This window comes from Triticum urartu, chromosome 3A, assembly GCF_056163025.1.
Source record: "Triticum urartu cultivar PI428250 chromosome 3A, HENAU_Tu73, whole genome shotgun sequence".
Lineage (NCBI taxonomy): Eukaryota > Viridiplantae > Streptophyta > Magnoliopsida > Poales > Poaceae > Triticum > Triticum urartu.
Window position 1 is genome coordinate 17,822,064 of NC_141875.1, and position 72,089 is coordinate 17,894,152.

The 72,089-nt window shown below is 44.8% G+C and overlaps 3 protein-coding genes and 1 pseudogene across 4 annotated transcripts in view; 3 read left to right on the forward strand and 1 right to left on the reverse strand.

The window, feature by feature from the left end:
- Positions 1 to 22,126: 22,126 nt before the first annotated feature.
- On the reverse strand, positions 22,127 to 24,726 carry LOC147977903 (uncharacterized; annotated as a pseudogene).
- Positions 24,727 to 29,854: 5,128 nt separating this feature from the next.
- Positions 29,855 to 34,881, forward strand: LOC147977904 (LEAF RUST 10 DISEASE-RESISTANCE LOCUS RECEPTOR-LIKE PROTEIN KINASE-like 1.2). The gene is made up of 4 exons (XM_087545996.1): positions 29,855 to 30,683; positions 33,306 to 33,353; positions 33,452 to 33,718; positions 33,829 to 34,881. Exons 1-4 carry the CDS (start codon positions 29,906 to 29,908, stop codon positions 34,761 to 34,763), a joined length of 2,028 nt encoding a protein of 675 aa, XP_087402122.1. The 5' UTR covers positions 29,855 to 29,905; the 3' UTR covers positions 34,764 to 34,881.
- A 15,107-nt stretch (positions 34,882 to 49,988) lies between these two features.
- On the forward strand, positions 49,989 to 53,779 carry LOC125527117 (flavonoid O-methyltransferase-like protein Os11g0303600). 2 transcript variants are annotated; one of them, XM_087516477.1, is made up of 3 exons: positions 49,989 to 50,642; positions 53,095 to 53,261; positions 53,483 to 53,779. In XM_087516477.1, the coding sequence occupies exons 1-3, from the start codon at positions 50,012 to 50,014 to the stop codon at positions 53,777 to 53,779; spliced, it is 1,095 nt and encodes a 364-aa protein (XP_087372603.1). In that variant the 5' UTR covers positions 49,989 to 50,011. The 2 variants fall into 2 exon arrangements, with proteins under 2 accessions (XP_087372603.1, XP_048547642.1); XM_048691685.2 differs by having other exon boundaries at positions 49,989 to 50,633; positions 53,086 to 53,261.
- A 16,738-nt stretch (positions 53,780 to 70,517) lies between these two features.
- The window catches only part of LOC147977905 (flavonoid O-methyltransferase-like protein Os11g0303600), a 1,761-nt gene continuing 189 nt past the window's right edge, over positions 70,518 to 72,089 (forward strand). Inside the window, exons 1-2 of the mRNA XM_048711563.2 lie at positions 70,518 to 71,339; positions 71,561 to 72,089. The exon at positions 71,561 to 72,089 is cut by the window's right edge and continues 189 nt beyond it. Coding sequence (XP_048567520.2) covers positions 70,542 to 71,339; positions 71,561 to 71,857 — 1,095 coding nt within the window. The 5' untranslated portion in view covers positions 70,518 to 70,541 and the 3' untranslated portion in view covers positions 71,858 to 72,089. The remainder of the gene's footprint in view (positions 71,340 to 71,560) is intronic.

A 72,089-nucleotide genomic window follows, 5' to 3' on the forward strand; every position in this document is an offset into this window, starting at 1 on the left:
TGTCGTGCATCTCATATCATGTCATCATGTGCATTGCATTTGCATACGTGTTCATCTCATGCATTCGAGCATTTTCCCCGTTGTCCGTTTTGCATTCCGGCGCTCCGTTCTCCTCCGGTAGTCATTTCTACCTTTCTTTCATGTGTGGGGATTAAAAATTTCCGGATTGGACCGAGACTTGCCAAGCGGCCTTGGTTTACTACCGGTAGACCACCTGTCAAGTTTCGTACCATTTGGACTTCGTTTGATAGTCCAACGGTTAACCGAGGGACCGAAAAGGCCTCGTGTGTGTTGCAGCCCAACACCCCTCCAAGTTGGCCCAAAACCTACCAAAACCCTCTCCATCATCTGGAGCGTTCGATCACGATCGCGTGGCCGAAAACCGCACCTCATTTGGACTCTCCTAGCTCCTCCTATGCCTATTTAAAGATCCCCCCGAAAATCTCCTTCTCCTTCCCCCCGAAACTCTAAAAATCCGCATCGCGCCGCGCCGGACATGTCCGTTCCGGCCGGACATTTTGCCGCCACCGCCCTCGTCCAATAGGGGCGCGCCACGCGTCCCGGGCCGGTCCCCACTTCCCCGCGCCGCCGCCCGGCCCGCTCGGCCCGCGGGAGGCCCCCGCGGCCCGCTTCCTCCCGCCGCCTCACGACCGCGCCCCGCCGTCATCTTCTTCGAGTCCGGCCACCCGACACGCCGACGTTCCGCGCCGCCCCGCCTCTCGACTCCGGCCGCCGGAGCCCCAAGTCCGACGACCGCGCTCCAAGCCCAGCGTCTCGCGCCGCCAAGCGCGCCGACGACCGCGCCACGGTGCCGCCTCCGCCCTCCTCCGGCGACTCCGGCCTCCTCCTCCACTCGCGCCGGCGAACTCCCTCCTTCGGCGAGCTACAGTGATCCAGGTGAACCTCGAAATCCGTGCGCCGGATCTGGATCTAAGACGTGGATCGGGTTGACTTTTGCCCCGAAAACCCTAGATATTTTGCATTCTTGTTCATGCTATATCTCCACATCCATAGCTCCGTTTTGGGCATATAGCATATCAAAATGTTCGCCTCAGAGAGAACATCATTTCATCTCATTGCATCATTTTCATTTGAGTTCATCTTGTTGCCCGAGATGCTGTTAGAAGAGTGCTATTTGAGATAATTGTCAGATCTGCTGCTCCAGTTAGATATTTGTCTTTTTTGCCATGATTATTGTGTGCATGATATGCCCCTGAGCTCTCATGAGTTTTGTTATATGTTTTGCCATCTATCCAGAGGTGCAACCCATGTATTTTTGTGATGTGTGAGGTGACTAGCACAAGCTTGCAAAGTGGAGCATTCGTTAATGCTGATTTCAGGGACTTAGCATTTCCACTAAGTCCTTGAGCTGTTTATCTCAATATGCCATATGTTCATGTTGTTTCCTAGTGATCTGTGCCTCTTTTGAGGATGATTAGTAAGGATGTTTTGTTAATCTTGTAGTGCTCTATCCATCCATGTCTTTGTTTGCAATTATGGAGCACCCTAGCTTTAGTAAATCGAGCTCTAGTTTTGTCATTTCGTGAATCTGGGCAGATTGTTTACTTGTTAGCGATTTTGCCGAGGATGTTGTAGTTGATCCGTGCATGCTATGTTATTGTTCTTGCCATGTCTAGCTTGTATTTTGTGTATTATTGTTGGGTGTATGCTTAGACTATCATGACTTGCTCTGTAGTGAGTGCATCGAGCTCGTAAACATGCCTACTTGATATCTGTTTTCAGCATGCTCCAGTTTTCACTAAGTCTGAGAGCTGATTATGTTTTTGCCATGTTCACATGCTTGTAAATGTATTTTATGATCCCTTTTGGATCAAGGTCACTAAGGGACTTTTGTTAAGCTCTTCGAGTAGCTCCATTCCATGCTTTACTATGCCATGTTCAGGTCCTGTAGCATATTGTTTTCATGCTCCAAAGTGTGCTATCTGATCTGAAATTCCAGACAAGTGTTAATTTCACTAAGTCTGAAATCTGTTTGCCAAATGCATTTTTGCCATTCTTGTTTGAACCTGTTAATGGATGATTTGGCCGTAGCTCAGTGCTAGTCTTTTGTTAAGCATCATGAGTGGATACCTGCCATGTATTTTTATGCCATGTTTGAGTGCTGTAGCATGTTCATCTTGTTGCATTTAGATGGCTACTTGCTGTAAATCGCAGAACGTGGTCATATTCGAATTGCTTGCCATTTTCAAACCGTAACTCCAATTCCGGCGTTCTTTATATCGTTTTCAAGCGATTTCATCTCATCTTTCCAGTGGCACACTTGGTTTTCCAAGTTGAGGCGAGGTGCATTCCTTGTCAAATCTTACATATGCATCCCGCATCGCATCCTGCATAGCATATCATCTTTGCATCATATTGTTTGAGCCTTGCACGTGGTTGATTGTGTCCTTGTTGCTTGTTTGTCTTGTTTGGGTAGAGCCGGGAGATGAGTTCGCTAACTAGGAGCCCGTTGAGTTTGTTTTCGAGGACCCACTCAACTCTGACAACTTTGCAGGCAAGATGATCATACCCTCGAAATCACTACTATCTTTGCATTGCTAGATGCTCGCTCTTTTGCTATGCCTATGCTACGATGCCTACCACTTGCTTACCATGCCTCCCAAATTGCCATGTCAAACCTCTAACCCACCATGTCCTAGCAAACCATTGATTGGCTATGTTACCGCTTTGCTCAGCCCCTCTTATAGCGTTGCTAGTTGCAGGTGAAGATTGGAGGCCGTTCCTTATTGGAACATTATTTACTTGTTGGGATATCATTATATTGCCATGTTATCTTACTGCATCTATATACTTGGTAAAGGGTGGAAGGCTCGGCCTCTCGCCTAGTGTTTTGTTCCACTCTTGCCGCCCTAGTTTCCGTCATATCGGTGTTATGTTCCCGGATTTTGGGTTCTTTACGCGGTTGGGCGATAATGGGAACCCCTTGATAGTTCGCCTTGATTAAAGCTTTTCCAGCAATGCCCGACCTTGGTTTTACCATTTGCCACCTAGCCCCTTTTTCCCTTGGGTTTCCAGAGCCCGAGGGTCATCTTATTTTAAACCCCCCTAGGCCAGTGCTCCTCTGAGTGTTGGTCCACCTCGTCAGCCGCCGGTGGCCACCAGGGGCAACTCTGGGCTGGCCTACCGGAAGTTTGGACAATCTGAGTGTGCCCTGAGAACGAGATATGTGCAGCTCCTATCGGGATTTGTCGGCACATTCGGGCGGTGTTGCTGGATTTGTTTTAACTTGTCGAAGTGTCTTGTAGAACCGGGATACCGAGTCTGATCGGAATGTCTCGGGAGAAGGTCTATTCCTTCGTTGACTGTGAGAGCTTGTCATGGGCTAAGTTGGGACTCCCCTGCAGGGATTTGAACTTTCGAAAGCCGTGCCCGCGGTTATGGGCAAATGGGAATTTGTTAATGTCCGGTTGTAGATAACTTGAACCTTAACTTAATTAAAATGAATCAACAGTGTGAGTTACCGTGATGGTCTCTTCTCGGCGGAGTCCGGGAAGCGAACACGGTGTTGGAGTTATGCTTGCGCAGGTTGTTTTCTAGATTACTCGCTCGCGCTTTGCCTCCTCTTCTCACTCTCATTTGCGTACAGGATAGCCACCATATATGCTAGTCGCTTGCTGCAGTTCCACATAATTGCCTTGCCTTTCCTATTAAGCTTAAATAGTCTTGATCGCGAGGGTGCGAGATTGCTGAGTCCCTATGGCTCACAGATTACTTCCAAACTAGATGCAGGGCCTGATGATTCCGTTCCAGATGACGTGCTTGAGCTCAAGTGGGAGTTCGACGAGGACTCACGCCGATACTACGTGTCTTTCCCTAATGATCAGTAGTGGTGCCCAGTTGGGGTGATCGGGACCGTGTCGCTTGTTGGGTTGTTCTTTTATTTTGGCGTTGTAGTCGGGCCATGAGTGTTTGATTGTTGTAATGCTATTTATGTACTTTGATTGACGTGGCGAGTGTAAGCCAACTATGTATCTCCCCTTTTATTATCAATTTTACATGGGATGTTGTGAAGATTGCCTAACTTGCGACATTGCTTTCAATGCGGTTATGCCTCTAAGTCGTGCCTCGACACGTGGGAGCTATAGCCGCATCGAGGGCGTTACATAAATCTAGGGGATTTGGTACATATAAACTGCAAAAATCTTGGATATTCATAGTTCATAAATCTGGGAGATTACACCAAAGATGGCAATATTCTGCAATGTCTGGCAGTGCATAAACATTACATGTTTGCGACATTAAACCAAACTTGGCAGTGCTTGCAAAATAATCAAAAATATTGAGGACACATGACTTTGGCACTAGTAGTTGCCACTGCAAGTGAAATATGCATAACTTTGAAGGAAATATGCCCTAGAGGCAATAATAAAGTTATTATTTATTTCCTTATATCATGATAAAGGTTTATTATTCATGCTAGAATTGTATTAACCGGAAACATAATACATGTGTGAATACATAGACAAACAGAGTGTCACTAGTATGCCTCTACTTGACTAGCTCGTTAATTAAAGATGGTTATGTTTCCTAACCATGGACAAAGAGTTGTCATTTGATTAACGGGATCACATCATTAGTTGAATGATCTGATTGACATGACCCATTCCATTAGCTTAGCACCCGATCGTTTAGTATGTTGCTATTGCTTTCTTCATGACTTATACATGTTCCTATGACTATGAGATTATGTAACTCCCATGTGCCGGAGGAACACTTTGTGTGCTACCAAATGTCACAACGTAACTGGGTGATTATAAAGGTGCTCTACAGGTGTCCCCAAAGGTACATGTTGGGTTGACGTATTTCGAGATTAGGATTTGTCACTCCGATCGTCGGAGAGGTATCTCTGGGCCCTCTCGGTAATGCACATCACTTAAGCCTTGCAAGCATTGCAACTAATGAGTTAGTTGCGGGATGATGTATTACGGAACGAGTAAAGAGACTTGCCGGTAACGAGATTGAACTAGGTATTGGATACCGACGATCGAATCTCGGGCAAGTAACATACCGATGACAAAGGGATCAACGTATGTTGTTATGCGGTCTGACCGATAAAGATCTTCGTAGAATATGTAGGAGCCAATATGGGCATCCAGGTCCCGCTATTGGTTATTGACCGGAGACGTGTCTCGGTCATGTCTACATTGTTCTCGAACCCGTAGGGTCCGCACGCTTAAGGTTTCGACGACAGTTATATTATGAGTTTATACGTTTTGATGTACCGAAGGTTGTTCAGAGTCCCGGATGTGATCACGGACATGACGAGGAGTCTTGAAATGGTCGACACATAAATATTGATATATTGGAAACCTATGTTTGGATATCGGAAGTGTTCCGGGTGAAATCGGGATTTTACCGGAGTACCGGGAGGTTACTGGAACCCCCCGGGAGCTATATGGGCCTTAGTGGGCCTTAGTGGATCCTATTCCCCCCCTTACCGGGAGGTTACCGGCCCCCCTTTCTCCTTCCCCCCCCCCCTCCATGAATCCTATTCCAACTAGGATTGGGGGGAATCCTACTCCCGAAGGGAGTAGGACTCCTCCTGGCGCGCCTCTCCTAGGCCGGCCGCACCCCGCCCTTGAGCCTTTATATACGGAGGCAGGGGCACCCCAGAGGAACACAAGTTGATCCACATGATCATATTCTTACCCGTGTGCGGCGCCCCCTGCCACCATAGTCCTCAATAATATTGTAGCGGTGCTTAGGCGAAGCCCTGCGACAGTAGTACATCAAGATCGTCACCACGCCATCGTGCTGACGGAACTCTTCCCCGACACTTTGCTGGATCGGAGTCCGGGGATCGTCATCGAGTTGAACGTGTGCTAGAACTCGGAGGTGCCGTAGTTTCGGTGCTTGATCGGTCCGGCCATGGAGACCTACGACTACATCAACCAAACGCTTCCGTTGTCGATCTACAAGGGTACGTAGATCACACTCTCCCCTCTTGTTGCTATGCATCACCATGATCTTGCGTGTGCGTAGGAATTTTTTTTGAAATTACTACGTTCCCCAACAGTGGCATCCGAGCCTAGGTTTTATGTGTTGATGTTATATGCACGAGTAGAACACAAGTGAGTTGTGGGTGATATAAGTCATACTGCATACCAGCATGTCATACTTTGGTTCGGCGGTATTGTTGGACGAAGCAGCCCGGACCGACATTACGCATACGCTTACGCGAGACCAGTTCTCCCAACGTGCTTTGCACATAGGTGGCTTGCGGGTGACAGTTTCTCCAACTTTAGTTGAACCAAGTGTGGCTACGCCCGGTCCTTGCGAAGGTTAAAACAGCACCAACTTGACAAACTATCGTTTTGGTTTTGATGCGTAGGTAAGATTGGTTCTTGCTTAAGCCCGTAGCAGCCACGTAAAACTTGCAACAACAAAGTAGAGGACGTCTAACTTGTTTTTGCAAGGCATGCTGTGATGTGATATGGTCAAGACATGATGCTGAATTTTATTGTATGAGATGATCATGTTTTGTAACCGAGTTATCGGCAACTAGAAGGAGCCATATGGTTGTCGCTTTATTGTATGCAACGCAATCGCGCTGTAATGCTTTACTTTATCACTAAGCGGTAGCGATAGTCGTGGAAGCATAAGATTGGCGAGACGACAACGATGCTACGATGGAGATCAAGGTGTTGCGCCGGTGACGATGGTGATCATGACGGTGCTTCGGAGATGGAGATCACAGGCACAAGATGATGATGGCCATATCATATCACTTATATTCATTGCATGTGATGTTTATCTTTTATGCATCTTATCTTGCTTTGATTGACGGTAGCATTATAAGATGATCTCTCACTAAAATTATCAAGAAGTGTTCTGCCTGAGTATGCACCGTTGCGAAAGTTCTTCGTGCTAAGACACCACGTGATGATCGGGTGTGATAGGCTCTACGTTCAAATACAACGGGTGCAAAACAGTTGCACATGCAGAATACTCAGGTTATACTTGACGAGCCAAGCATATGCAGATATGGCCTTGGAACACGGAGACCGAAAGGTTGAGCGTGAATCATATAGTAGATATGATCAACATAATGATGTTCACCAATGAAACTACTCCATCTCGCGTGATGATCGGACATGGTTTAGTTGATTTGGATCACGTGATCACTTAGAGGATTAGAGGGATGTCTATCTAAGTGGGAGTTCTTTAAGTAATTTGATTAATGAACTTAAATTTATCATGAACTTAGTACCTGATAGTATCTTGCTTATGTATGTTTGATTGTAGATATATGGCCCGTGTTGTTGTTCCGTTGAATTTTAATGCGTTCCTTAAGAAAGCAAAGTTGAAAGATGATGGTAGCAATTACACGGACTGGGTCCGTAACTTGAGGATTATCCTCATTGCTGCACAGAAGAATTACGTCCTGGAAGCACCGCTGGGTGCCAGGCCTGCTGCTGGAGCAACACCAGATGTTATGAACGTCTGGCAGAGCAAAGCTGATGACTACTCGATAGTTCAGTGTGCCATGCTTTACGGCTTAGAATCGGAACTTCAACGACGTTTTGAACGTCATGGAGCATATGAGATGTTCCAGGAGTTGAAGTTAATATTTCAAGCAAATGCCCGGATTGAGAGATATGAAGTCTCCAATAAGTTCTATAGCTGCAAGATGGAGGAGAACAGTTCTGTCAGTGAGCATATACTCAAAATGTCTAGGTATAATAATCACTTGATTCAGATGGGAGTTAATCTTCCAGATGATTGCGTCATTGACAGAATTCTCCAATCACTGCCACCAAGCTACAAGAGCTTCATGATGAACTATAATATGCAAGGGATGAATGAGACTATTCTCGAGCTCTTCGCAATGCTGAAAGCTGCGGAGGTAGAAATCAAAAAGGAGCATCAAGTGTTGATGGTCAACAAGACCACTAGTTTCAAGAAAAAGGGCAAAGGGAAGAAGAAGGGGAACTTTAAGAAGAACAGCAAGAAAGTTGCTGCTCAAGAGAACAAACCCAAGTCTGGACCTAAGCCTGAAACTGAGTGCTTCTACTGCAAGCAGACTGGTCACTGGAAGCGGAACTGCCCCAAGTATTTGGCGGATAAGAAGGATGGCAAAGTGAACAAAGGTATATGTGATATACATGTTATTGATGTGTACCTTACTAATGCTCGCAGTAGCACCTGGGTATTTGGTACTGGTTCTGTTGCTAATATTTGCAACTCGAAACAGGGACTACAGATTAAGCGAAGATTGGCTAAGGATGAGGTGACGATGCGCGTGGGAAACGGTTCCAAAGTCGATGTGATCGCGGTCGGCACGCTACCTCTACATCTACCTTCGGGATTAGTATTAGACCTAAATAATTGTTATTTGGTGCCAGCGTTGAGCATGAACATTATATCTGGATCTTGTTTAATGCGAGACGGTTATTCATTTAAATCAAAGAATAATGGTTGTTCTATTTATATGAGTAATATCTTTTATGGTCATGCACCCTTGAAGAGTGGTCTATTCTTATTGAATCTCGATAGTAGTGATACACATATTCATAATGTTGAAGCCAAAAGATGCAGAGTTGATAATGATGGTGCAACTTATTTGTGGCACTGCCGTTTAGGTCATATCGGTGTAAAGCGCATGAAGAAACTCCATACTGATGGAATTTTGGAGCCACTTGATTATGAATCACTTGGTACTTGCGAACCGTGCCTCATGGGCAAGATGACTAAGACACCGTTCTCCGGTACTATGGAGAGAGCAACAGATTTGTTGGAAATCATACATACAGATGTATGTGGTCCGATGAATATTGAGGCTCGTGGCGGATATCGTTATTTTCTCACCTTCATAGATGACTTAAGCAGATATGGGTATATCTACTTAATGAAACATAAGTCTGAAACATTTGAAAAGTTCAAAGAATTTCAGAGTGAAGTTGAAAATCATCGTAACAAGAAAATAAAGTTTCTACGATCTGATCATGGAGGAGAATATTTGAGTTACGAGTTTGGTGTACATTTGAAGCAATGCGGAATAGTTTCGCAACTCACGCCACCCGGAACACCACAACGTAATGGTGTGTCCGAACGTCGTAATCGTACTTTACTAGATATGGTGCGATCTATGATGTCTCTTACTGATTTACCGCTATCGTTTTGGGGTTATGCTTTAGAGACGGCCGCATTCACGTTAAATAGGGCACGATTGAAATCCGTTGAGACGACGCCTTATGAACTATGGTTTGGCAAGAAACCAAAGTTGTCGTTTCTGAAAGTTTGGGGCTGCGATGCTTATGTGAAAAAACTTCAACCTGATAAGCTCGAACCCAGATCGGAGAAATGTGTCTTCATAGGATATCCAAAGGAAACTATTGGATACACCTTCTATAAAAGATCCGAAGGCAAGACTTTTGTTGCTAAATTCGGAAACTTTCTGAAAAGGAGTTTCTCTCGAAAGATGTGAGTGGGAGGAAAGTAGAAATTGATGAGGTAACTGTACCTGCTCCCTTATTGGAAAGTAGTACATCATAGAAAACTATTTCTGCGACACCTACACTAATTAGTGAGGAAGCTAATGATAATGATCATGAAACTTTAGGACAAGATACTACTGAACCTCGTAGATCAACCAGAGTGAGATCCGCGCCAGAGTGGTACGGTAATCCTGTTCTGGAAATCATGCTGCTAGATCATGATGAACCTACGAACTATGAAGAAGCGATGGAGAGCCCAGATTCCGCAAAATGGCTTGAAGCCATGAAATCTGAGATGGGATCCATGTATGAGAACAAAGTATGGACATTGGTTGACTTGCCAAATGATCGGCAAGCAATTGAGAATAAATGGATCTTCAAGAAGAAAACTGACGCTGACGGTAATATTACTGTCTACAAAGCTCGACTTGTCGCAAAAGGTTTTCGACAAGTTCAAGGGGTTGACTACGATGAGACCTTCTCACCCGTAGCGATGCTTAAGTCTGTCTGAATCATGTTAGCAATTGCCGCATTTTATGATTATGAAATTTGGCAGATGGATGTCAAAACTGCATTCCTGAATGGATTTCTGGAAGAAGAGTTGTATATGATGCAACCGGAAGGTTTTGTCGATCCAAAGGGAGCTAACAAAGTGTGCAAGCTCCAGCGATCCATTTATGGACTGGTGCAAGCCTCTCGGAGTTGGAATAAACGCTTTGATAGTGTGATCAAAGCATTTGGTTTTATACAGACTTTCGGAGAAGCCTGTATTTACAAGAAAGTGAGTGGGAGCTCTGTAGCATTTCTGATATTATATGTGGATGACATATTACTGATTGGAAATGATATAGAATTTCTGGATAGCATAAAGGGATACTTGAATAAGAGTTTTTCAATGAAAGACCTCGGTGAAGCTGCTTACATATTAGGCATAAAGATCTATAGATCAAGACGCTTAATTGGACTTTCACAAAGCACATACCTTGACAAGATTTTGAAGAAGTTCAAAATGGATCAAGCAAAGAAAGGGTTCTTTCCTGTGTTACAAGGTGTGAAGTTGAGTCAGACTCAATGCCCGACCACTACAGAAGATAGAGAGAAAATGAAAGATGTTCCCTATGCTTCAGCCATAGGCTCTATCATGTATGCAATGCTGTGTACCAGACCTGATGTGTGCCTTGCTATAAGTCTAGCAGGGAGGTACCAAAGTAATCCAGGAGTGGATCACTGGACAGCGGTCAAGAACATCCTGAAATACCTGAAAAGGACTAAGGATATGTTTCTCGTATATGGAGGTGACAAAGAGCTCATTGTAAACGGTTACGTTGATGCAAGCTTTGACACTGATCCGGACGATTCTAAATCGCAAACCGGATACGTGTTTACATTAAACGGTGGAGCTGTCAGTTGGTGCAGTTCTAAACAAAGCGTCGTGGCGGGATCTACATGTGAAGCGGAGTACATAGCTGCTTCGGAAGCAGCAAACGAAGGAGCCTGGATGAAGGAGTTCATATCCGATCTAGGTGTCATACCTAGTGCATCGGGTCCAATGAAAATCTTTTGTGACAATACTGGTGAAATTGCCTTGGCAAAGGAATCCAGATTTCACAAGAGAACCAAACACATCAAGAGACGCTTCAATTCCATCCGGGATCTAGTCCAAGTGGGAGACATAGAGATTTGCAAGATACGTACGGAGCTGAATGTAGCAGACCCGTTGACTAAGCCTCTTCCACGAGCAAAACATGATCAGCACCAAAGCTCCATGGGTGTTAGAATCATTACTGTGTAATCTAGATTATTGACTCTAGTGCAAGTGGGAGACTGAAGGAAATATGCCCTAGAGGCAATAATAAAGTTATTATTTATTTCCTTATATCATGATAAAGGTTTTTTATTCATGCTAGAATTGTATTAACCGGAAACATAATACATGTGTGAATACATAGACAAACAGAGTGTCACTAGTATGCCTCTACTTGACTAGCTCGTTAATTAAAGATGGTTATGTTTCCTAACCATGGACAAAGAGTTGTCATTTGATTAACGGGATAACATCATTAGTTGAATGATCTGATTGACATGAACCATTCCATTAGCTTAGCACCCGATCGTTTAGTATGTTGCTATTGCTTTCTTCATGACTTATACATGTTCCTATGACTATGATATTATGTAACTCCCGTGTGCCGGAGGAACACTTTGTGTGCTACCAAACGTCACAACGTAACTGGGTGATTATAAAGGTGCTCTACAGGTGTCTCCAAAGGTACATGTTGGGTTGACGTATTTCGAGATTAGGATTTGTCACTCCGATCGTCGGAGAGGTATCTCTGGGCCCTCTCGGTAATGCACATCACTTAAGCCTTGCAAGCATTGCAACTAATTAGTTAGTTGCGGGATGATGTATTACGGAACGAGTAAAGAGACTTGTCGGTAACGATATTGAACTAGGTATTGGATACCGACGATCGAATCTCGGGCAAGTAACATACCGATGACAAAGGGAACAACGTATGTTGTTATGCGGTCTGACCGATAAAGATCTTCGTAGAATATGTAGGAGCCAATATGGGCATCGAGGTCCCGCTATAGGTTATTGACCGGAGACGTGTCTCGGTCATGTCTACATTGTTCTCGAACCCATAGGGTCCGCACGCTTAAGGTTTCAATGACAGTTATATTATGAGTTTATACGTTTTGATGTACCGAAGGTTGTTCAGAGTCCCGGATGTGATCACGGACATGACGAGGAGTCTCGAAATGGTTGAGACATAAAGATTGATATATTGGAAGCCTATGTTTGGATATCGGAAGTGTTCCGGGTGAAATCGGGATTCTACCGGAGTACCAGGAGGTTACCGGAACCCCCCCGGGAGCTATATGGGCCTTAGTGGAAAAGAGAAGAGGTAGCCTGAGATGGGCCGCGCGCCCCTCCCCTCCCTTGGTCCGAATAGGACAAGGAGAGGGGGCCGGCCCCCCTTTCTCCTTCCCCCCCCCCTCCGTGAATCCTATTCCAACTAGGATTGGGGGGGAATCCTACTCCCGGAGGGAGTAGGACTCCTCCTGGCACGCCTCTCCTAGGCCGGCCGCACCCCCCCCCCTTGAGCCTTTATATGCGGAGGCAGGGGCACCCTAGAGGAACACAAGTTGATCCACGTGATCATAGTCTTAGCCGTGTGCGGCGCCCCCTGCCACCATAGTCCTCGATAATATTGTAGCGGTGCTTAGGCGAAGCCCTGCGACAGTAGTACATCAAGATCGTCACCACGCCGTCGTGCTGACGGAACTCTTCCCCGACACTTTGCTGGATCGGAGTCTGGGGATCGTCATCGAGCTGAACGTGTGCTAGAACTCGGAGGTGCCGTAGTTTCGGTGCTTGATCGGTCGGGCCGTGGAGACGTACGACTACATCAACCAAATGCTTCCGTTGTCGATCTACAAGGGTACGTAGATCACAATCTCCCCTCTCGTTGCTATGCATCACCATGATCTTGCGTGTGCGTAGGATTTTTTTTGAAATTACTACGTTCCCCAACAAACTTTGCACTGAAGATGCAGATCTTCCTCTGCCCCTTTTTGCTCCAGTTCTAGAAGCATTTGTTCCAAGCAGTGAAGATGAAGATGTTCCACCAGGCCCTGAAGATGCTCCAGGTTGAAAGGGTGCAGATCTCTTTCTTGGAGGTTTGAACTTGTTTGATGGGCTGCAGCTTGAGCAGTTCTTGCTGCAGTAGGGGTAGCAGCTTGAGAACTTCTTGGTGCAGCTTGGGCAGTAGTATGAGTTCTTGGTGTAGCTGGTGTTGGGGAACGTAGTAATTTCAAAATTTTCCTACGCACACGCAAGATCATGATGATGCATAGCAACGAGAGGGGAGAGTGTTGTCTACATACCCTCGTAGACCGAAGCGAAAGCATTGACACAACGTATAGGAAGTAGTCGTACATCTTCCCGATCCAACCGATCCAAGCACCGTTACTCCGGCACCTCCGAGTTCTTGGCACACGTTCAGCTCGATGACGCTCCCCGGGCTCCGATCCAGCAAAGCTTCGGGGATGAGTTCCGTCAGCACAACGGCGTGGTGACGATGATGATGTTCTACCGACGCAGGGCTTCGCCTAAGCACTACAACGGTATGACAGAGGTGGAATATGGTGGAAGGGGGCACCGCACACGGCTAAGGAACGATCACGAAGATCAACTTGTGTGTTCTAGGGTGCCCCCCTGCCTCCGTATATAAAGGATCCAAGGGGGGTGCGGCCGGCCCTAGAGGAGGCGCGCAGGAGGAGTCCTACTCCTACCGGGAGTAGGACTCCCCTCCCGTTCCTTGTCCAACTAGGAGAGGTGGAAGGAGAGAACGAAAGGGGGGCGCCGCCCCTCCCTCCTTGTCCAATTTGGACTAGGGGGCGAGGGGGCGCGCGGCCTGCCCTGGAAGCCCCTTCCTCTTCTCCACTTTAGGCCCATGAGGCCCATTAACCCCCCGGGGGGTTCCGGTAACCCCCCCGGTGCTCCGGTTTTATCCGAAACTTCCCCGGAACGCTTCCGGTGTCCAAATATAGTCGTCCAATATATCAATCTTTATGTCTCGACCATTTCGAGACTCCTCGTCATGTCCGTGATCACATCCGGGACTCCGAACTAACTTCGTTACATCAAAATGTATAAACTCATAATAACTGTCATCGTAACGTTAAGCGTGCGGACCCTACGGTTCGAGAACAATGTAGACATGACTGACACAAATCTCCGGTCAATAACCAATAGTGGGACCTGGATGCCCATATTGGCTCCTACATATTCTACGAAGATCTTTATCGGTCAGACCGCATAACAACATACGTTGTTCCCTTTGTCATCGGTATGTTACTTGCCCGAGATTTGATCGTCGGTATCCAATACCTAGTTCAATCTCGTTACCGGAAAGTCTCTTTACTCGTTCCGTAATACATCATCTCGCAACTAACTCATTAGTTTCAATGCTTGCAAGGCTTATGTGATGTGCATTACCGAGAGGGCCCAGAGATACCTCTCCGACAATCGGAGTGACAAATCCTAATCTCGAAATACGCCAACCCAACATTTACCTTTGGAGACACTTGTAGAGCTCCTTTATAATCACCCAGTTATGTTGTGATGTTTGGTAGCACACAAAGTGTTCCTCCGGCAAACGGGAGTTGCATAATCTCATAGTCATAGGAACATGTATAAGTCATGAAGAAAGCAATAGCAACATACTAAACGATCGGGTGCTAAGCTAATGAAATGGGTCATGTCAATCAGATCATTCAACTAATGATGTGATCCCGTTAATCAAATGACAATTCTTTGTCTATGGTTAGGAAACATAACCATCTTTGATTAACGAGCTAGTCAAGTAGAGGCATACTAGTGACACTCTGTTTGTCTATGTATTCACACATGTATTATGTTTCCAGTTAATACAATTCTAGCATGAATAATAAACATTTATCATGATATAAGGAAATAAATAATAACTTTATTATTGCCTCTAGGGCATATTTCCTTCAGTCTCCCACTTGCACTAGAGTCAATAATCTAGTTTACATCATCATGTGATTTAACAGCAATAGTTCACATCACTATGTGATTAACACCCATAGTTCACATCGATATGTGATCAACACCCAAAGGGTTTACTAGAGTCAGTAATCTAGTTCACATCACTATGTGATTAACACCCAAAGAGTACTAAGGTGTGATCATGTTTTTGCTTGTGAGATAATTTTAGTCAACGGGTCTGTCATATTCAGATCCGTAAGTATTTTGCAAATTTCTATGTCAACAATGCTCTGCACGGAGCTACTCTAACTAATTGCTCCCACTTTCAACATGTATCTAGATTGATACTTAGAGTCATCCAGATCAGTGTCAAAACTTGCATCGACGTAACCCTTTACGGCGAACCTTTTTGTCACCTCCATAATCGAGAAACATATCCTTATTCCACTAAGGATAACTTTGACCGCTGTCCAGTGATCTACTTCTAGATCACTATTGTACTTCCCTTGCCAAAATCAGTGTAGGGTATACAATAGATCTGGTACACAGCATGGCATACTTTATGGAACCTATGGCTGAGGCATAGGGAATGACTTTCATTCTCTCTCTATCTTCTGCCGTGGTCGGGTTTTGAGTCCTACTCAACTTCACACCTTGCAACACAGGCAAGAACTCCTTCTTTGACTGTTCCATTTTGAACTACTTCAAAATCTTGTCAAAGTATGTTCTTATTGAAAAAACTTATCAAGCGTCTTGATCTATCTTTATATATCTTAATGCCTAATATGTAAGCAGCTTCACCGTGGTCTTTCATTGAAAAACTCTTATTCAAGTATCCCTTTATGCTATCCAGAAATTCTATATCATTTCCAATTAGTAATATGTCATCTACATATAATATCAGAAATGCTACAGAGCTCCCACTCACTTTCTTGTAAATACAGGCTTCTCCAAAAGTCTGTATAAAACCAAATGCTTTGATCATACTATCAAAGCGTTTATTCCAACTCCGAGAGGCTGGCACCAGTCCATAAATGGATCTCTGGAGCTTGCACACTTTGTTAGCTCCCTTTGGATCGACAAAACCTTCTGGTTGCATCATATACAACTCTTCTTTAATAATTTCATTAAGGAATGCAGTTTTGTTTATCCATTTGCCAGATTTCATAAAATGCGGCAATTGCTAACATGATTCGGACAGACTTTAAGCATAGATACCAGTGAGAAAATCTCATCGTAGTCAACACCTTGAACTTGTCGAAAACCTTTTGCGACAATTCTAGCTTTGTAGATAGTAACACTACTATCAGCGTCTGTCTTCCTCTTGAAGATCCATTTATTTTCTATGGCTTGCCGGTCATCGGGCAAGTCAACCAAAGTTCACACTTTGTTCTCATATATGGATCCCATCTTAGATTTCATGGCCTCAAGCCATTTATCGGAATCTGGGCTCATCATCACTTCCTCATAGTTCGTAGGTTCGTCATGGTCAAGTAACATGACCTCCAGAATAGGATTACCGTACCACTCTGGTGCGGATCTCACTCTGGTTTACCTACGAGATTCGGTAGTAACTTGATCTGAAGTTACATGATCATCATCATTAGCTTCCTCACTAATTGGTGTAGTAGTCACAGGAACAGATTTCTGTGATAAACTATTTTCCAATAAGGGAGAAGGTACAATTACCTTATCAAATTTTCTACTTTCCTCCCACTCACTTCTTTCGAGAGAAACTCCTTCTCTAGAAAGGATCCATTCTTAGCAATGAATGTCTTGCCTTCGGATCTGTGATAGAAGGTGTACCCAACTGTCTCCTTTGGGTATCCTATGAAGACATATTTCTCTGATTTGAGTTTGAGCTTATCGAGATGAAACTTTTCCACATAAGCATCGCAACTCCGAACTTTAAGAAACGACAGCTTAGGTTTCTTGCCAAACCATAGTTTCACACGGTGTCGTCTCAACGGATTTAGATGGTGCCCTATTTAACGTGAATGCAGCTATCTCTAATGCATAACCCCAAAACGATAGTGGTAGATCGGTAAGAGACATCATAGATCGCACTATATCTAATAAAGTACGGTTATGACGTTCGGACACACCATTACACTATGGTGTTCCAGGTGGCGTGAGTAGTGAAAACTATTTCACATTGTTTTAATTGAAGACCAAACTCGTAACTCAAATATTTGTCTCCGCGATCAGATCGTAGAAACCTTATTTTTCTTGTTACGATGATTTTCCACTTCACTCTGAAATTCTTTGAACTTTTCAAATGTTTCAGACTTATGTTTCATCAAGCAGATATACCCATATCTGCTTAAATCATATGTGAAGGCCAGAAAATAACGATACCCGCCGCGAGCTTCAACACTCATCGGATCGCATACATCAGTATGTATTATTTCCAATAAGTCAGTCGCTCGCTCCATTGTTCCGGAGAACGGAGTCTTTAGTCATCTTGCCCATAAGGCATGGTTCGCAAGCACCAAGTGATTCATAATCAAGTGATTCCAAAATCCCATCAGCATGGAGTTTCTTCATGCGCTTTACACCAATATGACCTAAACGGTAGTGCCACAAATAAGTTGCACTATCATTATTAACTTCGCATCTTTTGGTTTCAATATTATGAATATGTGTATCACTACGATCGAGATCCAATGAACTATTTTCATTGGGTGTGTAACCATATAAGGTTTTATTCATGTAAACAGAACAACAATTTATTCTTTTACTTAAATGAATAACCGTATTACAATAAACATGATCAAATCATATTCATGCTCAACGCAAACACCAAATAACACTTATTTAGGTTCAACACTAATCCCGAAAGTATAGGGAGTGTGTGATGATGATCATATCAATTTTGGAACCACTTCCAACACACATCGTTACTTCACCCTTAACTAGTCTCTGTTTATTCTGCAACTCCCGTTTCGAGTTACTAATTTTAGCAACTGAACTAGTATCAAATACTTAGGGGTTGCTATAAACACTAGTAAAGTACACATCAATAACATGTATATCAAATATACTTATGTTCACTTTGCCATCCTTCTTATCCGCCAATCACTTGGGGTAGTTCCGCTTCCAGTGACCAGTCCCTTTGCAGTAGAAGCACTTAGTCTCAGGCTTAGGATCAGACTTGGGCTTCTTCACTTGAGCAGCAACTTGCTTGCCGTTCTTCTTGAAGTTCCCCTTCTTCCCTTTGCCCTTTTCTTGAAACTAGTGGTCTTGTCAACCATCAACACTTGATGTTTTTCTTGATTTCCACCTTCGTTGATTTTAGCATCACGAAGAGCTTGGGAGTTGTTTTTGTTATCCCTTGCATATTATAGTTCATCACGAAGTTCTACTAACTTGGTGATGGTGACTAGAGAATTCTGTCAATCACTATCTTATCTGGAAGATTAACTCCCACTTGATTCAAGCGATTGTAGTACCCAGACTATCTGAGAACATGCTCACTAGTTGAGCGATTCTCCTCCATATTTTAGCTATAGAACTTGTTGGAGACTTCATATCTCTCAACTCGGGTATTTGCTTGAAATATTAACTTCAACTCCTGGAACATCTCATATGGTCCATGACGTTCAAAACGTCTTTGAAGTCCCGATTCTAAGCCATTAAGCATGGTGCACTAAACTATCAAGTAGTCATCATATTGAGCTAGCCAAACGTTCATAACGTCTGCATCTGCTCCTGCAATAGGTCTGTCACCTAGCGGTGCATCAAGGACATAATTTTTCTGTGCAGCAATGAGGATAAACCTTAGATCACGGATCCAATCCGCATCATTGCTACTAACATCTTTCAACACAATTTTCTCTAGGAACATATCAAAATAAACACAGGGAAGCAACAACGCGATCTATTGATCTTCAACATAATTTGCAAAATACTACTAGGACTAAGTTCATGATAAATTTAAGTTCAATTTAATCATATTACTTAAGAACTCCCACTTAGATAGACATCCCTCTAATCCTCTAAGTGATCACGTGATCCAAATCAACTAAACCATAACCGATAATCAATTGAAATGGAGTAGTTTTCAATGGTGAACATCGTTATGTTGATCATATCTACTATATGATTCACGCTCGACCTTTCGGTCTCCGTGTTCCGAGGCCATATCTACATATGCTAGGCTCGTCAAGTATAACCCGAGTATTCTGCGTGTGCAAAACTGGCTTGCACCCGTTATAGATGGACGTAGAGCTTATCACACCCGATCATCACGTGGTGTCTGGGCACGACGAACTTTGGCAACGATGCATACTCAGGGAGAACACTTTTATCTTGATAATTTAGTGAGAGATCATCTTATAATGCTACCGTCAATCAAAGCAAGATAAGATGCATAAAAGATAAACATCACACGCAATCAATATAAGTGATATGATATGGACATCATCATCTTGTGCCTGTGATCTCCATCTCCGAAGCACCGTCATGATCACCATTGTCACCGGCGCGACACCTTGATCTCCATCGTAGCATCGTTGTCGTCTCGCCAATCTTATGCTTCCATGACTATCGCTACCGCTTAGTGATAAAGTAAAGCATTACAGCGCGATTGCATTGCATACAATAAAGCGACAACCATATGGCTCCTGCCAGTTGCCGATAACTCGGTTACAAAACATGATCATCTCATACAATAAAATTTAGCATCATGTATTGACCATATCACATCACAACATGCCCTGCAAAAACAAGTTAGACGTCCTCTACTTGTTTGTTGCAAGTTTTACGTGGCTGCTACGGGCTTAAGCAAGAACCAATCTTACCTACGCATCAAAACCACAACGATAGTTTGTCAAGTTGGTGTTGTTTTAACCTTCGCAAGGACCGTGCGTAGCCACACTTGGTTCAACTAAAGTTGGAGAAACTGTCACCCGCAAGCCACCTCTGTGCAAAGCACGTCGGGAGAACCGGTCTCGCGTAAGCGTACGCGTAATGTTGGTCCGGGCCGCTTCGTCCAACAATACCGCCGAACCAAAGTATGACATGCTGGTAAGCAGTATGACTTATATCGCCCACAACTCACTTGTGTTCTACTCGTGCATATAACATCAACATATAAAACCTAGGCTCGGATGCCACTATTGGGGAACGTAGTAATTTCAAAATTTTCCTACGCACACGCAAGATCATGATGATGCATAGCAACGAGAGGGGAGAGTGTTGTCTACGTACCCTCGTAGACCGAAGCGGAAGTGTTGACACAACGTATAGGAAGTAGTCGTACGTCTTCCCGATCCAACCGATCCAAGCACCGTTACTCCGGCACCTCCGAGTTCTTGGCACACGTTCAGCTCAATGACGCTCCCCGGGCTCCGATCCAGCAAAGCTTCGGGGATGAGTTCCGTCAGCACAACGGCATGGTGACAATGATGATGTTCTACCGACGCAGGGCTTCGCCTAAGCACTACAACGGTATGACCGAGGTGGAATATGGTGGAAGGGGGCACCGCACACGGCTAAGGAACGATCACCAAGATCAACTTGTGTGTTCTAGGGTGCCCCCTGCCTCCGTATATAAAGGATCCAAGGGGGGGTGCTGCCGGCCCTAGAGGAGGCGCGCAGGAGGAGTCCTACTCCTACCGGGAGTAGGACTCCCCTCCCGTTCCTTGTCCAACTAGGAGAGGTGGAAGGAGAGAAGGAAAGGGGGGGCGCCGCCCCTCCCTCCTTGTCCAATTCGGACTAGGGGGAGAGGGGGCACGCGGCCTGCCCTGGCAGCCCCTTCCTCTTCTCCACTTTAGGCCCATGAGGCCCATTAACCCCCCGGGGGTTCCGGTAACCCCCCGGTGCTCTGGTTTTATCCGAAACTTCCCCGGAACGCTTCCGGTGTCCGAATATAGTCGTCCAATATATCAATCTTTATGTCTCGACCATTTCGAGACTCCTCGTCATGTCCGTGATCACATCCGGGACTCCGAACTAACTTCGGTACATCAAAATGTATAAACTCATAATAACTGTCATCGTAACGTTAAGCGTGCGGACCCTACGGTTCGAGAACAATGTAGACATGACTGAGACAAATCTCCGGTCAATAACCAATAGTGGGACCTGGATGCCTATATTGGCTCCTACATATTCTACGAAGATCTTTATCGGTCAGACCGCATAACAACATACGTTGTTCCCTTTGTCATCGGTATGTTACTTGCCCGAGATTTGATCGTCGGTATCCAATACCTAGTTCAATCTCGTTACCGGAAAGTCTCTTTACTCGTTCCTTAATACATCATCTCGCAACTAACTCATTAGTTGCAATGCTTGCAAGGCTTATGTGATGTGCATTACCGAGAGGGCCCAGAGATACCTCTCCGACAATCGGAGTGACAAATCCTAATCTCGAAATACGCCAACTCAACATTTACCTTTGGAGACACCTGTAGAGCTCCTTTATAATCACCCAGTTATTTTGTGACGTTTGGTAGCACACAAAGTGTTCCTCCGGCAAACGGGAGTTGCATAATCTCATAGTCATAGGAACATGTATAAGTCATGAAGAAAGCAATAGCAACATACTAAACGATCGGGTGCTAAGCTAATGAAATGGGTCATGTCAATCAGATCATTCAACTAATGATGTGATCCCGTTAATCAAGTGACAATTCTTTGTCCATGGTTAGGAAACATAACCATCTTTGATTAACGAGCTAGTCAAGTAGAGGCATACTAGTGACACTCTGTTTGTCTATGTATTCACACATGTATTATGTTTCCGGTTAATACAAATCTAGCATGAATAATAAACATTTATCATGATATATGGAAATAAATAATAACTTTATTATTGCCTCTAGGGCATATTTCCTTCAGCTGGGGCAGCAGGTTGAGAAGTTGGTGTAGCTAGGCAGCAGTTTGAGTAGTACTACCTTGTGCTTGCTGTAGAAATAAGTAATATGAACTCAAATATTTATTTGAAATTCTATAATATTCATCTAAACTCTGTAGTATTCATATACAAGCAATCAAATTCTCTAATAAGTAAAATACAAAAAGAACACAAATATTCATTTGAATTTCTATATGATTCATCTAAATTCAGTAGTGTTCGTCTAAATCAATTAAATTCTCTAATATTCATCTAAAATGCAGGAAATATACCTCTGCTTTCTTACTCTTAACTAGGTGTGCATTCTTTTTTCTTTCCTCTCTCTGGATTCTTTTTGCAGCTAGCCTTATTGTGTCCAATGCTACCACACAATGAACACTTGATCATAGTTCCATGTTTGCTCATTTTCTTACCCTTCGGCTTCTCTGTTTCTTCCCTCTTCCTGTCATTGTTAGAAGGCCTGCCTGACATTTTCACATATCCAGGTGCTTGTGGCCTAGGATTTGGAGAAACTGGCCACATCTCCTCACCCTCAACAGGCTGCAAACAGTGGTCATATTTTTTTTTCTGCACATCAACTGAATAGCAAGGGTGGATGAAATCATCTACTTTTTTTCCACACTTGTAGATGGCACTAATTGCATGGCAGCAAGGAAGACCCGCCAACTGGAAGTATCCACATGAGCATGTCCATTTATCAAGATTTACAGTGTATTGTCTTCCTCTGTCATTGATGTGCTTCACTTCAAATCCATCTGTGCCATTCCAAAGCACTTCAACAAACTATGTCCTTGCAATACTTGCCTTCAACTTCTTGAAAATGCCAGGACATATTGTCCCATTCCACTTCTCACTCTTTGCCCTTTGTTCTTGCACTCTAACAAGTATCTTCTTCCTGATTCTCTCTTGCATGGAAATTATTGGATAAAACCTTGCATCTACTATTGAGTGATTGAATGACTCACAGATATTATTGTTGACATACTCACAATTTGAGCCTAGATGAAAAAATGCCCTTGCCCAATGCATAGGCTCTGTCCTCATAATGTCCTTCACTCCATCAGGTGTCTCTTGAGCAAGTTTTGCTTTGTGATAGTTGAAATCTTGCTTGTTAGAAGCTTTTGCAATGGCCCAAAAAAATTTCTGCCACTCATGAGATCTATGTTTCTTTCTCCAGTTCGCATATATGTGCCTAGCACACATCCTGTGTTCTGCATTTGGAAGTTGGGGTGGAATTGCATTTATTAATCCCTTTTGCTGATCTGAAATAACAACCTAGCCGGCTCCATTGTTGTTGATATCCAGATCTTTGATAAGCAGCCCAACAAACCACTTCCAACTTTCTTTTGTTTCCTTCTCAGCTACATCCCAAGCCACTGGATACATCTGGTTGTTGGCATCTCTTGCTATTGCACACAAAAGCTCCCCCTTCACTGCTCCTTTGAAGAAACAGCCATCGAGCCCTATCACTTTCCTGCAACCAGCTTTGAAACCAAGTTTCATTGCATTAAAGCAAACATAAAAACTCTGAAAATGTGTTTTGATCCATGTTTGTTGGGTCCAAACATACTGCAATAGTGCTTCCAGGATTGCTCCTCAATAGTTCCAACTGGTAATCAAACACTCGAGTGTATTCATTCTTCATACCACACATCAATCTGTCCATGACAAGCTTTTTTGCATGCTTACACTTAGAAGTTGACACATCAGCAAACATATCTTGGAGAACTGTTGCTTTCATGCTGTCAATCTTCCACATTGGGTTAGCTAGTATGAAGTGTTCATATCTTTGTGCAATCACTTTAGCGGTCACAAGTTTGTTTTGCCTATTCTGAGCACAATGATGTTCATCATTGAAGGTAACCACTTGCATTCTTGAAGTTCTTGAATTTTTTGCTGCATAAAATAGCCAAGGACAACCAGGCCATCCACACTTGGCCCTCACTCTATCTGACTCTGATTTTAAAAACTCAATACTCCTTTTTGTGACTATTCCATATCTTCTCAAAGCTTTGCAAAGTTGGTTCTTGCTTCTGAACACCATCGACAAACTGAAATGTGGTATTTCAGTGCTTTGCAAAGTTGGTTCTTGCTTCTGAACACCATCGACAAACTGAAATGTGGTATTTCAGTGTCATTGTCGTATCTTGGGTACTTGCTCTTCCTCTTCACTATCTGCCCATCTGAATCTTCATAATAGTTGTAGTCCTTGTCGGATGAGTCATAATTCAAGTCATCTTCCTCCCCCTCGAGCTGTACCTCCATGTTTGCAACAAGACTTCTCCACTATCCTCGCTATGTGGCATGTATTCAGTGTCGGAATCTGAATCTGAATCCGAATGGGTGTCTTCTCTGTCAGTAGCAGCATCATTTCTCCTTCTAATAATTGTTTGTTGCTTCATTGGGCTGGACAAAACTTGTGTGATCACACCAGTTTCATCAAGCACTAGCACATCATGCTCATCTTCAGCCGGTTCTGCACTAATGACCTGATCTGGTTCTAAATCAGATAAATGCACAAGTTCATCGTCCTCAAAATCACTGCCACTCCTAGTGTCATGGCTATCCTCGTCCCCATGGTACTCCACATACACATCTGCAACTCCACCCACACATATATAATCTGACATCTTCACACAAACACTGTCATTGTTAAGAAACAACAACCCATTGAGAAGTTCTTTGCCAGGAATATGAAAATAATACTTCATGGATTCCTTCAACTCTACATGATCTTTCACAAAGCCTTTCACCTCCTGTAGTGATAGTTTGTCTCTCTCAATCTCTGAAAAATCTTCATCTCCTCCCACATAATCCAACTTCGGAACAATGCGGATGAGCTCGCTACCAAAGTGAAATCCAACGTTCAATATGTCTACCGGGTCCATGATTTAGCTGAAAAAATATAGATGAATATAATTTATCAATGCTATTTCCAACACAAATCAACTGCAAAATCTGACCAAAAGACCTAGCTTTCCAGCGGCAAGAACATCCCCAATTCTGTCCCTATGAACCCTAACCCTAATGCTGTGAAATCAACGAGTAAATTACTTCTAACGAGGGAGGAGGAGTTCGGGGACGTTACCTTCGCCTTCATCCTTCCTCGCCTCGTCACGATCGTCACTGCCGCGGTGATCACCCGGCCGTCGCCATTGCAATCGCCAGAAGCAGAGTCGAACGCCAGGGGACACTAGCGATTGAGACAAGGTCGATTGGAGGGCCGCCTGGGCCGGCCCATGCACTTTGCACACACACGCACCGCCCTCTCTCCCCCCGATCCCCTTTTTTGTTGTTCTCTCCCCCACAATCCCGATCTTTTTGGTGGGGGGGGGGGGGTAATCCCGATCTCCCCTTGCCACATACGCAATCCCTGTTTGGGTTTGCCTGTAAGGTTTGACTTAGATTGGGAATTATTAGATCAGGGTCCTAATTTGAGGGATTAAGAGTTGCGGGTCCGATTTAACTAACCCCTACGAGATTAAGGTTTAAATTGGACTTCTTCCGTCTACATGTAAACCACATCGCTCCATAGTGCGGTGAAATTTTTGCATGCCCGGAGACACACACACACACACACACACACACACACACACACACACACACACACACACACATTATCCACCTCGGTTGAGAAATGTTTTGGGACTGTCCAACTTCAATCTTCAAATCCCGTCAAAATTATCAATCTTAAACCGCAGTGGATTTAGTTTTTAATTCTACATCAACTCGTAGGCGGAAAATATTCGTGCAAGTGGGCTCTATACGTACTTCTTAATTGCGGGTTATAAGATTGGTTATTACATTAGTACTTATTTCTCCTTTCTCTCTTTCTTTTTTTCCTTCCCACACCGACCTTGACGATCCTGAGAACATTCAGTTAGTCACATTCACATACAACCTTCAACTTTGGAGGAGCCAAAATGTTTCCCGGCCACAAGCGCGCGGGCACACACACACTATCCACCTCGGTTGAGAAATATTTTGGGACTGTCCAAGTTCAATCTTCAAATCCCGCTAAAATTATCAACCTTAAACCGCAGCCAAATTAGTTTTCAATTCTACATCAACTCGTAGCGTGGAAAATATTCGTGGAAGTGGGCTCTATACGTACTTCTTAATTGTGGGCTATAAGATTGGTTATTACATTAGTACTTTTTTGAGTGAAGTGCACTCTACCTCCTCAAACTATTTCGATTGTATCACGTAGGTTCTCAAACTATGAAAAGTGTCATCTAGGTCCTCGAAAATCCCTGATGTGTAATAAGTGTGTATATATGTGACACTTCTAAAATAGTTTAAGGACCTATGTGACATCTTTGAAATAGTTTGAAGACCAAGATAACACACATATTGCACTTTGAGGACCTAAATTACGATTTTTATAGTTCAAGGACCTACGTGACACCTCTGAAATAGTCCACTTCACACACACACACACACGCGCGCGCGCGCACACGCACACACACACACACACACATCCACACGCACACACGCACACCCACACGCACACGCACACGCGCGCACACACACACGCACGCGCGCGTGCACACACACACACATTATCCATCTCGGTTGAGAAGTATTTTGGGATTGTCCAAGTTCAATCTTCAAATCCCGCCAAAATTATCAACCTTAAACCGCACTGGATTTAGTTTTTAATTCTACATCAACTCGTAGTGCGGAAAATATTCGTGGAAGTGGGCCCTGCACATACTTCTTAATTGTGGGCTATAAGATTAGTTATTACATTAGTACTTTTTTCTCCCTTCTCTCTTTCTTTTTTTCCTCCCCTCCGACTGTGATGACCCCGAGAGCATTCGGTTAGTCAGACTCACATAAAACCTTCAACTTTGGAGGAGCCAAAATGTTTCCCGGCCACAAGTATTCATCGTTAAAGCTCGTTGTCATCACTGTGCGTCTCCGTTGCATGTGGCCGTAAAGCTCGTTGTCATCACTGTGCGTCTCCGTTGCATGTGGCCGAGGAGACACCACAACCTCACACCCATGCTTTCCGGGTGCAGCACGCGGCTGCCGCTCATCACCGTCTGTTCCCACGGCTCGTTGCAGGCCCATGTACTCTGCCACTCTGCCGGCGTCCACCCAACTGATACAAGTAACGGCGAAAACTGATGAAAACTATGTTTTGAAGTTTTGAAAAATTATCAAAATATACAGTACATCAATAAACAGTGTTCTATTATCACTTAAGATTCCAAGTTCAAACATTAATTATTTTATGAAGTATGCAAACATAAATTCAGCAACAGATAGAGTCGAACAATAAACACCACTATTAATTGCTAAGATACGTGTGATGGAGATGGAACCCCGATTGCATGAACCTTGCGGTGGCGCTATGACGACATTGAGTAATTCCAATGCCATCCCCGCCAGTCTCTCGAAAGGGTTTAGGGTTGATCTTAGGGCGTTCTTCCGATGAAAACACATTTGGTCTATGTTGCAATGTGGATATCTTCCATCAGAATATCGTATTTTGATGTGGATATCTTCCCTGACTTTCTATGCGTCACCCGTTGGACTGAAAAACTTAAGTGGATAATTGGCAAATATCTATTCAGAAGTAATGATGACATACCGTACCAGCCATTACCATGGATGTATCTAGAAGATTCTAGCTAATCTATACCTACTATACCTACTTTTTTCTGAAAGGCCTACTATACTACACTACCTACTAATAAAGCAAGGTGCGTTTCTCCAATATTTTCATCCGTCCATCATAGATTATTTTCTATGCGATGTGGTACTAAATTTTTGTGCGTCTATATGCTAGAAAAGAAAAAAGGTTTGTCCAGAATTCCATAATTGGGCCACGCGTGCTCAGGCCCAACGAAGCCTATCAATTTATTATTGCCCACGCAGTTGGGAAGACCTTATTTGTCGCCTGAAGCAATAAATAGTTGAAGCTTCGCACAGGGCGCCTAAGTCTGGGCCGGCCCGTTTCCTCCTTTTCGTTGTTCTATTTCTACTTTTTTTTCTTTTCCTTTCTATTTCGCTTTAATATTTCTTTTTGCATGTTCCCTCTTTATTTTTATTTTTTCCTGTGAAGTATAAATTCACAAAGATATTCAGAATTTCAATTTTTGTTTAAATATTCAAAAAATTGTCAGAATTCCAAAATTTTGTTCCTATTTTGAAAACTTTTAAAAAATTCTTGTTTTGAAATTTTCTCAACATTAAAAATTGTTCTCATTTAAAAAAAAAGTGTTTGTGTTTGTCAAAAATTCGTTGAATTTTTAATAAAAAATAAATTTTGTAAAATGTTCCTTATTTTAAAATATTCTTGTTTTAGTGAAATATTGACAAATACAAAATAATATTTGTGTCTAAGAAAACATATTTAAATAGTTTTTGAATATTCCCCTTATAAAAACTCCAAAATTCCAAAACATTTGTGTTTTTCTAAAATTTGCATGTTTTAAAAATATTTTTTGTGAATTTAAAAAACTATTCATGCTTCTAATTTTGTTCGTGTTTCTCCAAATATATTGGAATTTTGATAAACAAATGGTCGCATTTTTTAAATATTGTCGGCGTTTCCAATAATATTCACCACTTAATATTTTTTGAATGTTCAAAAAAATCAATTTTTTTCTAATTTGACACTATAGTATTTTCTTAAATAACCGCGCTGGCGATTGGTTAGCGGTGCATGTTCGTTCGATGTTGGTTGACTATAAATAAAAGAAATTGTCGGCATGTGCCAATAGAATAGAATATGTTGTTTGGCTTTAATTGAAGCAAAATTATGGACACTTGAGCACTGAAATAATCAAAGAAAATAACCCTCGAAAGGAAGGGACATTGGTGCCTGATTATGCTAATGAAATGAGATTTATGCGTTGTAATTAATAATCCACCATGTTATGCCGTCGTAGGATAGAATGGTCGAAGTAACCGTGTCCCGAAGTTCGCCGCACGGCCACCGAATGAGGAGGAAGGCACAACCCCGAGATGGAGGCGGACTCGGAGAAAAAAAGGCATGAGTTCGGTGCTCGTCACCACGCCGACGAACCCCACCACTATTAAGATTTCCCGTGTCAAACATGTCCGACGAGAAGACCATAACTCCTTACTCTGTCGCCTACCATTGTGTAGACCCTTTTTTGGATGACGGTTCAATTATCTTTCCCGTTGGTTCTCGTAAGAAAAATATCTCCCCCGTTACAACGCATGGGCATATGTGCTATATTATCTATGCATCGTGCCAATTATTGTCCTATTACAAGCTCTAGAGGCGAAGATTCAAACAATAATGGTAGAAATGTCGTTAACCCTTCAATAGGCTACCCTTCCTGTTGTGGTCCAATCGGACTCTCTGGGAGCTCTCTCTTCGACGCCGGATGCCCCCCTCGTTGAATCGCCTTTTGGTAATCTATGAATTTCATGGTAGAACGAAAGTTAAAACCAATTAAGGTAGCTAGATCCCTGAATAGGGTATCTCATTGTCTTGCTACTTATGCACGGACAGCTCGCAGCATCGCTTGTTGGTTGTAGCAGGCCCCCGAATGTCTTCATGATCTTGTGTTAGTTTTTTGAAGGAATATATGATCTTGTATTAGTAAACTGTAAACTTGATGCTATTGAATAAATATGCCTGATTACCTGGAAAAAAATCATATAGTTTCTCCCTAATTTCCTTTCGTGTAATCCTAGATTTCAGCAGGCTCCGACGAGGCGTGCCTTCGGCTCACTCTAGTCGTTGTTAGGTGGTCTACGGATCTGATTGTAATTTTTATTATCTTTAGTGTTTTTTATACTACTATGATTAAAGATGAATAGATTGAAAGTTTTTCAATTAATTTTTTTGCTCGGTAGCCATAATCCTCCATACGTGCTTAATTAAGCTTCGAGCCTGTGGCGGAGAAAACCGCGATGCCGTTGCTGCGACGAAGATGCGATAGAGACTTGCGTAACGAAAACCGGGAACAGTACCAGTCAAAGACCATGTACCAGCGTACCGACATCATCCACTTCATCCCTCACAAGTATTACTACGAGACAAGTTCCACGGTCCAAGTGCGCGCGTGCTCGTCGCAAACCATGTCCATGCTGTCGCTGCAGCTGCTCCTTCTCCCGCTCGCCTCCTTCCTGCGCATGGCTGCATCCACCACCGGCACCGGCAGCAACGGGAGCTGCACGCAGCGGTCATGCGGGGGCCTCACCATCAGGTACCCCTTCTCCCTCGCCGGCGCGCAGCCGCTCTACTGCGGCTACCCGGCCTTCGACCTTACCTGCGACAACGGCACCCGCCGCTCCTACCTGAGCAACACGTTCAGGGAGCACCTGTTCCGCGTCGACAACATCTCCTACGTGGACAACACCATGATGGCCGCCGTGCAGACCGCCTTCGCCGGTGACAGCGGCTGCCCCGTCCCCGACTTCAACCTGACGGCCAGCCTCGCCCTCTTCCCGTTCAACATCAGCTCCACGAACAAGCGCCTCGTGTTCTTCTACAACTGCACCGTGCCGGCTGAGATTCGGCTGCGGCGCTCGTGTGGAAACCACGCGATGGGAGCGTACATCTCGGGTCATTGGGACGGCGGCGGCGAAAACGGCACGCTGCCGCAGGGGGTTTCCACCAACTGTAGCTCGGTGAGCGTGCCGGTGCGCCGAGGACTGGATCGAGCTCATGAGCAGTACGAGCGGCTAATCAGGGATGGATTCCTCCTGAAGCTTCCAGCGCCGCTAGGGGACTGCGATCGATGCACACACCTGAGCGGCGGGGAGTGCAGGTTCGATCAGTTTGCGTTCCAGTGCGTCTGCTCTGACGGGAAGCTCTGCCTTAATTCCACCGAAACCAACTCAACAACCCATCCAGGTAACTCAAGATCGTTTTCTTTCTTAACTTCTTGCACATATTATCCTCAGAATTAGTAAGAGTAATACTGCATTACAGTACTGCGTTGAGATCTCTTATGCACCATGTCACTTATTTTAAGTTAGATACTGAAATGGTCAATTCGTGAGCTTGGACTGCGTGCCTTTGAATAAGTTTGGTCATGGCAAATTGGTTTATATGTGTCTGCCACTCGTTCATAGGGCGAACCTCATTGTACAATACAAATCTATGGTCTGCCCGTCTATGGGTAGCAGCCACTCATGCTGTCACTGTCAAAGTTGTGTAGTCGATTGTGAATTTGTGATGCAAATGTCTTTTTCTTTTCTGACCATTCAACCTGTCAATTTATTAGTCCAACCTTTGCGTTAGACTTGTGCTTTGTTGTTCTTCGAAAATGAATAACAAAATCTTATCTAACTCCTATGCTATTAGATTTTACGTGAAGATTGGTGCAAATATTATTATTTTTTACTTTTCATTGCTTTACATTCATTTATGTTTTTGTGCCATTTTTTTCTTTTTTGACCTCATGCGTAAACTATCCTCCCCCCCCCCCCCCCCCCCCCCCCGCCCCCAAATAACAATCAACAAAAAAAATAAGTGAAAGAACAAGAAAACAGAAAAAAAAATACAACGCTGACAGCTAGATGAGATTAGGTTAATTCTCGTCTAGATGGGAGAGCTAGACCACAGCTAGCCTTTCCGAAAGTCAACAATAAACTTCGTGGACAGTAAAAAGATGAAAGTGGATACTCTTATTCTTCAGAGTGGAAATTCAGAAGGCTAAATTCTTTAAAGCCCAACTAAGATCCAGAGAGAAAGTGGATTGTGGGGTCAGGTGACTCATCTGGTCTGCCCCTAGTATGAAGGGAACCTGATCTGCAAGTCTTCTCCCCAAGTCTTCCATGGAAATCTCAAGATGGCAGCTCACTTTGTTTGATATTTCCTACCAAAACCTTCGACGTGAGGAGAACGGCAGCCAACCTACCACGCATGGCACTTCATTTTGTCGTGCCCCTTAACTTGTGCACAGTGCAGAATTGATCTTTTGGCTTTTTTGCATTTTTTTTCTTCTTCTTGCATGTCATATCGGTGAATACTGCCATTTCTTTTTGAGGGTTCTCCACCTTACTTTACTACTCAAAGCATTAAGGAGATTACACGTCATAACATGGCAAGGGTTATCCATAGAGTTCTGATAATGATAGCCAAACTTTTGGTCAGCAGGTAATATTGCTCTGACCTGTTAACTATCTATCACTGTCATGAGACGTGCGGCCATAATCAACGTAGTCAATTTGGAAAAAGGTTTTTTCGTGGTGAAGAAATTTAGAGTCCAATTTTCCTTCCTTTTTAAATCGAAGAACCTAGTCAGTCTTTTTAATCACTCCCAATTTAGGTGCCTAAATTTATGCATATTCGAGTGCGCTTCAGGTCGAAATGGTACCCACACTTTGTGAAGTTATGTACTCTTCCCGGTTCATAACATAAGAGATTGTACAATATGTGTTTGCCAAACTTGTTTAGATTTGGCCATCATCGGTATAAAATGGATCATTAATCCGGAAAAGTTCATATTACTAGATTTGTCAGGAAATATGTATTCACAATCAATTTTTTGCTTGAACACAATTCACTCCATTTCAAAATAGTTTTTCTTTCTGGCTTTGCATAGTCTCTAATATGCAACTCTGGCTAATAATTTTGTATAAATCTAGGCATGCAAGTGGGTAACCCAAAGGGTACGTACCCTCTAATCGGAACTAGATCAATCAAATGAACTATAAATCCCAAAGAGGGTACCCTAACGTCCATCAATTTGCACCCCTAGATAAATGCATGTAAACAGTAATGATAAAATACATTGTAAAACAATATGATGAAAAACCCGGTGCTATCTGCACGAGACAGGGATTCCGAGCTGGCAAAGACGGCAAAGACGATGGCTATCTATTGATCCCAGTGTTTCAAAAATAACTGAAAATTTCATATCTAAAATTCCGAAGACGGCAAAGACGATGGCTCTTGGCACATATTCCTTTTGCCGTCAACCTTGGCATAGAATTAGGGCACCAGCTAAGAACCTTTTAGATTTTTTTTTAGGAAACGAGAACCTTTTAGATCTGTCTGTCGCTTTTAAACAGCAGAGCACTAATGGGCCACATATACGGCTCATCGGTGGGTATGTAGCAGCCCGTCAATGGTACACCATCACTACTCACGGGCCTACTTTCTTGCTCGTCACCGTTGGCTTTTTCATAAAAAAACTGTTGTTTGTTGGAGTCACTGCAGATAAGACATAGAGTTTTTTTAGGGAATTTTGAATACAATGTAATAAAATCATAATTTATTATAAATTACGTACTAATGAAGTAATTGTTGCTTTTTTATGTGAATCAGTTAATTGTTGTTCACAGCCTTCCTTTAACAAATCAAAATATGTCTTGTAGAAACATAAACCATGAATGAGATAGGATATTTGTCACTAGCTAATCTTCACAATTAAGGTTTTGTTCCTTTTATGTTTCTTGCATTTACATATACTGCATTACTGCTATTCAAATGTCCTGATTCTTCTTTGTTGGACCTTCCGGCATACAGATACGGACACAGGTGCAGATAAAAATGTTGGAATAAAGTTTGTCACAGGTAATGATAACTTCATAACCCCGCCAAAAAATTGATACCTTTATGCATGCATGCAGTAATCTTGCTTGCTCACTCACTCAGCAAATATATGCCTTCAGGAATCACAAGTGGTGTTCTGTTTGTCATCATACTGGGGCTCGTGTGCCATCTCATACAACTCAACCGAGCCAAGAACAAGAAACGATCTGCGTCGATGGACGGCCTCATCCGTGAAGGATCGCCGTTGGCATCGCTCCGGAAGGAGTTCAACCTCGCCGGCTCGCCGTGCACGCACATCTTCACCTACGAGGAGCTCGACGCAGCCACCGACGGCTTCGGCAACGCCAACGAGCTCGGCGCCGGCGGCTTCGGCACAGTCTACAAGGGTACAGCACAGCCACACGCGCGCATAGCCATTGTTGGATTCCTCAGAGCTTCAGACTTCAGTGGTATATATAATATTGAGTTATTGACGACGTACGATGTGTTTGCTTAGGGGTTCTCCGGGACGGGAGCGTGGTGGCGGTGAAGCGGCTGTACAAGAACAGCTACAAGGGCGTGGAGCAGTTCGCCAACGAGGTGGACATCCTCTCGCGCCTGCGCCACCCCAACCTCGTCGCGCTCTATGGCTGCACCTCCTCCTCGCCGACCTGCCGCGACCTCCTCCTCGTCTACGAGTTCGTCCCCAACGGCACGCTCGCCGACCACCTCCACCACGGCAAGGACGGCGGCGGCGACCCCCTCATGCTCGCGTGGCCGACCCGCCTCGGCATCGCCGTCGAGACGGCCGCCGCGCTGGCCTACCTCCACGCGCACCAGGTCGTGCGCCGGGACGTCAAGACCACCAACATCCTCCTCGACGACGGGTTTCACGTCAAGGTGGCCGACTTCGGGCTGTCCCGGCTGTTCCCGGCAGACGGCGCCACGCAGCACGTGTCCACCGCGCCGCAGGGCACGCCCGGGTACGTCGACCCCGCGTACCACCACCGGTACCAGCTCACGGACAAGAGCGACGTGTACAGCTTCGGCGTGGTGCTCGTCGAGCTCGTGTCCTCCAGGCCGGCGGTGGACATGGCCCGGGCCGGCACCGACGTGAACCTGGGCAGCATGGCCGTGCGCATGATACAGTGCTGCGAGATCGACCGGCTGGTCGACCCGCGGCTAGGGTACGGGTCGTCGGCGAGCGAGACGAAGGGGACGATCGACCTGGTGGCTGAGGTGGCGTTCCGGTGCCTGCAGCCGGAACAGGACGTGCGGCCGTCCATCGGCGAGGTGCTGGACGTGCTCAGGCAGGCGCACCAGAGGATCACGGAGAAGGGAGCCTCCGCCACCACGGATGGTGCGGTGTTGCTGAAGAAGAGCAGGGACGGGTCGCCTGACTCCGTCATGCACCAGTGGATCAGCCCCTCGTCCACCTCCAACAGCATCTGAGCATGCATCACAACACTTCTGTAAAACATTTATTCAGCACCTTCAGAGAATGTTCCCGCGAATCCGATCCAGAACAGGAAAGATAATTTAACACACTTACAGACGACTGAAACGGCAACATCTGTTAAAAATCTTTTTTTGACACAGTACATACGCAAGCGCTCATACATACGCGTATACACTCACCCCTATAAATGCACACACGCACACCCTATCCATATGAGCACCTTCGAGAAAAGGAGCCGGCATATCATTTTGAGATTTACGAAGTCACCGTAGGCATCTCGTCATCGACGAAAACGTCTCCTCTACTGAAAGCACATCGCCGGAAATCCTGAAATAAATTCAGAAATAATGCAATCATCGGGACTTGAACCCCGGTGGGCTGAAGATACCATCCAACCACAGGTTGTTTTGCCATCCGTTAAAAATCTTTCAATTGTTGAAGTCTATAGGGCTAGATAATTTACATTTTTGTATAACCCTTTTGGGGATACTGGATCAGTGGATCAGCCCCTCGACCACCTCCAATAGCAGCTGAGCATCACAACACTTCTCTAACACATCTAGCAATAATGCTAGACCTACTTAGATTCTACAAACGTTTTACTTCACTTTTCAAACTAAGAAGGTGTTTGGCAACAAAAATGGTAACGTGAATGGTAACGCAATCAAATCGCAGCGTTTTAGGAGGTGTAACGAGTTATTTCTTAATTTGTTTAGTTGGCCTAGGCAACGTAATTGGATAACGTCGCTCGTCTTCTTCCCAGCGCGTCTGTCTCCCTCACTCAAGACTGCCGCCGTCGCTCGCGAGCTATGTTCCTCCCTTTCAGCCGCTTGCTCCTCCCGTGCCGCCAGCTACTGCGACCTCGCCGCCTGCTCGGTTAATCTAGCGCGCCGCCGGCCGCTAGATCTCGCGTGCCGCTGACCGCCGTCTGACCCAAAGCATGTGTGCCGCTAACTGCTTGGATCTCGCGCTGCGATGGACGCCGGCGAAGCATGCCGATCTCGCGCTGCGACGGACGCCGGCGAAGCATGCCAACGGCTGGCGAGCTATGGTTGTCGCTGCTCTTTTTCTCTCGCGCCCTTTGAGCGGCTTGTGTGGCTGCGGGAACCGAAGACGGGTCCCGATACAGCCGATTTGGGGCGTAATCAGTTTTGTATAGCGATGGGACCTGATTACACTGTATCTGAATACAGCCGTGGCGAAGCAAACATGATTGGGCGGTAGCTGATCCCGTTGTAATCAGATTACGTTACAATCTCGGTAACCAAACACCTCCTAATTCTCCTCATTGATTCAACTGGGGTGTGCCTCTTCATCCCCTATTACCAATCATAAGGCCAACTTCAACGCACGATCCCAAACGGCCGTCTGTTTTCGTCGGCTTTTCGTTCGCTTGGGGGTGGCAATGGAGTCGTGTCTGCCTGGATTTCTGGATGCGACGGTCGTGTGCCCAACGCGCAGCCGCATACATTTTCTTGCAACACATATCTTTTCATCATTGATTATTGATACATTGAGCACATCACCAAATCTTGACTAGAATAGTAAGAAAAAAGAAAACAAGAACCACGAGAAGATATTTTAGAAGATATCCAATTTCCATAACTGCTCCCGATAGTTGGATTTGTGCCTTTCTCGATGCATTCAGTGTTAATCTACGGAGTCTCGATCTTGCGTGCTTCTTTCTTTTTCGAGTCTAAAGAAGTAGACATTGCTTCTTCACATCTAGTCTCATCTCTACCCTCTATTCTAGCAACAAGTGCACGAACATCTATTAAATTGCGCGCTATCAATAGATCGATGTATTTTTCTTCCCAATACCAAAAGTTGCATCCATCCTACACAATACATATATAAGTGTAAGCAAAATGAGCTGAACTAGCACATACCCCATCGTTTGCGCACTTGACGAACAAACATCCGGGATGTTCCGGTGTTCTAGACACATGGCGCAAGACCTTCTGTGGGTAGTCGTCGCATTTTCTGAGTGGCAATGGTGCACCGGCGAGCCTTTGGGCTTTTCCCTAGAGTCTTGGGCAGTTGACGCGCAAGAATAAGGCCGCCACCGTCGAGCTGCTCGGGCTTTTCCCTAGAGTCAACACCGGCTGTGGCGGAGAGAAGAGTGGTGACGGGAGGGGGCGGTGGAGGGAGGCGGGGATGCCCCGGTGCGGCGCAACATCGCCACACGAGAGGGGGGAGGGGTTAGGTATTTGTTATTCAGTTTGTGATCCTTGCTGAGAAGATGGAAATTATTGTTGATGTTATTATGTAAATTAGCAAGGTGGCCCTGGCAAATGCGTGCGCATTGTCTTTAGTTATTTGAATATATCTAAGAACTAATATTATATCAGAGAAATAATTTATTATGTCATGGTTATTCATATTATATGATATCAATAGTAGGAAACGGGTCATCAGTCCCGGTTGCTAAGGGCCTTTAGCCCCGGTTCTGCAACCGGGACTAAGAAATCAGGACTAAAGACCCCTACTTTTAGTCCCGGTTGTGTTAAAAACTGGGACTAAAGGAGCTTCATGTGGCCGCTGTGGGGCGCCTAGGCAGGAGGACCTTTAGTCCCGGTTGGTAACACCAACCGGGACTAAAAGGCGGCCACGCGTTAGTAGCTGCAAGCGCTGGGATTTTTTTTTTGAAAGGAGGGGTTTAGGTGTTTCATATTGTGTTTCCCTCTTTTCTTTTTGTGTTTACCATTCAATTCTTTTACACTTAGGGTTTTCATTTTTATTTTATATATGTTTTCCATTCAACTAGATGCTAGCTACTACATATAGCAATGAAGGAACCATTACACGACATTGCCATGAATATAGAGAGAAGGTACCTCTCTTTCTCCGTGCTTGGTCGAACAACAAGTTTTATGAAAGCGCAAGTGCTACCTGAGTGATTTTGGTAATTAATGTCAACATATCTCTTGTTGGACTAATGGTTTTATCTAGTGTATTTCAGACAAGTTTAACAATGGCGTGAAAAGGACAAAAGGATGTGGAACCCCATCAAAATGCTAAGGACACATATTGGCAAAAGCTCAAGATTCTTCATCTTTGTTTTAGTGATCCAAGATCACATTGGGTTCATAGGTAAGCCAATACTATTAAAAAGGGATGGGGTGTTGTTTTAATGGTTTGCTTGCTCAAATGCTTAGTGATACTGCTCCAAACCGCCAACTACTTTCTCCATCCAAATATGTCAACACCCTAAACTCCAACTCGGCCGTACCGATTCTTTCTATCCGGCGCCACCGAGTTCATATGACATAGCCATAGCCAGAAACCCTAATAGTCCGGTCACACCGATACGGATCTCGGTCTCACCGAGATGGCCTTGCCAACTCCCTATTATTAGTTGCATTTATTTCAGTTTCACCAAAATTTCAATCGGTCCCATCGAGATGGCTTGACCAATTCTCTGTTGCCCTATTGCTTCACGTTGGTCTCACCAAGTTGATACAATTGGCGCCACCGAGATGAGCTTTTCCCTAAGCCCTAGCACATCGGTCTCACCGAGTTGTTCCAGTCGGTCCCACCAAGATTCCTAACGTTCACATTTTGAACTAATTGGTCCCACCGAGTCTAGCTATTCGGTCTCACCGAGATGGGTCAAATGTGTGTAACGGTTGGATTTTGTGTGGAGGCTATATATACCCCCTCCACCCCCTTCTCCATATGTAAGAGAGCCATCAAAACGTGCCTACACTTCCACCATACGTTTTCTGAGAGAGAACCACCTACTCATGTGTTATGATCAAGATATTCCAAGCCTACCACAAGAATCTTGATTTCTAGCCTTCTCCAAGTTGCTTTCCACTCAAATCATCTTTCCACCATAGCCAAATTTGTGAGAGAGACTTGAGTGTTGGGGAGACTATCATTCTAAGCATAAGAGCAATGAGTTCATCATCAACACACCATCTATTACCTTTTGGAGAGTGGTGTCTCCTAGATTAGTTAGGTGTCGCTTGGAAGCCTCTGTCAAGTTGTGGAGTTGAACCAAGAAGTTTGTAAGGGCAAGGAGATCGCCTACTTCGTGAATATCTATCCGAGCGAGGTAAGTCCTTCGTGGGCGATGGCCATGGTAGGATAGACAAGGTTGTTTCTTCGTGGACCCTTTGTGGGTGGAGCCCTCCGTGGACTCGCGCAATCGTTACCCTTCGTGGGTTGAAGTCTTCATCAACGTGGATGTATAATAGCACCACCTATCGGAAGCACGCCCAAAATCTTCGTGCCTTCATTGCGTTTGCACACTCCAATCTTACCTCTTTACTTTCTTACAATTAGCATGCTTCACTTTTTCTGCTGCATATACTCATGTCATGCTTGCTTGAAATGTATTGTGAATACTTAAACTTATGCTAAAACTCAACCTTAACTTGAAGAATCTAAAAACTGCTACTTTTTCTTGTTAAGGGTCTAATCACCCACCCCCCTCTAGACCCCTCTTCTCGATCCTTTCATTTTCGTATATCTATTCGATGCTACTGCATATAATACACGTTCATGCAATTATACAAAATAACATCTCAAACGATCCCTAATATCTAATTACCAACTTTCAATCCCACTTCCCGATGATATACTCCGGTTTTAGCTATGATCTCTTCAAGGAAGAATCCTGCCAATTTCTCTTGAATTGCTTCTATGCGAGCCTTTGGTAGGAGTTCGTCCCGCTTCCGTTGGAAATATATGAATGAAACTCAACACAATTGATGGTAATAAAATAAAATTGTGAATATTGTTTACGTACTTCAAGTTTTTCTAAACTTCTGCCCGTCTCATAGGTCATCTGGCGAATGAACTCACAAATGTAGTATCCACATAAATTATTCCCAGATCCCTGCCTCGAGCACTTTACGAGAATACAGTTCAATCAAAATAATAATCAAGCATGATAGTGGTATTGAAACTAGAATCAAAGAGATGCGCGGACTTAGCTAGTACTACTTACATTGAGTTGTTGAAATCGCAGCTCCTCTCTCCATTCACCACTAGCCTGCTTGATGAACTCTTTCCGTACCCTGCCCGACAAAGAAAATGAATAAATGAGTTATTCAAATGAATGAAAGTTGCCAATATAGTGCGATAATGATTGAAATTACCTCTGGAGCATTTCTCTCATGTTCGTCCACAGCTCCATGTCTTTACGTAACGAGTCGATGACAAGTCCTTTTCCTGCGTTAAACTGAATTACTAGCAGAATAAAGTAGAACCTGCGTACGCATATCTCATCAATTACACTTAACATCGAGTAAGCGAAACAAAATGATGTGTACAAGACAGTATAACACTCACTTGAAGTTGTATGGAAATAGTATTTCCTTTTTGGTTTGTTGTTCAAGTAATGCCCTTAGCAAGATCTTTTCTGTATCCTTGGTGTTCCATTCTACCGTAGTTTCATGAAGATTATTTGGGTTAATGAACCCAACGTCCCAGATTTGTTCTCTTTTGCATTCGAGGATCTTCTTTCTGCATAATAATATAATATAGTGAGGATAATTATACATGCGATGAACGAGCTGAGCTAGAGACTTAATTACAGAAATGATACTTACAAACAATAGCAACTCACAATAGACTTGTCGATGGCGTCTTGATTATAGAACTGAAATAATTCTTCAAAATGAATTTAAATCTCCTCGTCTCCATTGAAGTAATGCTCATCTTTAACCCCCGCAACGATATAGTCGGCCCCTTCCTTTGAGGCTTTCATGTATCACTGATGCAATTTTCGCATCTGCGTTGGTAGATGCGGGAGCTCCTCAGGTCTGACGCGAGGCTTCCCGTACTCGAATCTAAAGGCTAACTCAGCCTTTTTGAACTGTACCTTATCGCCTAAGTAATCACCAAGAGTGAAACCAAGATCAGCGGCCGCTACCCCCGGATCATTAGCGATATCGGTAAACACCTTGAGCGAGGGGCACGATTGGTTTTCCTGTTCGCCGAGCTGGGGAATTTTTCCCCCTTGCACTACTGCTACTTCCCGACCGCTTCTATGGATCTTTATATGACTTAAAAATCGAGCGGTCATAGTATGATAGCAGCGGAGGCAGCGGTGGTTTTGTAAGGTTTTTCAAACAACGCCTTGGTTTTACCAGATCTATTTTCTCTTTTGCATCTGGACGTTTTTGTGCAAGTTGGTGTTTCACGTCGGCAACCACGACCTTACTGAGTTCCTCATCACTCATGTCGGATGGTGAGTTGGCAAGAGCCTTCTTGATGCTTGTACCTGCTCTGGATTTCTTCGCTGTTGTACTAGTAGCCGCCAGAGCGGCGGCGAATCTCTTCCGCCGGTGCTGAGGCGGCGGAGGAGGCAGAGTCAGCTGACGCGACAGATTCTGCTGAGGGGCCTCCTTTGGTGGAGTGTGTTGACGCGGCGGAGATAGCTGAGGCGACGGAGTGTGCTGATGCGGTGGAGACAGCTAAGGCAGCGGAGATAGAGCTGGACTGTGAGGAGTCTACTGACGCGGCGTCCAGTGTGGAAGCACGATGTGTTCCTTTCTGCATAGAATGGTAGTCTTTATGGCATCTCTCAGCCGAACCGGGACCGATGCCTGCCGAGGTCCGGCCGGCGTCCTGGCCGCCCGAACCGGGACTGATGCTCACATTAGTCCCGGTTCGTAACACAACCGGGACTGGTGCTCTGATATGGCCAGAACCAAAGCCATGTTTTCTATTAGTGTGTACGAATTTGTATGGTCCTATAACAACCACAAATATTGAGAAACAAAATATCACATGTACACGTGACATCTTTAATGACGTTGAATTTGTGGGTGAATCACATGATATTAGATTAATACCTAGATTTAAAATTCATCACATGTTTTTTTATTACTATATATAGTTTCTTATGTAATGTTTCTTACGGCGAGTTTCTTATTATATGTTAGATCAGTACACGACTTTAACATCCGATTATTGGTTGTCAGTACTACACCCGCATTGATGAAAGTCTATATGTTATGATCCAAATAATTATGAGGTTCCAATAGAGTAATGGTGTGGACTTTTGAATTGATATACTAAATAGGAACTTCCTTGATAAAATGAATAAGAAAATATTTCCATTAATAGATAGGACAAACATAACGGTTAGAAATTGCATTTGCATTTTAATTACCTCTGATTTTTTATACATGAAAATAGTCTCCCCTAAGCAGAAGTTGGCAATTATTTCGTATGAATATTATTCTAGAAATTTAAGATAACTTAATAAAGAAAATAGGTTCAACAGAAATTTAGTAATATATTTTTTAACGGTTCCATTAGTATATTTACACATGGATATACAGTCAAAATTATAGGAGTTTGAATATAAAGTTTGTAGAAAATTGTCATTTATTATATGCATTTTCCATAAATATCTCCCTGTTCTACCCCACTCTCCAATCGAATATCGTGCGGTCAGCTTTCTATGTAGTTATTCGTAGATCGTACTTGAATTCATATGGACACCTAACTGAGTATCCATTTTTAATGCATTATGTGCATGCACGTACTTATGATTGATGTAGGCATGATGTCAATCTCATCCATGTGACTACATGGTCTTCTCGGATAGAATCTTGTACCTTATATGTATATACGTGACAAATGATAATTTTATCATATCATGGCAAGGAAAAATTGTTCATCTCAGTTGTTACAATTAGGTCCATCCATGATCAAATGGCTTATATCATAGGAAAATCATATGAATCCATGAGCTATATTTTTTTATAAGGTTAGGTGCAAAGTATGTTTTTTAATGTAACACATGCAAGTATACTATTCTCCTGAACTCTTAAGAAATTTCCCGCATTTTCCTTCTGGTGCAACCAAACAACACTATGGTGGAATCATGCGTTTTCGATTCCTGTGGAAATAAAGATGGCATGTCATCTATCACGAATACTATAGGAAAATATATGTCATTTGGTTTACAGGATGGGAGTTTTCTTTATTACACTAGTAGAAAACGGGCCTTTAGTCTCGGTTCCAGAGGGCCAGGACCGGGACTAAAGGGTCGGGACTAAAGCCCAAACCCTTTAGTCCCGGTTTGCTTACGAACCGGGACTAAAGGAGCTCCACGTGGCCGGTTTCTGGAGCTCCACCTTTAGTCCCGGTTGGTAATGGTTTTTTTGAAAAAAAATGAAAAATTGTTTTTTCTGAATTTAAATTTTTTTGATATTTTTCCGATTTTCAAATTTTTGAATTATTTGACAATTTAATCTCGAATCACCCCTCATCACTACTCAAGTATGTACCACTCATTCCAAATAGTCTAACTTGCCGGCTGGTCACCCATCCTCTCACTACCCCAGCCTAAACGCACTTAACTTCCGAGTTCTATTCTCCCTAGTTTCCCTTATTGCTTGAATAAGTAGTTTGACCAAAAATTCATAAAAACTTAAATTTGAGGATAACTTTTTTTCCTTTCAGAATTTGAGGATTCTAAAAATTTGCAAAACGGCCTACGGCAGTCGAAATCGGAACAGGATTTTCGTGTTGCACATTTTGATATATTATACATTTTTTTCGACATCGCATGCAAAAGTTATAGCAGTTTTACTTTTTTCATAACATTTTTTGCAAAACATATCAAAATTTATGCTTTTTTAATTTTCCTAACTAGCAGATGTAGTAACATAACTACATCTCGAAGGATTTTATTTTTTCAAGTTTTTATCATTTCTTTTGTTTTTTTCAAAACTGAAATGGCGATAAGGGGGGGGGGGGTGTTAGAGTTTGATGGTGTCCAACAAAAGCATACTACAACATGGTGTCCATCCAATCCTACCGTCGACTACATCTGCTAGCACCGTCCCAGCCAGAGTCACAACTAAGGTTAACCAAGACAGAGTCACGTTCTATTAAAATGGCAAAAAGAATTACTTCTTAATATAGCAAAACAACTATATAAGCAAAGCAGTATTGTTTTAATTAAAATCCTAATTTAAATTATATTCTAAAGTTAACCAAATAAAACTTACTATGACAACAATCTGACATCTGACTAGGAGCAAAAAGAATTAAATTAAAAACTATTTTTAAACTCAAATTATTCACAATCTAGGGTTTGACGCAAATTTGAACAAATTCATATTTAAATCATTCAAATTTGAAAACTAATGGCACAAACTGAAACTAGACAAAATTTTGAATCTAATGCAAAAAGAATCACTCAAAGACATCAAATATCCGAAAAGATATAAACAATTTAAAATAGAAACTAAAAACAAAAAACAAATGGGAAAAACAAAAAAAAATAAAAACCCCTTTAGTCTTGGTTTGAGACACGAACCGGGACTAAAGGGCATCACACCCTTTAGTCCCAGTTGGTGTCTCAAACCAGGACTAAAGGTCTAATCGCACCCTTTAGTCCCGGTTCGTGTCTCAAACCGAGACTAAAGGTCCCATTTGAACCGGACTAATGCTTTCCCAATGCCCTAGCCGCTCGAACCGGGACTAATGCTCACATTAGTCCCGGTTTGTAATGCAAGCAGGACTAATGTCTACATTGAGCTTGGACCAAAGCCCTGTTTTCTAGTAGTGTTAGGTCAGAGCTAATGTATTGTTTTTGTTTGGAATGAGAAGGATAGGAGTTAATCCTATGTAGTAATAGGAATCCATTCTTGCAAACCAAAGGGTTTTAGAGGAATTTGTTTTGCATGAATCCTACCCTGCAAAATTCCTAGAAAATCCTATAAGCCAAAGGACAGATTATTTGGTTCACGTGAAAACAATGCTCATGAGTTGGCTCCACCCCATTCCATGTTGTTAAAAGGATAATTTGTTCCATCAGATTAACCTCTAAATATCATTCTTTCTTTCAAGAAAAACTTATTTATTTGTATGAAAAACTACATGTTCTCAAGAATAGAAGAGTGTAATAATTAATAGGGAGTGAGAATTATCTCTCAATTACATTCGTAGCTCTCCATTATAATCTTGTCGTCTATCTGTAATTACATGAATTTGAATGATAGTATGTATGGTCCTTACTGCCAACTTAGCAATCGGCGTTTCTTGGTCGGCAAGAAATAAGAAAGTGTAATCTGTATCTATGCCCAATACAAAAATCATGAGTTAGGATGTGATATTTGTCATATTAGCCATCCGAAATGAATAATCCATTTCTCTGGATCTCAATATACTATGGTTGTGAACAAAGTAGATCTCCTTGAAATTATACTTATTTTCTCGTAATTACTCCTGTATTTTAGATTGTTTTAAGAGCTTACGTATTTGGAACAAACTGTTCATGTCCATACTCTGAAGTTGTACATGCATGTATGAATGTTTCAGGAAAAGTTAGTAGTATTAGGTGAAATTGTACGGTGGTTATCAAATTCTTGTCCTTGTAATATTTTTATTTGATGTTTTTATTTTTTTTAAAGCGTTCAAGACCAACCTCTAAAATAGGTAGGCAAATTTTCTACCTTTGGCTTTACAATGTCACAAGAAATAGTAATATTATCAAAGTCAACAAAAGATTGTTTGATTTTGGCAATGTTAAATATTTCAATAATAAGATATCTTTGACATTTCTTAAGATATGTGTATGAATGGCGGCCATGGCAACTTCGTCGCACTTCTTGTCGATGTCGTCATCCGTGATTGCTGCCACACTCAAGTTGTTTGGACAATAATCTTCATCTTCACTGCCCACATTACATTGGCGCCACCTGTTCCTCCACCAAGCTGATTTGCTGTCCTACGTCACCTTGTCGTGGTTCTTAGGGCATCTCCAGCCGTTGCCCCCCCCCCCCCAGGACGCATAAAAATCGCCCCCTGGGGCGAGCCGGCGATGCACTCGGCGCTGGGGGCGGTTTTGCGCCCAGTCGTCGCCCCCAGTTCGCCCCCAGGCGCCGAAATTGGCCCACTTTGCAGCCCAATTTCGGCGAATAAATGGCCCATATGGGCGAGAATAGGCCCATATTCGGCGTGGTTTCGCCGTGTCTCGGCGTTCAATTATCAACACAATTATTTCTTATCACATATTTCATCACAGAAAAATCAAATACTTCAACAAAATACTACAACAACAAATAGTTCAATACAAATTATATTGTTCAACAAATAAAAACTCGTATTTCATCACGAGGCGTCCCCCTTGAGCCTCCATAGGTGCTCAATCAGATCTTTCTGCAATTGATGATGCACCTGTGGGTCTTGGATCTCCTGACGCATACTGAGATAGGCAGTCCAAGTTGCCGGTAGCTGGTGATCAACTTCGGCTAGAGGACCCTGCCTGTAGTATGGTTCAGTGTCAAACACTGGGTCTTCTTGCTCGCTCTCGATGATCATGTTGTGCAAGATGACACAGCAAGTCATGATCTCCCACATTTGATCTTTCGACCAGGTCTGAGCGGGGTACCGAACAAGAGCGAATCGAGATTGGAGCACAGCAAATGCCCGCTCGACATCCTTCCTGCAAGCCTCCTGAAGCTTCACAAACCAGGCGTTCTTGCCTCCTGCCACAGGGTTTGAGATCGTCTTCACAAATGTCGACCATCTCGGATAGATGCCGTCAGCTAGATAGTACCCCTTGTTGTATTGGTGCCCATTGATCTCGAAGTTCACCGGAGGAGAATGGCCCTCAACGAGCTTGGCAAAAACAGGAGAGCACTGCAGCACGTTGATGTCATTGTGAGTTCCTGGCATACCAAAGAAGGAGTGCCAAATCCAGAGGTCCTGTGTGGCTACCGCCTCAAGCACCACACTGCAACCGCCTTTGGCGCCTTTGTACATCCTCTGCCAACCAAATGGGCAGTTCTTTCATTTCCAATGCATGCAGTCGATGCTTCGAAGCATCCCAGGAAATCCTCTTGCTGCATTCTGGGCTAGGACCGAGCAGTGTCTTCCGCATTGGGTGTTCTCAAGTATTGTGGCCCAAACACTGCCACCACTGCCCGACAGAACTTGTAGAAACACTCTATACTGGTGGACTCGGCCATGCGCCCATAGTCGTCGAGTGAATCACTGGGAGCTCCATATGCAAGCATCCTCATCGCTGTCGTGCACTTCTGGATGGAGGTGAATCCAAGAGCGCCAGTGCAATCCATCTTGCACTTGAAGTAGTTGTCGAACTCCCGGATGGAATTCACAATCCTGAGGAAGAGCTTTCGGCTCATCCGATAACGGCGCCGAAATGTTCTCTCGCCATGAAGTGGAGCATCGGCGAAGTAGTCGGAGTAGAGCATGCAGTAGCCTTGCAGACGATGCCGGTTCTTTGCTTTCACCCGCCCCGGCGCCGAGCCACCTCGCCGCGGCTTTTCACTGCTCGCCAGCAGCTGGGCGAGGGTGGCGAGCACCATCAGATGCTCTTCTTCCTGGACGTCGGCCGCGGCTTCCTCCTCGAGCAGCGCGGCGAACTCTTCCTCCTCATCCGAGTCCATCGCCGAGACGGGCAAATCGCCGAACACCTTGCGCTCGGTGGCCGTGAACCCGCCGTTAAACCGCGCCTCCGCGGCCGGAAACTGCGACCGGAAACGCCCAGCTGTTGCGGGAGGGGCTGCCGCGGCGAAGCGCTGCTATTTTCCGGCGGGGAATGGCTATCTACCGGAGTCGGGGGGCGGCCGTCGCCGGGATACAGCTAGTGGTGGCCGAGGGCGCGGGGGGTGCGAGGCGAGTCGGGGAAGAAAACCTTAACTTTTCCCCTGGCGGTGTGGGCCAAGCGTGCTTTTCCCTAGCGCCGGAGCCCCCAACGGCTCCCCAGCGCGCCGGGTTCGGCCTGTGACCGCCAGGCGGAAAAAAGGTCCAAACCGGCGATTTTCGGCGTTCTGGAGGCGCGATTGGGCCGTTTTTTCGGCGCCGGCGGCGAAAAAGTGGCCGGGGGGGCTGTTGGGGGCGCGGCTGAAGATGCCTTTATTTGCCTTGGAGCTGCAATTGCCGAACTTGTAGTTGACCGATTCCTCATCGTTACTCACCATCCTAAATGATCATCCTGACTCATACTGTTGATTTTTAGATCGCTAGATCGATTCACCCAGAAGCCAGAAGCTGCACGTACGTACATGCAGAGCTATCACGCAATCACACAGGCTAGCAGTTAAATTGATGAATAGTACTCACAGCTATAGGTGATTTTAATTTTTCTGTTTTCAGCCGTGGGTGCTTTAGCTCCCGTGAGCATACGTCGGTAGCTAGCGACTTTTTTTCTTTCTTGATGGAAGTTGACCACCTACAACGCCCACGACATGCCATATTTTCTTTTTGAGAGGCGACGTGCCATATTGAGCGTGCACTTTGCGCTTCTTTTGTTTATTTTTTTCTATGGGAAGCTGCTCTTTTTTTTCCTTAATAAGCACGGGAGGAGGCTCTTTTGTTGTCACATAAGCATAATTAAAAGAAACCTTTTATCTGGTGGACAATCCTTTCTTTTAAGGATATCTGCTGAACAATCAAGAGTCAAAGTCATGAAGGTTTTAGATCATAACTGTTGTGGTCCGCTTTCAGTTATAAGTATCTAAGGGTTGTACTTTTACCGATTAATGAAGGGTCCACAAAATTAACGGTCGGATGTTTCTGATTAACGTGGGATTTCCTAGCTATTTCTCTAATTTTTGACCCGGGAAGCTGCTCTTTTTTCAATAAGCATTGGGGGAGGCTCTTTTGTTGTCACCTAAGTATAATTAAAAGAAACCTTTTATCTGCTGGGCAATCCTTTCTTTTAGGGATCTACTGAACAATCAAGAGTCCAAGTCACCAAGGTTTTAGATCATAACTGTTGTGGGTCGCTTTTAGTTATAAGTATCTAAGGGTTGTAGTTATTTACCGATTAATGAAGGGTCCACCAAATTAACAGTCAGATGTTTCTCACTAACGTGGGATTTTCTAGCTATTTCTCTAATTTTGACCCGTATTTTCCTTTTAATATATAATAGATAATAGATACCTGAACGAGGATGCTGAGTAATGAATGATTACGAAAAAAAGAAGAGAGAGGGCACTTACAAGTTACAAGGCAGATTTGACCGACCGTAAAACTTGATCCGTAGCAGTGAATGAAAATCTTCTTGTGCACGTCGTATAAAAAGACGCGCATGCATCAGGCTGGTTGTAATGGAGAGTATCATATACTATTATCATGCATATGATACTAGTCTATGATACTACATCCTTAATGCATAATATTATAAGTTGGTATCATAAAGGACTATATTTATTGCCATGCATGATACAAAGTAGCACATCATTTAATATGATACGGTATCATGATATGATACTCAAAGCATCTCTTTCTTCATTTAATTCTATGCCACCTCATCAAAATTGCTTAATTGGCATGCATGATACTACCTATGATACTCCCATTACATGCAGCCTCACGCAGCAATGATATCGTCGTTGTTTATCCGACCAATGCATGTGCTAGCTAATAAAACAACTGACAGATAATAAGAGACCTTGGAACCCCACCTTTGTTGCAGTAATTTTGCCCTCTGTTGCTATTTGCAGGTCGCCGGGGCTGTTCCGTTTATAACGCGCGCTGTGTGATGCCTCTTTATCGTGCATATTTGAGAGAAGCAGTGCGGCTTGGATTCATAACGAAAATTCTATAAACGCGTTGCCATATTTGAGAGCTAATCCTATCCTATATCTCTATTTTGTAAGTTTCCAAGTAGTTGATCCATTTTGAGCACATCCAAACCCTCACGTCAAATATCATCTACTGAAGATGCTCTAAGTAGTTGATCCATTTTGAGCACATGCAAACCCTCCGCTTCATCAACCATATGCAATCATTTACATTCCACTTTCTACCACATGCAAACCTCCACGTCAAATATATGCAAGCCCTCCCCGTCATCTTTTTTTATTTTTATTTTCACCAACAAATTATTACATCTCTATCCATACTCCATAGACAGAGCATATTGCATTAAAGCTAGTAATTAATGAGCTGTCCGTTAAGTAATTATCTGGCAGTACAGTGCAAATGAATCTTGGTGGTATCATCCGTCCATCAACAAACAGACCCGCCCTTCTCCAGAGCAGTGTGCATAACAAGCCATGTGGACGCGCATAGCCCTGTCCTGCAACAAACAGCTCCTCGCTCAGCTTTTGAGCAGTGTGGGTAAGAAATGTCGAGGAGCACAGTCCACCTCGAGTTCCACGAGTGAATGATTGAATCAGTGTTAGTTGCTGTAGGAATAGCAAAAATGGATGCTATATAAACCCTCCTAGCTGGGTAAGTAATCAACACACAAACACAACACCAGCCTCATAGCAAGAGATAGAGAAAGCAATGGCTGCCAAGTCTTCACGGACGATGACAATCCCCACCGATGCCGAGCTAATCCAGGCGCAGGCGGACCTTTGGCGCCACTACCTCAGCTACCTCACACCAATGGCGCTCAGATGCGCCATCCAGCTCGGCATCCCTACCGCGATCCACCGCCTTGGCGGTGCCGCGTCATTGCCTGACCTGGTCATCGCACTGTCCCTCCCGCCATCAAAGGCGTCGTCCCTCAAACGCCTCTTGCGGCTGCTGTCCACGACAGGGGTGCTGGCGTCAAACGAGGCTGGGATCTACAGCCTCATCCCGCTGTCCTACCTTCTCGTGGATGGTATACTCGTTGTTGGAGATGCTAGCCAGGCAGCTCTTGTGCTCTGCTTGACCTCGCGGTATCACATGGAGGCGGCTATGTGGTTGGCCGACTGGTTCAAAAAGGATATCGCTCAACCCGTGCCGTCACCGTTCGAGGACGTGCATGGCGCGACACTCTTCGAGGAGAGTATGGCCGTCCTTGACCCTCAGAGTGACAAGTTATTCAATGAAGCTTTAGCTGCCCATGACCATATGGGAATCGGCACAATATTGCGGGAATGCCATGGCCTATTCAATGACTTGCAGTCGCTCACCAACTGTTGTTGTAGAGAGATGATTTACAATACAATAATCGTTGTATTGATGGGGTGCTGGTGCACGTATATATATTACAAAGGAAGGCTTCTACCTCAACTATACAAGACTAGGAGGTGGGCCACAACTTCAATACACGTGCAATACAAAACACATACTCAACACCCCCCGCAGTCGAAGCATCGCCGGAGACACAGAGACTGGACCGAAACTCCTCGAAGACGGGAGTAGGCAATCCCTTAGTCATCACATCAGCAAACTGTTGCGACGTCGGCACGTGGAGAACTCGAACACGGCCAAGGGCAACCTGCTCGCGCACGAAGTGAATGTCGAGCTCAATATGCTTCGTCTATCGATGGTGCACCGGGTTGGCGGAGAGGTAGACCGCGCTGACGTTATCGCAGTAGACAAGAATGGCCTTGTGAACATCACAAAGCAACTCTTGGAGCAGCTGACGTATCCAAGAGCACTCGGCCACGGCGTTGGCCACGGCGCGATACTCTGCCTCGGCGCTGGAGCGGGAGACCGTGGGCTGCCGCTTCGAGAACCAAGAGATCAACGAGGGCCCAAGGTAGACGCAGTAGCCTGACGTAGAGCGTCGCGTGTCGGGGCAGCCAACCCAGTCAGCATCCGAGTAGGCCACGAGGTCGGTGGAGGCGGAGGCCGTCAGGGTGAGTCCCAAGGACATGGTGCCGCGTATGTAACGGAGAATACGCTTCACCAGAGTCCAGTGAGAGTCACGCGGGGTGTGCATATGGAGGCACACCTGCTGAACAGCGTACTGCAGGTCGGGGCGAGTCAGCGTCAAGTACTGTAAAGCACCGACAATAGAGTGATAAAAGGCTCCATCGGACGCGAGAGACCCCTCCAGAGCAGAGACCTTCACCTTCGTGTCGACGGGAGTGGGCGCCAGCTTGCAGTTAAGCATACCGGCACGCTCAAGGAGCTCGTGGGCGTACTTCTGCTGATGCAGAAAGAAACCATCAGCCCGGCGGATCACCTCGATGCCGAGAAAGTAGTGCAGGGGCCCCAAGTCCTTGAGGGCAAACTCATCACGAAGACGAGCAGTCAGCCGCTGAAGGAGAACGGGGGTGGATGACGTGAGGATGATGTCGTCGACGTAGAGCAGCAGATATGCAGTGGCAGCTCCCTGATGATACATAAAAAGTGAGGCATCGGAGCGAGTGGACCGAAAGCCCAGAGACTGCAGGAAGGCGGCGATACGCTGGTACCAAGCCCGAGGCGCCTGCTTCAACCCGTACAGAGAGTGGGAGAGCAAGCACACGAAATCGGGGTGCTCGATGTCGACGAAACCAGTAGGCTGCTCACAGAACACCTGCTCGGCGAGATGACAGTGCAAGAAGGCGTTGGAAACGTCCAACTGATGCACAGGCCAGGCGCGCGAGACGGCCAGCTGAAGGACGGCGCGGATCGTGCCCGGTTTCACAACCGGGGCGAAAGTGTCGTTGAAGTCCACGCCCGCGTGCTGCCGAAAACCACGAACCACCCAGCGAGGCTTGTAGCGCTCGAGAGAACCGTCTGGGCGAGTCTCTTGGCGAAACACCCACTTGCCAGAGATGATGTTGGCACGAGGGGTCGCGGAACAAGCTGCCACGTGCGGTTGCGCTGTAAGGCATCGAACTCCTCCTGCATCGCAGCTAGCCAGTGGGGATCCCGAAGGGCAGCACGAGCGGAGGTGGGGACGGGTGATGGCATCGACGACGAGGCGGTGCACACATACTCGTCGGCGGAGTAGCGCGTACTGGGCCGAAGCACTCCTGCTCGGGCACGGGTAGTCACGCCAAGTGATGGGGCAGCAGGGCCGGCGGGTGTCGCGGCGGAAGGGGACACAGCGGCGATGGCACCCGTTGCGGTGACACCCGGTGCGACGGCGGCGGTGGAGGCCGCGGCGGCGGCGGGGGCCGCGGCAGCGGGGGCCGCGGCGGACGATCCCGCGACGGCGGGAGCGACGGGCGAGGTCGAGGTCGAGCCCGTCGCAGGGGTGGCGGGCGGTGTACCCACCGACTCGACCTCGAAAGAGGGAGTCGAGAACCCGGGAGGTGGCGGCAGAAGGTGCAGGGCCGGGTGGGCCGCCGGGGGGTGCCGCCGTGCATCGCTCCAGTTAGGGGGCGCGGGGGCCGGCGCCGAAGAATCCGCAGCCGGAGGGACCTGAAAAAAAGGGAACACCGTCTCGACAAAATACACGTGCCTCGAGGTGTACACACGATGAGTGACAGGATCATAGCACCGGTAACCTTTAGTGTTGGGAGGGTAGCCAAGGAAGATGCATGGGAGATACCATGTAGAGAGATGATTTACAATATAATAATCGTTGTATTGATGGGGTGCTGGTGCACGTATATATATTACAAGGGGAGGCCTCTACCTCAACTATACAAGACTAGGAGGTGGGCCACAACTTCAATACATGTGCAATACAAAACACATACTCAACGGTTGTGGTGATGATGGAACGATAGCTAGGGCCATTGTTAAGGCCTTCCCTCACATAAAGTGCAACGTGTTGGACCTTCCAAAGGTGATCAATAAAGCTCCAAGCGATGGCCTCGTTAACTATATCGCTGGTGACATGTTCCATTCCATCCCACCTGCTCAAGCTGTAATGCTCAAGGTACAAACTGGTATATCTCTCTACCATGTTTCATTTTTTTGCCTACATATTGTACCGCATAGATATTGCGAACTTGCGTCACTAGTAGGCACATTTTTTTAGGTCTCATTATTATTTAAATGAAACTAAATACAAATGCTTATGCATAATTGCACAGAGTTCATAAACTGTTTGTCCTTGAAAATACATTGCTTGACTGTAAAGATATTTGTGCATGCCAGCTTGTTCTACACTTCTGGAGCGACAAGGACTGCATCAATATCCTAACTCAATGCAAGAAGGCCATTCCTTCTCGAGAAGTGGGAGGAAAAGTTATTATCATGGACATTGTGGTTGACTCTTCTTCAGGACCGTTATTCGAAACCCAAATGCTGATGGATATGGTAATGATGGTATGTACCAGGGGACGACAACGTGATGAAAATGATTGGAGTGCCATCTTTATGAAGGCAGGGTTTAGCGACTACAAAATTGTCAAGAAGCTTGGAGCTCGAGGTGTCATCGAGGTCTATCCATAAGTTCGTGTTGCAAATGGTGTGATGGTGACCATCTGCTATAAACTGGCGTGGTATAATAAATAAATAAGTGAGGCGTGTGGTGCCATTACTATCTAATGGAAAACACAATGTAATAAAAGTTGGTAGCTGAAACTTTAAGGGCCATCACATGGCACACGTGCTAAGCAATCCAAGCTTATGAAATATTTGCGGCGTGGTCGCGACAAAACTAGTATGTAATTTTCTTTTTGAGGAAGTATGTGCATGGAAGCCTGTATCGAGAAGTGTTGAGGCACTCGGTGTGTATCTATGTATACGTGCCATGTCTGTATACTCCAACATGAGGAGATATTATGCTTACCATGTCTGTCTATTTGACGATCGGTAAATCCACAAACGTGAAAAATTAAGCCCTCGGCCAGTTAGAACTCGCGATCCTAACACATAGGACGGGTGCAGAGAACATTCCACTGCGTTGGAGCAGCTTTCTAAGCGCTACTAGTTAAATGCATTTCTATATCAAGGCAGAAAATTAAATTTAAAATTTGATTATAAATCTCATCCGAGATATTTGATATTTCATGGTTACCTTGTAACAGGGATCCCCCCCCCCCCCCCCCCCCCCCGCCCAACAATATTTGATGAATAGATCAGCAGAAAAACACGGGGGCCAGTGATCCCCGGCAGCAAGAGAAACAAGAACATGTGGTAGTCTAGCAAGAAATAGAAAAGGCGTGCCGCCGTCATCACCCATCCCAAGCTAGCAGAGTTGGGAAAACTTGTTGTAGCAGACAATTGGGAAGTCGTCATCCTAAGGCCCCGTAGGACTAGCGCATCAGAACAGCAACCACCATCGATGAAGAGACACGTAGATCGAAAGGATCCAACTTGAAGGCACACAGAAACACAACCACCGACAGCATCATGAGAGTTTCATTGGAGCCACACCTCCACACACCCTCCGACGGTGCTAGACGAACAACCGAAACGGGGGCTAGACGGGGAGAACCTTATTTCATCATTAATGAGCAGCCATTGTCTCATCTTCCTGAGTAGGATACAAACCCCAACAAAACCAAAAGAATCGTCTAAAAACGGAGCCCTCCTACCGGCAAGGGCCAGGATTCACCGCACCCCATGGCCCTAGGGCTAACGGAGACGAGGTGGACCGGCGGCGGCAGCGGTGGGAGACAAAGGAACTCAGCTTTTTTGGAGGAGGCGGCGGCGGCTGCATAAGCATAAGCGATTACATATATATTAACATGTCTTCTAATTTTTACCATCTCAACGTCTTAGCATGGCATCATAGGAAAAGTAAATCTAAAGATGAAGGTACAAACCGGTGAAGGATCCACCTCTCGTTCCATTGTGAAGATTGGTGCAGCCAATCCTGGTATAAATATTGTGCATGTTTGCTGAGATTGCAGCGGCACATGAAGCTGCAGTAGCGTAGTCCATGGACCACCCTATAATTTGGTCCATTACTTCACTATATAGTATATGCTAATTAACAAAAAGAAAATATCTTTGCTTGCATCGGCCAAGGGCCAAGCCCAAAATACAAGGACTGCAGCTGATCCAATCGCTAGGCTTTCTCGTTGGACACTAGTAGAAAACAGGGCTTTGGTCCAGGCCGGGTCAGCCCATTAGTCCCGGTTCAGTTCAGAACCGGAACTAGTGTGGGCATTGGTCCTGGTTCGTGAGCCCAGGGGGCCGGCCGGGCCACGTGGGCCATTGGTCCCGGTTCATCTGGACCTTTTAGTTCCGGTTGATGGGATGAATCGGGACCAATGGGCCTCGCTCCTGGCCCACCACCATTGGTCCCGGTTGATGGCTTGAACCGGGACCAAAGGCTCCCCTTTAGTCCCGGCTCATGTCACCAACCGGGACCAATGAGGTGCCTATATATACCCCTCGCTCGCGAGCAGAGCACCCCAGTGCTTTATTTTTCTCTGGCCGAGGGGGAGAGGGCTTGGTGGTGCTCTAGCTCACCTCCTATGCACACAAGGTGTTTGATGGAATGCCCGAGCCACACTACTTAAGCTTTTTCCTCTCCAAGTTCGACCTCCAAGCTCCATTTTCCATAATATTTGTCTAGGTTTAGCGGTCCTTCACGCCCCGTCCCCGTCTTCACCGCCGTCGATCACCCGCGCCGAGCTCATCGCCGGCACCACCGTGGTGAGCCTCTTGTTCTTACCTTCTTTCTGAAAGGAAAAATATTCTTACTTGTATGTTTACATAGATACTTGTATTATTTTCTTACTTTTATTATTGCATCTTATATAGTGTGATGGTTTTGGTATCCGCCCCCGTCGGCCCTCGTCCTGTCTATGATTCGGATGTGGTATATATATTATCTTTATAACTATTGGTTCATTTATTGTTTATGAAAATTATGCCGACCAACGTGACATAGATTTTATTTATGTAGGATGTATGTGAATCGGAAATGCCAACCGACCCTATTGTCGAGAGGTTAAATTTAGTTGAAGAAGAAAACAATTTGTTGAAGGAAAAAATAAAAAAAATTGAGGAGGAGAAGATGATATTGGAGTTGCATGTTGCGGATGTCATCGATGATCACAAGATCAAGATGGATGCAATGCGCTTGAAGATTAGAAAGATTAGAAAATATGCCATTCATACCGAGGCTTGGTATCATTATGCCGTTGGATCAATTGTTACCTTGATTGCGATTATGATCGTATTTGTTTTCGCATTGAAATGTTTTACATAGTTTCAATGTATGGTTTAATTAATTAGATGCTCTGGAGAGCTATATGTTGTTAGATGAGAACTATGTATGCACTTTGGTTTTAATGTGATGATGAACTTCTATTAATTTAGACACTTAATTATATATAATGCACGCAGATGAACCGGCAATGGATGTACGGTGACAGACACACCCGCGAGTACATTAAGGGCGTGCATGAGTTTCTTGATGCGGCTGAGGCAAACAAGCAAAATGGTTTTATGTGTTGTCCATGCACTGAATGTGGGAATACGAGGTCTTACTCTAACCGGAAAATCCTTCACTCCCACCTGCTTTACAAGGGTTTCATGCCACACTATAATGTTTGGACGAGGCACAGAGAAATAGGGGTTATGATGGAAGACGGCGAAGAAGAAGAGTACAATGACAACTATGTGCCCCCTGAACACGGTGATGCTGCAACGGGGGGAGCTGGTGAAGATCAAGAGGAACCAGACGATGTGCCCAATGATGCTGCAACGGGTGAAGCTGCTGAAGATCAAGAGGAACCAGACGATGTTCCCGATGATGATGATCTCCGCCGGGTCATTGTCGATGCAAGAACGCAATGCGAAACTCAAAAGGAGAAGCTGAAGTTCGATCGCATGTTAGAGGATCACAAAAAAGGGTTATACCCCAATTGCGAAGATGGCAACACAAAGCTCGGTACCGTACTGGAATTGCTGCAGTGGAAGGCAGAGAATGTTGTGGCTGACAAAGGATTTGAGAAGCTACTGAAAATATTGAAGAAGAAGCTTCCAAAGGATAACGAATTGCCCGACGGTACTTACGCAGCAAAGAAGGTCGTATGCCCTCTAGGATTGGAGGTGGAGAAGATACATGCATGCCCTAATGACTGCATCCTCTACCGCGGTGCATACAAGGATCTGAACGCATGCCCGGTATGCGGTGCATTGCGGTATAAGATCAGACGAGATGACCCTGGTGATGTTGACGGCGAGCCCCCCAGGAAGAGGGTTCCTGCGAAGGTGATGTGGTATGCTCCTATAATACCACGGTTGAAACGTTCAGAAACGAAGAGCATGCCAAGTTGATGCGATGGCATAGTGAGAACCGAAAGAAAGATGGGAAGTTGAGAGCACCCGCTGACGGGTCGCAGTGGAGAAAAATCGAGAGAAAGTACTGGGATGAGTTTGCAAATGATACCACGCATGCACGCACTGTTTAGATGACACTGAAAGTATATACCAGGACAAATGCAGGAAGAATGTGTACCTGGGCCATCGTCGATTTCTTACGACCAACCATCAATGTCGAAAGAAAGGCAAGCATTTCAAAGGCGAGGCATATCACCGGAAGAAGCCCGCATGCGTACCGGTGATCACGTACTTGCTATGGTCAATGATTTACACTACGTAATCTTTGGAAATGGTCTTGGTGGACTAGCTGTTCCGAATGACGCTGAGGGACACGCACCCATGTGGAAGAAGAAATCTATATTTTGGGACCTACCCTAATGGAAAGACTTAGAGGTCCGCTCCTCAATCGACGTGATGCACGTGACAAAGAACCTTTGCGTGAACCTGCTAGGCTTCTTGGGCGTGTATGGGAAGACAAAAGATACACCTGAGGCACGGGAGGACCTGCAACGTTTGCACGAAAAAGACGGCATGCCTCCGAAGCAGTATAAAGGTCCTGCCAGCTACGCTCTTACGAAAGAAGAGAAAGAAATCATCTTTGAATGCCTGCTCAGTATGAAGGTCACGACTGGCTTCTCGTCGAATATAAAGGGAATAATAAATATGCCAGAGAAAAAGTTTGAGAACCTAAAGTCTCATGACTACCACGTGATTATGATGCAACTGCTTCCGGTTGCATTGAGGGGGCTTCTACCGGAAAATGTCCGATTAGCCATTGTGAAGCTATGTGCATTCCTTAATGCAATCTCTCAGAAGGTGATCGATCCAGAAATCGTACCAAGGCTAAGGAGTGATGTGGCGCAATGTCTTGTCAGTTTCGAGCTGGTGTTCCCACCATCCTTCTTCAATATCATGACGCACGTCCTAGTTTATCTAGTCGACGAGATTGTCATCCTGGGGCCCGTATTTCTACACAATATGTTCCCCTTTGAGAGGTTCATGGGAGTCCTAAAGAAATATGTCTGTAACCGCGCTGGGCCAGAAGGAAGCATCTCCATGGGCCATCAAACAGAGAATGTTATCGGGTTTTGTGTTGACTTCATTCCTGGCCTTAAGAAGATAGGTCTCCTTAAATCGCGGTATGAGGGGACACTGACTGGAAAAGGCACTCTTGGAAGAGACTCAATAATATGCAGGGACGGATATTCTTGGTCTCAAGCACACTACACAGTTCTACAGAACTCTACCTTGGTGACCCCGTATGTCGATGAACACAAGAACAGTCTGCGCTCCAAACACCCGGAGCAGTGCGACGACTGGATTACATGTGAACACATAAGGACTTTCAGCAGTTGGTTGGAAACACGTCTCAGAGGTGACAAAACTATTTGTGATGAGTTGTACTTGCTGTCCAGGGGACCATCTTTGACTATATTGACTTACAAAGGATACGAGATAAATGGGAATACATTCTACACGATCGCCCAAGATCAAAAGAGCACCAACCAAAACAGCGGTGTCTGCTTTGATGCAGCAACCGAGAACGGAAAGGACACATATTATGGTTACATAGTGGACATATGGGAACTTGACTACGGACCTGATTTTAAGGCCCCTTTGTTTAAATGCAAATGGGTCAATCTGTTAGGCGGCAGTGTACAGGTAGACCCATAGTACGGAATGACAACAGTGAATCTGAAACATCTTGGGTACACTGACGAACCGTTCGTCCTAGCCAATGATGTGGCACAGGTTATCTATGTGAAGGACATGTCTACCAAAACGAGAAAAAGAAAAGATAAGGAAGCGAATACATCATACAATGAGCCAAAGCGCCACATAGTTCTTTCAGGAAAAAGGAACATCCTGAGAGTGGACGGCAAGACAGATATGTCTGAAGATTATGAAAAGTTTCATGAAATTCCTTCCTTCAATGTCAAGGCTGAACCAAGCATCCTGACAAACAATGAAGATTATCCATGGTTACCGCGCAATAAGCAAATGACACAAGCGAAGAAAAAGTGAAGACTTTCTCCCGCAACTATTATGATGATACCATGCCAACTTTGTAACACACGAACATGCTACCATTGTCCGTTTTGTACATGCACATGCTATGTGGGTGAAATTATGATACCATGCCAACTTTCAACTTTTTCAGAGTTCATTTGAAATGCTTTCATGTCTTATGGTTCGGCCCTCATAATACCATGACCATCAGTCCCTGGCCCATGCCAACTTTCAACTTTCAACTTTCTAAAACTAATGGCACTAACAGAAAGTTTATAATTTTGCTCCTCGCCCCTGGCCCATGACCATTAGTCCCGGTTTGTGCCACAAATCGGGACTAAAGGGTTGGTCCTCGTTGCGGGCAGAGTTTAGTCCCACCTCGCCAACCGAAGGGGGCTCACACCGGTTTATAAGCTCTTCCCTCTCTGCCTTGTTGAGCTCCTATCAAAGTGAAAACAGATGCCCTAATAGAGAAAAGTTTAACCTAAATTCATAGTGAATTTCTCTGAAATTCATATAAATTTACTAGGAATTTAGGTTGAATTTTCTCTATAAGCGCATCTATTCTCATTTTTTTAGTAAGTTAATCACAAACTTGTGATTCAAACAATTTTCAAAGAATTCAAATTTTAACTATTCAAATTTGAAAACTAATGGCACTAACAGAAAGTTTATAATTTTGCTAACCTAGAAGCAAACAGAATTAAAAATTAAAGAAAAAAACAAAAGAAAATCAATAATGCAAAAAAAAATAAAAAAACAGGAAAAACTATTTTTATAGTAAAGTTAATCACAAAATAAAATAAATAAAGCAATAAAGAAAACAAAAAAACTAAAAAAAAAGTGTTTTCAAATTTGAAAACTAATAGCACTAACAGAAATTTTATATTTTTTCTAAAACTAAAAGCAAAAAGAATAAAAAAATAAAGCAAAAAACAAAAGAAAATAAATAATGCAGAAAACAACACAAAAAAACTGGAAAAAATAGCAACAATAAGTATTTTGTTGTAAGTAGAAACAAAATAAAATAAATAAAGCAACAAAGAAAACAAAAAAACAAAAAAAGTGTTTTCAAATTTGAAAACTAATGGCATTAACAAAAAGTTTATAATTTTTCTAAAACTAAAAGCATAAAGAATTAAAAAATAAAGCAAAAAACAAAAGAAAATAAATAAAGCAACAAAAAACGAAAAAATGCCACCTACTGGGCCCCCACGGCCTGAATACGACTAGAAACCCATCCAAGGGCCAGGATTCAGGCCCGCAGGAGGCCCAGTAGGCCCACAGGCATAGCAGTGACAATTAGACCCGTAAGCCTGCAATGGAGAGGAGCTCGAGAGGGGTGCGGCAGTGGGGCTTATAAACCACTGCGCACCCCTCTCAACTAGCAAGGTGGGACTAAACTTTCGACGCAGCAGCCGCACAAGGCCTTTGGTCCCGGTTGGTGGCACCAACGGGACTAAAGGTGGCGTTAGTCCCGGTTGGTTTCACGAACCGGGACCAATGCTCTTGCTATATATACAACACTTAGCAGTTTTCGACCAAATCACCCACTTCTCCCCCGACGCCCCCTGCTCCTCCTCGTCGCCGTCGCCGCCCGACGCCCCTGCTCCTCCTCGTCGCCATCGCCACCGACGCCGTCAGGCTGCTCGCCTTCGCCGTCGCTGCCGCCACCGACGCCGTCAGGCTGATCACCTTCGCCGTCGCCGCCGCCCCCTGTGAGCACAGCCCCTCCCGTCCCGCGCCCCTGTGCCCCTGTCCTGCGCCGCCGCCCCTGCCCTGCGCTGGCGCCGCGCGCCGCCCAGCCGCCACTGCCCTGTCAGGCCGGCGCCGCCCCCACCCCCCCCCCCCGATCTGTTTTTTCATGTATATATGGTGTTTTTTTTCAGATTATATGTATGTGTGTGAGTATATTATTGTATGTATATATGTTCTCTTTGTATATATATGTTCATGTATATATGCAAAAGATAGATGCTTGTTTTATATATATATATATGCTTGTTTTTTATATATATGTAATGATTTTTTATAGAATATGATGTTTTTTCATAGATGATCCCATATATGATGTATGCACGAATGTGGATGAAATATAATATTTTTTTGTTCATAGAACATGATGTTTTTTTAATTCACAGATTTTTTTTGTTCATGATCAGGCGGGACGTTGAGGGATAATAGATGTATTTTTTCAGAATTTTCTATCGTGCATAGACGGATTTTAGACCACGGGAGCACCCCCTCCCTATCGTTGCAAAATTTGCGAAGTGATATTAAGAAAGGAAGGAAAAGAAGGATAGGAAAGAAGAAAATAAGAAGAGGAAAGAAAGAACAAGAGGAGAGGAAGAAAAGGAGAAATAAATAAGAAGAAGAAAAAAAAAAGAAAAAGAAGAGGAGAAGAAGAAAGGAATAGTGGAGAAGAAGAGAAAATAGAATCAGGAACTAGGGTAGAGGGTCGAGGGTTCGAGGGTTCTATAGGGTCGAGGGATCGAGGGTCGAGGGTTCCAGGGTCGTCTAGGGGTCGACGGTTCGAGGGGTCTAGGGTCGTCGAGGGGTCGAGGGTCGTCGAACATGAGAGGAAGAAGAGGATAAAAAAAGAAGAGGAATAAGAAAAAAAGAGGAGAAGAAAGAATAGAGGAGAAGATCTCCTCTATTCTTTCTTCTCCTCTTTTTTTTCTTCTTCTTCCTCTTTTTTTATTGGGAACGAGGGTCGTCGAGGGTCGCCGAGCGGTAGAGGAGAAACCCTAAATGGAAAGTATCGTCGGTGTGAGATACATGTACCGTCGGTGTCGGACACTACATCCACGTCCCACAAGTGGTGCGGGCTTCAACGCCCACGTCACTTGTGGGACATGGATGTAGTGTCCGACACCGACGGCCACATGTATCTCACACCCACGATACTTGCTATTTAGGGTTTCCTCTACCGTTCGGCGACCCTCGACGACCCTCGTTCCCGATAAAAAAAAGAGGAAGAAGAAGAAAAAAAGAGGAGAAGAAAGAATAGAGGAGTAAGAAACTCCTCTATTCTTTCTTCTCCTCTCTTTTTTCTTCTTCCTCTTCTTTTTTTATCCTTGAAGCATTGTCGAGGCCACCCCAAACCCTAGAGAAGTAGCACCGAGGCCACCCCAAACCCTAGAGAAGCAGCGTCGAGGCCACTAATTAATATTAGTTCTACGTTTGCCACTAATATATCCATCTGTCATGTTTGAATAATAATTGCCATGTTGTCAATATTTGTAGAAACTATGGACACCGCCCGAGACGAAGTACAAGAAGAGTTGTTGGGGGACATAATCGCACGAGGAAGTGATGCCGTCTGCTCGTTGTTTCTCAACGACACCGATGGTCTGGAAGCAGCTGGCTATGATTATGATGGCTCCGGTGACCTAATGCCGGTGCAAGAAGGAGACCGTGAGGACGGCTTCGGTGACCCAATGCCGGTGCAAGAAGGAGACCGTGATGACGTCTCCGGTGACCGAACGGAGTCCGGCCAGGTATATATATTAGTTAAGCTTCTGCTAACTAGCTAATTGATGCATTCATTGTTTTGGTATGTACACATATTAATTAAGTCTTTGTTCTTTTTTCTAGCCCTCCGGATCGAGCACAACTTCGGTAAAGAGACGAGGCCCGAAGAAAAAGTTGAGCTTGGATGAAAAGTTTGAGATCATAGCAATCACGCCCGACGGCCAACCGATTGAACCCCTCCGGACAAAGAGCACATTTGTTGCTCAGTGCGGGGTTTTGGTTAGGGACAAGATCCCGATCAGCATCCAGCAATGGTTTAAGCCGGCTACAGAAGACCCCGAGGTGTCTTATGTCAATGATATGCAGAAAAATGATCTTTGGACTGAGCTGAAGTCAAATTTCACCCTACTGCCAGAGGATAATCCAGAGAAGCCAGTTAAAGAGCAATTAATCAAGTCTTTTGCTCTTAATAGGATGGCAGAACTATTCAGGAGGTGGAAGAAAGATCTGAATAAGTTTGTCGAAAATAATGAGACCCCAGAATTCAAGGGCAGATATGAGAAGATCAGAGATCACTGGCCCGCATTTCTGGCCCACAAGACATCGGAAAAGAGTAAGAAGATGTCGGTGACAAACAAGCAAAATGCTGCGAAGAAGAAGCATCACCATCACACGGGGTCAGGTGGCTACCTCGTAGCCCGGCCTAAGTGGGCCAAGACTGAGAATGATCTAGTTGATAAAGGGATCGAACCAGAGACAATTAACTGGCCAGACCGTTGCCGGACTTGGTTCTTCGGAGCTGGCGGAACCTTGGACCCTGTAACAGGGAATTGCATTTGGACGAACGATCAAATGGACATACCAGTCAGGAAGCTTCAGCAGTATATCGAAGCAGCGCAGCAAGGGACATTCTTTCCAGACAGAGAGAACGACAAGCTCACAATGGCCCTCGGGAATCCTGAGCACCCTGGACGGACACGAGGCACGTCAGGCTCCATTCCGTGGAAGGTTGGGTTTCCGGACGCAGGCGGTTACAAATCCCATGAGAGGAGGAAAAAAGTGCAGCAGACCCAAATGCAGGCGCTGCAAGCAAGGGTACAAGCGATAGAGGAACGAGAAGCAAATCGCAGCAAACGTACTGCCGAAGTTTCCCCCGAAGCTACCCCGCCATCTCAGCGGAGAAGCAGCGTGGCTTCCACCAAGCTGAATCAGCCGGAGCATGCCTTGACGGCTCCTGCCAGCTATCCCGTGGATGCTATCACGGAGTCTCAAAATTGCCACCTTATGACGCAATGGATGAATTTGAAGGTCAAGGCGGCTGTTGGCTCTGTTTATCCTACTGAACCCGGCGCAACTTTTCACTGCCGGCCGATTCCAGAAGGATATGCTAGGGTGATGGTGGATGAAATAACGTAGGGATTTGAGGACCTCCAGCTTGACCACCCTACCGGTGAAGGGGAGACTAGGCTGGGGTCTGCTCTGAAGACTAGATGCCTATGGCGGAAGGAGCTCATCAACCTTCCGAACTGGACGCCTCCGCCTCCTCCTCCTCCTCCGGCAAGTCAGGGCACTCCGCCTCCTCCACTGCCTCCTCCTCCGGCGAGTCAGGGCACTCCGCCTCCTCCACCGCCTCCTCCTCCGGCGAGTGACGATCAGGGCACTCGATCGGCTCCTTCTCCAGCACGTGGCGGCACTCCGCCTGCGCCGACACGCCCGAGCAGCCAACCTCCTCCTTCTCCGCCTCGTCAGCAAGGGCGGAAGAGACCTACCGCCGCTCCGGCTGCTCCGGCGCGTCGTAGTCCTTCTCCTCCACCTCGTAAGCAAGTAAAGAAGACAACCGCTCCGTCTACTCTGCCGGCGTCTAGCAGTACAGCCAGAGGCGGGAGGAAATACAGATTTGGTCCTTCTCTGAAGACTCCAGAGAAGTTACCATACGGGAGGACCCTGGAGGAGAACGCCGAGATCGCACGAACCGAAGTGGATGACTGGTTTCAAGGGTTGAAAGCAAAGAGACATCCACCTTCAGAGGAGAAGGTAGATCCGGTGAAAGCGAAGCGCACTCCGGCTGCCCTGACAAAACCACCCAAGTCTCCGCCGAAAGGAAACTATGAGCGCATTATTGGAAAGGAATTTGCTGAAGCGGAGCGGTCGGGAAGTACTGTTAGTGATCAAAGGCTGAAATAACGACGAGCTGGGAAACAAATTGTCCAGCTCGGCGAACAAGCGAAGCAATCGTGCCCCCCCCCCCCCGCTCAAGGTGCCTAGCGACAACGTCGCTAATGATCCGAGGATGGTGCCCGGTTATAGCAATCTTGCCGATTACCTGCCCGACGATGTACATTATGAAACCATGGAGGTGCAGATACAAAGATACGAGTACGGGAAGCCTCTCGTTAAATATGAAAGATCTCTATCAACGATGATGCGAAGATTGCATGATTGGTACTTGAAAATCTGTAGACACTCTGGGGGGAGGAGTACTTTGTATGTGAAAGTTAAAAAGGAGCATGACCTCGTTGGAATTGAACTGTTGCCTGTTCCATTTGAGGAGTTCTTTCAGTTTTTCAATCAATTGGCCCTCGATAAACCAACGGTCACCTGCTACTGTCTGTAAGTAGTACTACTTCTGTCATTAAGTCTCTCTATATAGCTCAGCTCTTTCATTGCATGTATTTATAATCATCCTCACTGTATTATGCAGATTGAAGATCGCCGAATTGAAGAAAAGACAAGTCGGTGATATTGGGTTCATTAACACATATCTCATAGATGCAACTCAGGTTAAATTTCATGCCGCAGATACCGAGGCCAACTTGCTACGATCGTTGGTAATAAATGAAAACAAAGATATAATACTCTTTCCTTACAACTTCAAGTGAGTGTTACTGTCTTGTGCGTATTCGGTTTCCCTTATATATATATTAGTCAAGGTTATAGTAATGTAATTGATGAGTTATGCATGTGTGTGCAGTTACCACTATATTCTCCTAGAGATTAAGCTTGAGCAGGGACTAGTTACTGTCTTAGACTCAAAATGAAAAGATCCCCAGGACTATGCGGACATGACTCAAATGCTCGAGAAGTAAGTTAAATCGATCATTATCCACCATATCAGCAACTTTGTTCATTTCCTGATATATCAACTAATTGTTTTCTTTGTCTGGCAGGGTTTGGAAAAAATTCTCCAAAAAAGCTCCAGGACTCCCGAAGAAGCTGCAATTTAGACACCCGAAAGTAAGTACTATAGTAGCATGTTCCGCGCATCTCCTATTGATTTGGCATTCTTGCTTATCAGTTTGATTGACCTCTATTTCTTGTAAAGTGGTTGTGACAGGAAAAAGGGAATGATTTCTGTGGATACTACGTTTGCGAGTCCATCCGCCACACGACCTGTGAGCGGGGCTACACTGACGAACAATATGAAATACATAAATAACAACATTCAAAATTTTATTTTATTACCATCATTTGTGTTGAGTTTCATTCATTCATATATATATATATATATATATATATATATATATATATGTATTGACCCCCTTCTTCAAATTAGATGTTTCGGAAGCGGGATGAACTCCTAGCACCAGCTCGCATGCGAGCAATTCAAGAGGAATTGGCGGCATTCTTTCTTGACCACGTGATCGCTGAAGACGGAGAATACTATGTGGACCATGAGTCCGTATGATTATATTTGTAAGAGATAATTATTGTATATATGTAGCCGGTAGTATAGGATAGATATACGAGAACTTGTTGTTCGACCAATCTCTCGGAGAAGGAGAGGTGGTCGATATCACTTCTCTCTGTATGCATATATGTTCATGACGATCTTCTGTTTCCTTCGTTTGCTTACTAGCTAGCTAGCGTGTCTAGTCCTATCTATACGTATGTATAGTACGTAGCGTCGACCAAGCACGGACATAAGACAGGACACTTCTCTCTATTAATTATAGCTAGCTAACACAATATATGAAACACCTAAATTAACCCCCCAAACCCCCCAAAACCCCCAAACCCCCCCCCCCCCTTCAAAACAAAAAACAAAAACCCCAGCCACAGAAATGCTGACGCGTGGATGCCTATTGGTCCCAGTTGGTGCCACCAACCGGGACCAAAGGGTCTCCTGCCTGGGCTCCGCGCACAGGCCATGTGGAGGCCCATCAGTCCCGGTTCTGGATTGAAGGGGGGGGGGACTAAAGGGACTAAAGGGGCAGGGCATTAGTACCGACCCTTTAGTCCCGGTTCAAGAATCGGGACAAAAGGCCCTTACGAACCGGGACAACAGGCCCTTTTTCTACCAGTGGGACAACACTAACGCTCACACGTGTGGTGGGAGCGAAACTTGTCCACACGTTCTATAATACACAGACTGCGCCATGCCACTGCATGCATGCATGTGGGAGTCTTTTTGAATTTTCAATTTTTAAAATGTTTTATCTCTTAAATAAAAAGTCCGATTGAAGATCCGTTTTCATCATTAAATCCCTCGCAATAAGATCTTCGAAAGTAGATCTCATATCAATATATTTTAACGAATTTTCTTGGGGTTAAAAGTTGCCATGTCTATTGCACATGAATTGTCATGGTGTTTATACTAAAGTTGTCATGATATGTTTCAGCTATTTTTTTCTATATTTAAAAGTAAATTTTGACATTTATAAAATAGGGAATTAAGAAATTAGACTTGCCATGAATCATAAACTAAAATTGCGATGATACATGCACTTAAAATTGTCATGGTTCATACAAAAAATAATTTTAATGGTCAAAGTACTACAGTTGCCATCATCAAAATGCTGAAATTGCCATGCTCTACAAACTGAAATTGCCACATGGCAACCTTAGTTTAAGTACTATGGCAACTACAGTGTAAACATCATGCCAACTATTGGGCAAAATAAAATCGTCGAAACATATCAACATGGGGTCTAGTTTTGATGAACTCGTCGAGACGGATTTAATGATGAAAATGGATTTTTAATTTGATTTTTTAATTAGGAGATAAAATATTATTAAGCTAAACAGGGTTGATCCTCCGTTTTCATAACCTTCTCCGGCATCGGTCGCAGCCATGGCAGAAGAGCGAAGATGATATAATAGATACTTTCATGGCATTGAAAATGCATTATTCTGGCAAATAAGGTGTGCTATTTTCTTATGCAAATTCAGAAATTAAACTGTGGACTTTCATATGCTTTGTAAGACCTTATTGATGTAAGTTTTGATAAATTTCGTATGATATGTTGGTATGCTTTGTTTGTGGTGTATTTTTTCTATCAATTGGACCACCCTGACATAAAATCTTAACTACGCCATGGTGAATCTATGATCCTTGCTGAGTAGATGGAGATTATTTGTTCATGTTATTATGTAAAGACCTGAACGAGGATGCTGAGTAATGAATGATTAATTACATCCATTTTCAGGAGAAAAAAAAGAAGGCACTTAGGCTGGTCATAGTGGGGAGTATCATGTACTAGTATCATGCATATGATACTAGTGTATGATACTACATCCGCAGTGCATAGTATTATTATAGATTAGTATCATATATGGTCTCATTTATTGACATGCATGACACATAGTAACATGAAATTATTATGATACAGTATCATAATATGATGTTGAACCTTTTTCTTCTTTATTTCATTCTACGTGATCTCATTAAAATTGTCTAGTTAGTATGCATGATACAAGGCAGATGTGACGGACTGTAAAACTTTGATCCTAGCAGTGAATGGAACTCTCTTTGTGCACGTCGTATAAAAAGGCGCGTGCATCACGCGGCAACTAGCTCGTCGTTGTTTATCCGACCAATGCATGTGCTAGCTAACAACTGATAGATCAGAGACCTTACGAACCCCACCTTTGTTGCAGTAATTCTGCCCTCTGTTCCTATTTCCAGGTCGTCGAGGCTGTTCAGTTTATGACGCGCGGTGTGTGATGTTTCTTTGTCGTGCACAACTTGCTAGCTATCTACTCCTAGTAGATCGATTGGCCTCCACTCAGCAGACGGAAGCGCAGTGCTGCTTGAATTCATAACAAAAAATCTACGATGTGTTGCGATACTTGAGAGCTAATCCTACCCTATACCCTCTATTTTTTAAGTTTCTAAGAGCATCTTCAGCAGTTCGGTATATCACGTCCCGTAAAAATCGGTTTACAAAGCAAAACATTTTTTTTCCGATTTTTACATTATGGTTTTTGTTCTGACAGAACAGATCTTGTAAAAATATTTCATCGTCTTGATAAAATTGCACAAACCCTCTAAAACCCTGCTAAATTACAATTAGGTCCGCCCTTGGCCGCTTCCACCGCAACGATCTCATCGGGATGGACAAAGGGCCGGCGCTGGAGCTCGCAGCAAGAAGACGCCATCCACATCAATCCAGCGGTGGCAGCTAGCGGGAGCAGGCGGCAGTAGTGGCAACTAGCTAGCTCGTGCCGGCGACAACAGCAGCTGCTAGTTAGCTAGCTCGCGCACCAGAGCCGTTAGCTAGCTAGCCCGCGTAGCTCACGACCGCGGCTCATGGCTCGAGCAGCCGCGGCAGCTCACGGGGCAGCAGTTAGGGTCCGGTGGTCATCGGCGTTGAGGCGTTTCGGCGAGGTCGCGTTGGGAAAGACCATGGCGGGAGCTGAAAGTTTCCTCCCGCCAACCGTTTCTTTATTTTCAGGTCCATGTAAAAATTGCCCCCAATCTCGTAGATATAGAGGAAACGGCCCGGAATATGCAGGTTCCGCAAAAAAATTAGAGGATGGACGATTTTGCCGGATCTATTCGGGGCGGAAAAAACGTCCTCATCCCGTAGACCGGCAGTTATTTTGTCGGATGGCCTTTTTACGGGATCTGCTAGAGGTGGTTTAAGAAGTTTATTCATTTTCAGCACATGCAAACCCTCCACTTCATCAACCATATGCAATTCATTTATATTTCACTTTCTACCACATGCAAACCTGCACGTCAAATACATGCAAGCCCTCCACGTCTTCTTTTTTTTTCACCAACAAATTATTCGATCTCGATCCATACTCCATAGACATAGTACAGGCCAGGTGTACCTAGGGAGCACATTGCATTAAAGCTGGTAATTAATGAGCTGTCCATGAAACTAATTATCTGGCAGTATAGTGGAAAGGAATCTTGATGCTATATCTTGTGTCCGTCACAAACAGACCCCGCTCTGCTCCCGAGCAGTGTGTGTAGCGTAACGAGGCATGTCGACGCGTATAGTCTTGTCCTGCAACAAACAGCTCCTCGCTCAGCTTTTGAGCAGTGTGGGTAAGAAATGTCGACGAGCACAGTCCAACTCGAGTTCCACGAGTGAATAATTAAATCAGTGTTAGTTGCTGTAGCAGTAGCACAGATGGGTGCTATATAAACCGCCCAAGCTACGTAAGTAATCAACACACACAACACCGGCCTCATAATCTCATACAGAAAGCAATGGCAGCCAAGTCTTCAGAGACCATGACAATCCCCACCGACGCTGAGCTGGTCCAGGCGCAGGCTGACCTTTGGCGCCACAGCCTCAGCTACCTCACACCAATGGCGCTCAGTTGGGCCATCCAGCTCGGCATCCCTACCGCGATCCATCGTCTTGGCGGTGCCGCGTCGTTGCCGGACCTGGTCACCGCGCTGTCCCTCCCGCCATCCAAGGCGCCGTTCCTCAGCCGCCTCCTGCGGCTGCTTTCCACGACGGGGGTGCTGGCGTCAAACGAGGCTGGGATCTACAGCCTCGTCCCACTGTCCTACCTCCTCGTGGATGGTGTACGCATCGACGGTGATGCTAGTCAGACGGCTCTTGTGCTCGCCGTGACCTCCCGGCACTACATGGAGGCGGCCATGGGGCTGGCCGACTGGTTCAAGAAGGATATCGCGCCGCCCGTGCCGTCACCATTCGAGGAAGTGCACGGCGCGGCACTCTTCGAGGAGAGTATGGCGGTCCTTGACCCAGAGTGTGACAAGTTGTTCAATGAAGCTTTAGCTGCCCATGACCATATGGGAATTGGTACAATATTGCGGGAATGTCATGGCCTATTAAGTGGCTTGCAGTCGCTCACAGACTGTTGTGGTGGTGATGGAACGACAGCCAGGTCCATCGTTAAGGCCTACCCGCATATAAAGTGCAATGTGTTGGACCTTCCAAAGGTGGTTGATAAAGCTCCAAGCGATGGTCTCGTTAACTATGTCGCCGGTGACATGTTCCATTCCATCCCACCTGCTCAAGCTGTAATGCTCAAGGTACAAACTGGTTTGTCTCCACAATGTTATACCTTTTTAGCGCTCGTGATTCTATACCTCATTAAAGTTGAGAGTTTGTATCACTAGTATGTACATTCTTTTGAGGTACCCTTTATATTTAAATGAAAAGTACCAATTGTATGCATAATTACATCGAGTTCATAAATTTTATGTCTTCTTATTACACACTGCTTAACCACATACATTTTTTGCCATGTCAGCTTGTTCTACACTTCTGGGGTGATGAGGACTGCATCAATATCCTAGCCCAATGCAAGAAGGCCATTCCTTCCCGAGAAGCAGGACGAAAAGTGATTATCATAGACATTGTGGTTGACTCTTCTTCAGGACAGATGTTCGAAACCCAACTGCTGATGGATATGGCAATGATGGTATATACCAGGGGACGACAGCGGGATGAAAATCAATGGAGTTCCATCTTTGCGAAAGCAGGGTTTAGTGACTACAAAATTGTCAAGAAACTTGGAGCTCGGGGTGTCATCGAGGTCTATCCATAAGGTTGTGCTGCAAATGATGTAATGGCGACCCTTTGGTATCCATAAAGTAGTGGTGTGCTATAACTACTAAATAAGGCACCCGCAAGAAAAGAACTACTCCCTCCGTCCCATAATATAAGAGCGTTTTTGACACTACACTAGTGTCAAAAAGGCTCTTATATTATGGGATGGAGGGAATACTAAATAAGGGCGTCAGTGCCTTACTTTCTAAAGGAAAGCAAAATGGAGAAAA

Bases quoted from the DNA above. Each gene is read 5' to 3' on its own strand.
- LOC147977904 (XM_087545996.1), top strand. From the start codon at position 29,906: ATGTCCATGCTGTCGCTGCAGCTGCTCCTTCTCCCGCTCGCCTCCTTC. The intron at 30,684-33,305 runs GTAACTCAAGAT...TCCGGCATACAG, and splicing joins CAACTCAACAACCCATCCAG to ATACGGACACAGGTGCAGAT. The intron at 33,719-33,828 runs GTACAGCACAGC...GTGTTTGCTTAG, and splicing joins CTTCGGCACAGTCTACAAGG to GGGTTCTCCGGGACGGGAGC.
- LOC125527117 (XM_087516477.1), top strand. From the start codon at position 50,012: ATGGCTGCCAAGTCTTCACGGACGATGACAATCCCCACCGATGCCGAG. The intron at 50,643-53,094 runs GAGAGATGATTT...ACGGTTGTGGTG, and splicing joins GCTCACCAACTGTTGTTGTA to ATGATGGAACGATAGCTAGG. The intron at 53,262-53,482 runs GTACAAACTGGT...TGTGCATGCCAG, and splicing joins CTCAAGCTGTAATGCTCAAG to CTTGTTCTACACTTCTGGAG.